Here is a 72089-nt window from a genome sequence, read left to right as displayed (position 1 = left end):
TGATGTGTATATAATCTATAATTCTATTTATGTATACTTATATTATTGATTCCTGTTTACTTGTTTTGTTGTCTGTATCCCTCCCTTCTAGACTGTGAGTCCATTGTGGGCAGGGATTGTCTCTCTTTGTTGTTGAAATGTACTTTCCAAGCCTTTAGTACAGTGTTCTGCACACAGTAAACGCTCAATAAATATGATTGAATGAATAAATGAATGAACCACAACCAGTATACCAAAACTTGTTAAAAAAATATTTTTACCAAAAAAACTGCAGATGGAGGTGCGGTGTTCTGGAAGACATGTGTTCATAGTGTCGCTATGGGTCACGACTCGACAGCATAAGACAACAACAAGAGCTGTGGAGCTGAAGGAAGGGGGAATAAAGGGTGGAAATCCAAGTACAAGAACAACGTAGAAGGGAGTAGGAGAAGAGTAAATGAGTGCCAGGTCAGGGAAGGTCTCTTGGAGTAGATGTGCCTTCCATAAGTCTCTGAAGGTGGGGAAGTGATAATCTGTCAAATATGAAGAGGGGAGGCATTCCAGGCTAGAGGCAGGACATGAGCATGAGGACAGTGATGAGAAAGATGAGATCTAGGTATAGTGAATAGGTTGGTAATGGAGGAGCAAAATGAGTGGGCTGGAATTTAGTAGGAAATCAGGGAGGTCATATAGGAGGGGAAACGTGATTGAGAGCTTTTAAGCCAATGGTGAGGGGGTGAGGTGCTGGAGAGCCTTGAAACCGAGGGTGAGGAGTTTCTGCCTGATGTGTAGGTTGATTGGTAGCCACTGGAGATTTTTGAGGAGGGCACTATCATGTCCAGAGCGTTTATGGACACAGACAATCCTGGCAGTGGCGTGAAGTATGGATTGAAGTGGGGAGAGACAAGAGGATGGGAGATTGGAGAGGAGGCTGATACAGTAGTCCAGACAGGATAGGATGAGAGCTTTAACGAGCAGAGTAGCTGTTTGGATGGAGAGGAAAGGGCAGATCTTGGCAATGTTGCGGAGCTGAGACTGGCAGGTTTTGGTGACAGCTTGGATGTGAGGGGTGAACGAGAGAGCGGAGTCGAGTATGACACCAAGGTTGTGGGCTTGTGAGATGGGAAGGATGGTAGTGCCGTCAACAACTTAAGGAAAACAACACTCCCCCCATTTGCTATCCACCTGGCTGATCTGTTTACTTCAGCGGTTTCCCAATAATCCACTGTGATTTTCAGTTTTTTGATACTGAGATTCACTTGGTATTGATTTCATTTTATTTTGTCCTCTTTTGCCTTTTTTTATGTTTCCTTTCAGTTCCCCTCACAGCAACTGCTTGTTTAACCTGCTGTTGCCCAGTTTCTTCATTTTGTTACCTCATGAATACTGTTGCTTTGATTGTTCACACTACAGGGAATGAGTTTAAGTCTAAAGTTTTCTCAACTTAGTAACCCCCCCCAAAAAAATCACAAATTTCTACTTCTAGACTTTTAGGAAGTTCAGAATGAATATGAGGTCTGAAGATGGGTATGAATAAGGTCAAAAGTGCTAAAGTTGGCTGATAGGTTTGTTTGGTGAGGATGGTGGGAAATTAATTGGGGAAGGCTTGTTGGAGGCAGCAGGATTTTATGAGAGCTTTGAATGTGGGCAGAGCTAGGGTCTGTTGGACCCCAATCACCCCTATTTAGTCCCTCCCCCTTCTGGCCCCCTCTTCAACTATCCCATTCTTCCCAGCAATATTTCCAGAGGAGAGCTCCTGCCTCCCCTCAAATGTCATCCCCACTTCAACAACGTTGAAGTAGTGTGGCTCAGTGGATAGAGCACGGACCTGGGAGTTAGAAGGACTTAGGTTTTAATCCTAATTCAACAACTTTTTTGCTGTGGGACTTTGAGCAAGCCACTTCACTTCTCTGTGCTTCAGTTACCTCATCTGTAAAATGGGGATTAAGACTGTGAGTCCCACATGGGACAACCTGGTCACCTTGTATCCCCACCCCCAGTGCTTAGAACAGTGCTTCGCACATAGTAAGCGCTTAATAAAAGCCATTATTATTATTATTGTTATTATCCCCTCCACATATGCATCAGACCCCATTCCTTCGTACCTCATAAAAACTCTTGCCCTCTCCCGTCTTCCTTCCCTAACAGCCATCTTCACTGTACAGTGTCCAATGGCTACTTCCCCACCGTTTTCCAACATGCCCATGTCTCCCCTATCCTAAAAAAACCCTCTCTTCATTCCATGGCTCTCTCCAATTGTAGCCCAATCTCCCTCCTATTCTTACCAAAATTCTTGATCGAATTGTCTACACCCACTGTCTCAAATTCTGCTTTTCCTATTTGTGTCTTGACCCCCTCCAATCTGGCTTCTGTCTCCTTCATGCCACAGAAACCTCTTCTCAAAGATCACCAATGATCTTCATCTTGTCAAATCCAACGGCCTCTACTCCATCCTAATCCTCCTTTCCCTCTCAGTGGCTTTCAACACTGTTGACCACCCTCTTCTGCTGGAAACGTTATCGAACCTTGGCTTCACTTACTCTGTCTTGTCCTAGTTCTCCTATTATCTCTCTGGCAGTTCATTTTCAGTCTCATTCACAGGATTCTCCTGGGGGTTCCTCAAGGTTCTATTCTGGGTCCCCTTTTATTCTCCATCTACACCCACTCCCTTGGTGAACTCATTCACTTCCACGGCTTCAACTACAACCTCTATGTAGATGATACCCACATCTACATCTCCAACAATGATCTCTCTCCCTCTCTCCAGTCTCACAACAACTCCTGCCTTCAGGACATCTCCACTTGGATGTCCACCCACCGCGTCAAACAAAACATGTCCAAAACAGAAATCTTTATCTTTTCATCTAAACCCTGTCCTACCCCTAACTTTTCCAACACTGTAGATGACGCCACCATCCTTTATTCATTCATTCATTCAATCACATTTATTGAGCACTTACTGTGTACAGAGCACCGTACTAAGCACTTGGAAAGTACAATTCAGCAGTAAAGGGAGACAATCTCTGCCCACATTAGTCTTACAGTCTATTAGGGGGAGATAGACATCAAAACAACTAAGCAGGCATCAAAATAAATAAATACAATTATAGATATATATACACATCCAAACAAGTAAACAAACATCAGTATAAATAAATGGAATTATAGATATATGCATTTATACATAAATGCTGTGGGGCAGGGAGGGGGCAAGAGCAAAGAGAGTGAGTTGAGGTGATGCAGAAGGGAGTGGGAGCTGGGGAAAAGGGGGGCTTAGTCTGGGAAGGCCTCTTGCAGGAGGTGAACCTTCAGTAGCACTTTGAAGGGGTGAAGAGTTATTGTTTGGCAGATTTGAGGAGAAAGGTGTTCCAAGCCAGAGGTAGGATGTGTGCCAAACGTGGACAGTGGGACAGGCGAGAGCAAGGCACAGTGAGAAGGTTAACACCAGAGGAGCGGAGTGTGTGGGCTGGATGTAAAGGGAGAGAAGATAGGTAAGGTAAGAAGGGGCAATGGGATGGAGAGTTTTGAAGCCAATAGTGAGGAGTTTTTGTTTCATATAGAGGTTGATAGGCAACCACTGGAGATTTTTGAGGAGGGGGGTGACACACCCAGAACGTTCTGTAGAAGGATTATCTGGGCATCATAGTGAATTATGGACTGAAGTGGGGAAGGCTCTATATGTTGCCAGCTTGTACTTCCCAAGCGCTTAGTACAGTGCTCTGCACACAGTAAGTGCTCAATAAATACGATTGATTGATTGATTGAGACAGAAGGTTGGGAGGTCAGAAAGGAGGCTGATGCAGTAATCCAGTCGGGATAGGATTTATGATTATACTAACGTTGTAGCAGTTTGGATGGAGAGAAAGGGCAGATCTTGGCGATGTTGTGAAGGTGAGCCTGGCAGGATTTGGTGATGGATTGGATATGTGGGATGAATGAGACGGTGGAGTCAAGGTTACAGGCTTGTGAGATGGGAAGATGCTGATGTTACCCTTGAGTCATCTCTCTCATTCAACCCACATATTCTATCCATCACTAAATTCTGTCGACTCCACCTTCACAACATATCTAAATCCCTCTATTTCCTCTCCATCTACACTACTACCACATAAATACAATCACTTATCCTATCCCACCTGGGTTACTGTATCAGCCTTCTTGCTGACCTCGCAGCCTCTCGACTCTCCCCACTCCAGTACATACTTCACTTTGCTGCCTGGGTCATTTTTTTACAAAGATGTTCAGGTTATGTCACCTTGCTCCTCAAAAATCTCCAGTTGTTGCCCATCCACCTCTGCATCATACAAAAACTCCTCACCATTGGCTTTACAGCACTCCAACACCTTGCTCTCTCCTACCTCACTCCCCTACTTTCCTCCTACAACCCAGACTGCACACTTCTCACCTCTACTGCTAGCCTTTTCACTGTGACTTGATCTTGCCTATCTCACCACCAACCCATAGCCCATATCCTGCCTCTAGGCTGGAATGCCCTATCTCCTCAAATCTGACAGACAACTATTCTCCCCTTCTTCCAAATCTTATTGAAGGCACATTTCCTCCAAGTGGCCTTCCATACTGAGCCCCACTTTCTTCTTCTCCCACTCCTTTCTGCATTGCCTTGGCTTGCTCTCTTTGCTCTTTCCTTTTCCATCCCCACAGTACTTACAAACAAATCTGTAATTTATTTATTTGTATTTTATCTTTCTGCCCCCATCCCCCTACCCTGTAAGCTCGTTGTGGTCAGGGAATATGTCTGTTTATTTTTATATTGTACTCTCCCAAGCGCCTAGTACAGTGGTCTGCACACAGTAAGCGCTCAATAAATTCGAATGAATGAATGAATGATTTGGTGAGGTAGTGAGGGAGTTCAAGTTAGGGGAAGAGGGAGAGTGCTTGTACCTAGGTGGAGGGGTAGAGAGTAAGATACAGCTAAAATGTTATCTGGTGAGTAATGAAATGAGCAAGATGGAAAATAGTAACTGAAGATAATAGGTAGGTAAAGTGGGGAGAGTTGGTGGAGAGTCCTGGAGATGATTGTGAGGTGGTTTATTTTGCTTCAGAGAAACAAAAGATGCCAGAGTAGGATTAAGAGGAGAGGAGTATTATTCATTCATTCAATCGTATTTATTGAGCGCTTACTGTGTGCAGAGCAATGTACTAAGTGCTTGGAAAGTACAAGTTAGCAACACATAGAGACGGTCCCTACCCAACAGGGGGCTCACAGTCTAGAAGCGGGCTCACAGTCTGGAGACACCTCAGGAAGACAAAAGTCAAAAATAGCTGTTGTTTGGAGATTTCCAAATGGGAAACTGAAAACAAGGAAGGCATAGGAAATATTTTCGGGACAAGATAAAACAAAACTTCAGAGAATGCTGCAACCCAGATGAAAATTAGGAGTCAGTTTCTAAGTATAGATCAGAATGGCACACTGCCATCAAGAAGGGAATGACTCTGAGCAAAAGCTTCCTTTGGAAAAAGAGACAAGGAAGTGAATAAAGCACCACAAGGGACAACCTGCTAATGTGCAATGTGGCTGGAACATTCTGTTATCTCTCTCTCCCTCCAGGCTTGTATCTCCTCCTGCCTTCAGGACATCTCCACCTGGACGTCTGCCTGCCACCTAATACTCAACATGTCCAAGACTGAGCTTTTAATCTTCCTTCCGAAATCCTGTCCTTTCCCTGGCTTTCCCATCACTGTGGACAGTATTACCATCCTTCCTGTCCCACAAACCTGCCAACTTGGTGTCATCTTTGACTCCGCTCTCTCATTCACCCCACACATCCAATCCATCACCAAAACCTGCTGGTCTCATCTTAACAACATTGACAAGATCCTCCCTTTCCTCTCCATCCAAACCGCTACTTTGTTGGTAGAATCTCTCATCCTTTCCCGACTGGATTACTGCATCAGCCTCCTTTCTGATATCCCATCCTCCTGTCTCTCCTCGCTTCAGTCTATACTTCACTCTGCTGCCCAGATTATCTTTCTACAGAAACGCTCTGGGCATCTCACTCCCCTCCTCAAAAATCTCCAGTGGTTGCCTATCAACCTTCACATGAAACAAAAAAATTACTCACTATTGGCTACAAATCTTTCCATCACCTTGCCCCCTCCTACCTCACCTCCCTTCTTCCTTCTAAAGCCCAGCCTGCACACTCTGCTCCTCTGCCACTAACCTCCTCACTGTGCCTCGTTCTTGCCTGCCCTTCTGTCGACCACTGGCCCACATCCTTCCCCTGGCCTGGAATGCCCTCTCTCCTTACATCCACCAAACTAGTTCTCTTCCCCTCTTCAAAGCCCTATTGGGAGCTCACCAACTCCAGGATGTCTTCCTAAACTGAGCCCCCTCTTTTTCTCTGCTCCTTCTCCCCTCCCCTTTGCCCCTACTTCCTCTCTACTCCCCCTACTTCCCCTTCCCCTCTCCTACCTCCAGCCCCTCCCCATAGCACTTGTTTATATTTGTACATATTCATCACTCTATTTTATTGATGATGCTTATATAACCATTATTCTATTGATCTATTTTGAGGGTATTGTTGTCTGTCTCCCCCTTCTAGATTGTGAGCCTGTTGTTGGGTAGGGATTGTTTCTATCTGTTGCCAAATTGTAATTTCCAAGTGCTTAGTTCAGTGCTCTGCACACAGTAAGCACTCAATAAATACGATTGAATAAATGAATGACTGGAACTGTGGAACCCTCATTGACTTTTTTGCCATTGTTGGACTTAACCATCAGGGGGATCTTCTTCAAATATGAAGGACTATACATATAGTAAGCACTATATTGTATTGCATTGTACTCTTCCAAGCACTTTGTGTAGTGCTCTGCACATAGTAAGCACACAATAAATAAGTGTATGTGTATAATCTGTATGTATGTGTATAACATATATAGCTCAATCGATCATATGTATCTCTTTCAATATGACTATAAATAGATAATAATAATAACAATAATAATAATAATGGCATTTATTAAGTGCTTACTACATGCAAAGCACTGTTCTAAGAGCTGGAGAGGTTACAAGGCGATCAGGTTGTCCCACGGGGGGCTCACAGTCTTTATCCTCATTTTACAGATGAGGTCACTGAGGCACAGAGAAGTTAATTGACTTGCCCAAAGTCACACAGCTGACAACTGGCAGAGCCAGCATTTGTACCCACGAACCCTGACTCGAAAGCCCGGGCTGTTTCCACTGAATCATGTTGCTTCTCTACATCTTTATCTACCTGTATATATATATATATATTATTTGTTGAGCACTTATTACATGCAGATAACTGTACTAAGCACTTGGGAGGCTTCGGTAATTAACTTGTTCCTACGGTAGTGTTTACGGACAATGTTGGAAACATAACAAGGGCTTAACAAATACCTTAAAAAATTCTGAAAACAAGAGGCTCACAGTGGAAGAATAAAGGCTAGGAAAGGAGGAGGAGATTAGAATTGAATACGTAAGGCGAAGTGAAATAAAAACCAGAAAGATATCATAAAAAGACAAGACCAGTGATCAATACAAAACTAACAAAAAATGTGACTAAAGGATCAGGGTTTCAGGCTCCTCGTGTCTCAGCTAGGGCTGGTAAGAGCCCGGAAGTCACAACAGCCATATCCACAGGCATCATGACATTTGAAAAGTGGTTACAGGAACTTTAATGCTGCTTCCTCATGCTGGCCACCTGGAGTAGGGCTTGATCGGATTCCAAAATGGTATGGGGCTTGGGCAATCTCCCTTTCCCAGGTTGCAGCCCAGTGGTAAAGGAGAAATGAGAACCTCAAGCTGATGCTTCTTTTCCCTCTCTGAAGGCAAATAGAAAGCAGAGCTAGTCTAGTCTTCTAGACTATGAGCCCGTTGTTGGGTAGGGACTGTCTCTATATGTTGCCGACTCGTATTTCCCAAGCGCTTAGTACAGTGCGCTGTGTACAGTAAGGGCCCAATAAATATGATTGAATAATGAATGAATGAATGAACTAGCCTCTTTTCTGTTTGGAACAAGTCTAGATTGAGGGGAATTGAATCAATCAGTCAATAGCATTTACCGAGCAACTACTATGCACAAATCATTATAATAAGTCCTTGCAATAAAACAATCCCTGTCCTCTAGGGATTTCCTGAATATAGTCAGAGTGCTCACTTTGAACCGATTGTTTGGCCTAATGGAGAAATATTTCATTCTCCAAATACAGGACAGATTTACCACAGTTCAAAGGGGATAATCCTTTGGTCCAGCCTATCCAGTCTATGTGAGCCCAAGCTGATTGTGGTTACACACCTCTTCTTGCTAAATGCCTTGACTAAGGCAAGAAAACAAGGTCTATTAATCAATCAGTCAATCAACTGTATGTATTGAGTGCTCACTGTGATTATTCATTCATTCATTCAATCGTATTTATTGAGAGCTTACTGTTTTTAGAGCACTGTACTAAGCACTTGGAAAGTACAATTCAGAAACAATGTCTGCCAATCAACGGGCTCACAGTCCAATATGGGGGAGACAGATGTCCAAACAAGTATACAGTCATCAATAACATCGATATAAATAAATATAATTATATATATGCATCATTAATCATCATCATCATCAATCGTATTTATTGAGCGCTTCCTATGTGCAGAGCACTGTACTAAGCGCTTGGGAAGTACATATTGGCAACATATAGAGACAGTCCCGACCCAACAGTGGGCCCACAGTCTAAAAGGGGAAGACAGAGAACAAAACCAAACATACTAACAAAATAAAATAAATAGAATAGATATGTACAAATAAAATCAATCAATAAATAGAGTAATAAATACGTACAACCATATATACATATATACAGGTGCTGTGGGGAAGGGAAGGAGGTAGGATGGGGGGATGGAGAGGGGAAAGAGGGGGAGAGGAAGGAAAGGGCTCAGTCTGGAAAGGCCTCCTGGAGGACGTGAGCTCTCAGCAGGGCCTTGAAGGGAGGAAGAGAGCTAGCTTGGCGGGTGGGCAGAGGGAGGGCATTCCAGGCCCGGGGGATGACGTGGGCCGGGGGTCGATGGCGGGACAGGCGAGAGCTAGGTATGGTGAGGAGATCAGCGGTGGAGGAGCGGAGGGTGCGGGTTGGGCTGTAGAAGGAGAGAAGGGAGGTGAGGTAGGAGGGGGCGAGGTGATGGACAGCCTTGAAGCCCAGGGTGAGGAGTTTCTGCCTGATGCGCAGATTGATTGGTAGCCACTGGAGATTTTTGAGGAGGGGAGTGATATGCCCAGAGCGTTTCTGGACAAAGATAATCCGGGCAGCAGCATGAAGTATGGATTGAAGTAGAGAGAGACACGAGGATGGGAGATCAGAGAGAAGGCTGATGCAGTAGTCCAGACGGGATAGGATGAGAGCTTGAATGAGCAGGGTAGCCGTTGGGATAGAGAGGAAAGGGCGGATCTTGGCAATCTTGTGGAGCTGAGACCGGCAGGTTTTGGTCACGGTTTGGATGTGAGGGGTGAATGAGAAAGCGGAGTCGAGGATGACAGCAAGGTTGCGGGCTTGTGAGACAGGAAGGATGGTAGTGCCGTCAACAGAGATGGGAAAGTCAGCGCCGCCATTGACGTCCGGGACTCCGTTCCCGAGAGGCCAGCCCGCCCTCCCGCCATCACACCGCGCGGCCTTGCTGCTCCCGGAAGGTTCCTCTCCTCAGAGCGCGCCGCCATAGACGCCCGGGACTCCGTTCCTGAGAGGCCCGCCTGCCATCACACCGCGCGGCCTTGCCGCTCCCGGAAGGATCCTCTCCTCAGAGCGCCGCCATTGACGCCCGGGACTCCGTTCCCGAGAGGCCCGGCCGCCCACCCACCCGCCATCACAGCGCCCCCACGGACGCCCCCCCTGCTTCCACCCCCCCACTTAGGAGGCCTTCCGTAAAGTGCCCCTCATCCCCCCCCCTTCCCGGTCCGGTCCTGACTGACTCTCCCCCCGCCCCCAGGTAAAAAGCCCTTGTTAGCACCTTGTTAGCACCATGTTAGCACCATGTTACATGTTACATTAACGACAACCTCATTCACACCTACTCAGCCCTCCCATGCTAGTTGACTGTTCGCTCCCCTCCCCAGGTATCTCTGCTCCCTGAACCCTCTTAACTGGCCCACCCTACTCCAGCTCTTAATAGTTTGTATCTGCTCTCTGTGGCATCATTATCTGCCAATTCTATTATTGCCATAGCATATTGATTGCTTAACTACACCCTGTGATGCCATCACCTACTTTTATCATTGCTACTGTTTTATTGCTTCTGCATCTCGCCCTGCTGACCTCACCATGAACTTTCAGTTCCCTTGCTCCCAACTGCCATTCCCATTCCTCACCTTCCCCTTCCCCTCTCCCACCCAGCTGTTTCCCTCCCTCTCACCCACCAAGACCACTTCCCTTCACCCCCTACCAAGGATTCCTCTGTACCAGCGCAGGTTCTCCGCTTCTCCCTCCAGACCCCCTCCCTCCCCTTCTCCCCGCCCCCACCCCATCCCAGTTCTCCTTTCCCATCGCCACCCCCCTTCCCACACTTCCCGCCCAGGCCCCCGCCAACTCATCCCAATCCAAACCCTCCCCACCCCTCGCACCCTTCCCCCTCCCTCCCCACCCTCGACAGCTGCTGCCAAGTGTGGCCTCTGGAACCCCCGCTCCGTTTTAAGTAAGACCCCTTTCATCCTGGACCTTTTCCTTTCCAGTTCTCTACTCCTCCTCGCCCTAACTGAAACATGGATGTCGCCGGACGACACAGTCTCTTCTGCTGCTCTCTGCAGTGCAGGCCTCTTCTTCTCCCACTTCCCCAGACTCACCGGAAAAGGAGGAGGTGTCGGTTTCCTTCTCGCCCCCCAATGTCGCTTTCGCACTATCCCTCCTCCCCCTTCCCTTTCCTTCCCTTCCTTTGAAGCCCACATTATTCGCCTCTACCACCCCCTCCAGATTCTTGTAGCCGTCATCTACCGCCCTCCCGGCCCCACTTCCAACTTCTTTAACGACTTTGACCCCTTCCTCACCTTCCTTCTCTCCTTCTCCACGCCCACTCTGATTCTCGGAGACTTCAATATCCACATGGATATCCCTAACGATTCCTCTGCCGCCCACCTTCTATCTCTCCTTGACGCTGCCAACCTCTTCCTCCACCCCACCTCGCCCACTCACCAACTTGGTCATACCCTCGACCTCATCATCTCCTACCGCTGCACTGTGTCCACCCTCACCAACTCTGTAATCCCTCTCTCTGATCATAATCTCCTCACCTGCCTCCTCACTCACAGTCCTTTCCCCTGTAAATCCGTATTACTCCCTCACAGAGATCTCCGCTCTCTGGACCCCACCCATCTTTCGGAGCGCCTCACACCCCACCTCGCCGCCCTCTCCTCTCTACCCAGTCTTGATGATCAGATTACTGCTCTCAACTCTACCCTTTCTACTCAGCTAGACTCACTCGCTCCCCTTTCCCTTCGCCGCTCTCGCACCACTAACCCACAGCCCTGGATCACTGCCACTGTCCGCCTCCTTCGCTCTTATGCTCGAGCTGCCGAACGCTGCTGGCGAAAGTCTAAACACCCTGCCAACCTCGTTCACTTCACGTTTAACCTTTCCTGCCTTAACTCAGCCCTCTCTTCTGCCAGACAAAACTATTTCTCCTCCCTTATTGACACCCATGCCCATCACCCCCGCCAGCTCTTCCGTACATTCAACTCCCTTCTCAGGCCCCCGGTTCCTCCCCCTCCTCCTTCCCTCACCCCCAACGATCTGGCCTCCCACTTCATTAACAAAATTAAATCCATCAGGTCCGACCTCCCCAAAGTCTCTTCCCCCCTTTCTCCATCCCCCCGGCTCTCAACACTCTCTGCTACTCTCCCATCCTTCCCAGCGGTATCCTCAGAGGAACTCTCCTCCCTCCTCTCAAGTGCTACTCCGGCCACCTGTGCTTCTGACCCCATTCCCTCTCATCTTATGAAATTTCTCGCTCCATCCCTTCTCCCCTCCTTAACTTCCATCTTCAACCGCTCACTCTCCACTGGTTCCTTCCCCTCTGCCTTCAAACATGCCCATGTCTCTCCCATCCTAAAAAAACCCTCTCTTGACCCCACCTCACCTTCTAGTTATCGTCCCATATCCCTCCTACCATTCCTTTCCAAACTCCTTGAACGAGTTGTCTACACGCGCTGCCTAGAATTCCTCAACAACAACTCTCTCCTCGACCCCCTCCAGTCTGGCTTCCGTCCCCCTCATTCCATGGAAACTGCCCTCTCAAAGGTCACCAATGACCTCCTGCTTGCCAAATCCAACGGCTCATATTCTGTCCTAATCCTCCTCGACCTCTCAGCTGCCTTTGACACTATGGACCACCCCCTTCTCCTCAACACGCTATCTGACCTTGGCTTCACAGACTCTGTCCTCTCCTGGTTCTCCTCTTATCTCTCCGGTCGTTCTTTCTCAGTCTCTTTTGCAGGCTCCTCCTCCCCCTCCCATCCTCTTACTGTGGGGGTTCCCCAAGGTTCAGTGCTTGGTCCCCTTCTGTTCTCAATCTACACCCACTCCCTTGGTGACCTCATTCGCTCCCACGACTTCAACTATCATCTCTACGCTGATGACACCCAGATCTACATCTCTGCCCCTGCTCTCTCCCCCTCCCTCCAGGCTCGCATCTCCTCCTGCCTTCAGGACATCTCCATCTGGATATCCGCCCGCCACCTAAAGCTCAACATGTCGAAGACTGAGCTCCTTGTCTTCCCTCCCAAACCTTGTCCTCTCCCTGACTTTCCCATCTCTGTTGACGGCACTACCATCCTTCCCGTCTCACAAGCCCGCAACCTTGCTGTCATCCTCGACTCCGCTCTCTCATTCACCCCTCACATCCAAGCCGTCACCAAAACCTGCCGGTCTCAGCTCCACAACATTGCCAAGATCCGCCCTTTCCTCTCCATCCAAACTGCTACCCTGTTCATTCAAGCTCTCATCCTATCCCGTCTGGACTACTGCACCAGCCTTCTCTCTGATCTCCCATCCTCGTGTCTCTCTCCACTTCAATCCATACTTCATGCTGCTGCCCGGATTATCTTTGTCCAGAAACGCTCTGGGCATATTACTCCCCTCCTCAAAAATCTCCAGTGGCTACCAATCAATCTGCGCATCAGGCAGAAACTCCTCACCCTGGGCTTCAAGGCTCTCCATCACCTCGCCCCCCTCCTACCTCACCTCCCTTCTCTCCTTCTACTGCCCAGCCCGCAACCTCCGCTCCTCCACCTCTAATCTCCTCACTGTACCTCGTTCTCGCCTGTACCGCCGTCGACCCCCGGCCCACGTCATCCCCCGGGCCTGGAATGCCCTCCCTCTGCCCATCCGCCAAGCTAGCTCTCTTCCTCCCTTCAAGGCCCTGCTGAGAGCTCACCTCCTCCAGGAGGCCTTCCCAGACTGAGCCCCTTCCTTCCTCTCCCCCTCGTCCCCTCTCCATCCCCCCATCTTACCTCCTTCCCTTCCCCACAGCACCTGTAAATATGTATATATGGTTGTACATATTTATTACTCTATTTATTTATTTATTTATTTATTTTACTTCTACATTTCTGTCCTATTTATTTTATTTTGTTGGTATGTTTGGTTCTGTTCTCTGTCTCCCCCTTTTAGACTGTGAGCCCACTGTTGGGTAGGGACTGTCTCTATGTGTTGCCAATTTGCACTTCCCAAGCGCTTAGTACAGTGCTCTGCACATAGTAAGCGCTCAATAAATACGATTGATTGATTGATTGAAAGTCAGGGAGAGGGCAAGGTTTGGGAGGGAAGACAAGTAGTTCAGTCTTCGACATGTTGAGCTTTAGGTGGCAGGCAGACATCCAAATGGAGATGTCCTGAAGGCAGGAGGAGATGTGAGCCTGGAGGGAGGGGGAGAGAGCAGGGGCAGAGATGTAGATCTGGGTGTCATCAGCGTAGAATTAATAGAATAAAATAAACAGAATAATAAATATATACACAAGTGCTGTGTGGAGGGGAAGGGCAGAGGAAGTGAGCACTGAACTGAGGCCTTGTGAAAATACAATATAGCAGAGTTGGTAGACGCATTCCCTGCTCAAAGAGAACATTCAGTATAGAATGGGAGACAGAAATGAACTGAAATGAATAATTTTAATTATGGATATGCACATAAGTACTATGGGGCTGGAGGGAGGTAAAAAAAAAGAATGCAAATCCTAGTGAAAGGCCAGCTTGAAAGGGAGTGGGAGAAGAGGAAATGAGGGATTAGTCAAAGATGGCTTCTTGGAGGAAATGTGTTTTTAGTAAGGTTTGTAAAGTGGGAAGAGTCAATGTCTATCAACAAATATGTGGAAGCTGAGAACAATCTTTAGAGTTTGGACAAAATTTCGCTGTTTGGAACGTGGCATGAGCCTTGGCATGGACTGGGTGCTCTAACGAATGCTGTGTCTCTTCTCTCAGTTTCGGCAGTTTCCCCTGAAGGAAGACTCTTCTGGTTTTGGTGGTGAATCCAAAGGATGGATCTCATGGAGATCGTTTTTGGGATCTTGATCCTACTGGTGATCAACTTCGGGATTTTAGGGAATGTGTTCCTCCTTCTGGGTTACGTCTACCTGGTCTCTGCCAACGAAAAGACAAAGTCCTCAAATCTAATCCTTGCCCACGTGGCCGTGGCCAACACCATGACCTTTCTGGCCAAGGACATCCCAGACATCCTGTCAGCCTGGGGACTGAGATATTTCTTGAGTGACGTTGGTTGTAAAACCCTCCTTTACCTGTACAGACTGTCCCGAGGCCTGACCACCTTCACCACCTGCCTCCTGAGCATCTTCCAGGCCCTCACCATCAGTCCCACCAGCTCCCAGGGGACAGGACGTAAAGCTAAATTACCCAAGTGTATCACCCCAACTTGTCTTCTCTCCTGGATCCTCAATATGCTAGTGGATGTTGCTACACCCATACTCGTGACAGGTCTGCAGAACAGCACAAGTAGGCAAACTGTCAACATTCTGAAATATTGTTCCTCCACTAACATTAGTGCAATAACCACCCTGGTCAATGCAATCTTGCTCTCCTTTCGGGATCTGTTTTTTTGTGGGGCTCATGAGTGGGTCCAGTGGGTACATGGTGCATGTCCTGCACAGGCACCACAGGCAGGTCCAGCACCTTCGTGGATCTGGCCACTCCTCCAGGGAGATGCCCGAGGTCAGAGCAGCCAGATATGTTCTTGCCCTAGTGACCCTCTACATCCTTCTGTATGTGCGTGAGACCATCATCCTAGGTGTTTTAATCAACATTAGGAAAACTTTGCCTCTACTTCTGACCACACATATGATTTTGACATTCTCCTTCTCAGCTGTAAGTCCATTCTTGATGATTCGTAGTCACAGGAGGATAAGAAATTTCAGGAAGAAGACTTCACCTGTTTGGGACACTGACCTCTCCCCAGTCCCAGGAAAATGAAATGTTCATTCCCTGTGTCCTGCGGTCAATAAATCAGAGGGTCTCTGGAACTGCAGTCCCACAGATGTGCCCCATTGAGTTAGAGGCCATGCCTGGCTGGCCAAACTCTAAGAATTCATCATCTAGCTAGGCCCCATATTCCCTGATGTCAGGGAGACGTGGCACCCTGATCTGTGTACTAAAACAACTGGATAGATCCCGGGAATGGAACTCAGGAGGTCATGGGTGCTAATCCCAGCTCTGCCACATGTCTACTGGGTGACCCTAGGCAAGTTACCAAACTTCTCTGGGCCTCGGTTCCCTCATATGTCAAATAATAATAATGATAATAATAATAGCATTTATTAAGCCCTTTCTATGTGCAAAGCACTGTTCTAAGCGCGGAGGAAGTTACAAGGTGATCAGGTTGTTCAACGGGGAGCTCACAGTCTTCATCCCCATTTTACAGATGAGGGAACTGAGGCCCAGAGAAGTTAAATGACTTGCCCAAAGTCACACAGCTGACATTTGGGGGGGCTGGGATTTGAACCCATGACCTCTGACTCTAAAGCCCGGACTCTTGCCACTGAGCCACGCTGCTTCTCTGGAAGCTTCTCAAATGGGGATTGAAACTGTGAGCCCCACGTAGGACAGGGACTGTGTCCAACCTAATTCGCTTGTTTCCATCCCAGCGCTTAGTACAGTTCCTGGCACATAGTGAATACTTAACAAATACCACAACTATTATTATTATTACTATTATATATGAACTCTTCAAAGTATGCAACCTTAGCTTTATCCTTGACTCTTTATACCTAACAATTATTCAATTCAGTCTGTCATTACATCCTCTCTTTTGCCCTCATAATATGTCCTGCAGCCATTCTTCATTGACAGTCCAAATGAACACAGTCTTATTCTAGCTATTCCCCATATCCTGGGTAGACTACTACTACTAAAGAAGCAGTGTGGCTTAGTGGAAAGAAACCGGGCTTGGGAGTCAGAGGACATGGGTTCTAATCCTGGCACTGCCACTTGTCTCCTTTGTGACCTTGGGCAAGGCACTTAACTCCTCTGTGCCTCAGTTACCTCAACTGCAAAATGGGGATGAAGACTGTAAGCCCCGCGTGGGACAGGCTGAATTCCTTGAATCTACCCCAGTGCTTAGACAAGTGTCTGGCACACATTAAGTGATTAACAAATACCATAATTATTACCATTTGACTCTCCTCATTTATCTCTCTGATTCTAGCCTCTTCCCTTTCTAGCCTATACCTCATTCTTCTGTGCTGGAAGATCTTGTCAAAAGACCTTTCTGCAAATAACTCTCCAGTCAGAAACCATCAGTGATTACCTTTCATTCATTCATTCAATCATATTTATTGAGCACTCACTGTGTGCAAAGCACTGTACTAAGCATTTGGAAAGTACAATTTAGGAACAGAGACAATTCCTACCCAACAACAGGATCACAGTATAGAAGGGGTAGACAGATAACAAAAGAAAACAAGTAGACAGGCATCATTAGCATCAAAATGAGTAGAATTATGGATATATGCACATCATTAATAAAATATATAGAATAATAAATATGTACAAATATACACAAGTTCTGTGGGGATGGGAAGTGGTAGAGCAGAGTGAGGGAGTGGGGGTGATGGGGAGGGGAGAAGGAGCAGAAGAAAAGGGGGCTCAGTCTGGGAAGTCCTCCTGGAGGAGGTGAGACTTCAATAGCACTTTGAAGGGGGGAAGAGTGATTAGCAGATTTGAGAACGGATGTGTTCTAGGCCAGCGGTAGGATGTGGGTCAGGGGTCGACGGTGGGACCCGCAAGAGCAACGCACAGTGAGAAGGTTAGCACCTGAGGAGTGGAGTGTATGGGCTGGATGTAAAAGGAGAAAAGAGAGGTGAGGTAAAAAGGGGCAAAGTGATGGAGAACTTTGAAGCCAATAGTGAGGAGCTTTTATTTCATATGGAGGTTGATAGGCAACCACTGGAGGGTTTTGAGGAGGGGGGGTGACATGCCCAGAGTGTTTCTGTAGGAAGATTATCCGGGCAGCAGAGTGAAGTATGGACTGAAGCATGGAGAGACAGCAGGACGGGAGATCAGAAAAGAGGCTGATGCAGTAATCCAGTCGAGATATGATGAGAGATTTTTACCAACAGTGTAGAAGTTTGGATGGAGGAAAGAGCAGATCTTGGCGATGCTCTGAAGGTAAGACTGGCAGGTTTTGGTGACAGATTGGATATATGGGGTAAATTCATTCAGTCAGTCAGTCATATTTAATGAGCACTTACTGTGTGCAGAGCACTGTTCTAAGCGCTGGAAGGGTAGTGGTTCCACAGTGACAGGAAAGTCAGGGGGAGGACAGGGCTTGGGGGGGAAGATATGGAGCTCAGTCTTAGAAATGTTTTAGGTGGCAGGCGGGGTGTTCCTCTCCACATCAAACTAAAACCACTGACCACTAGTTTAATTATCAATCTATACAAATGACTTCCAAAGCTACCTCTACACCAGCAACCTCTCACCTTAAGCTACAATCCTCTATTTCCTCTTGTCTGCATGACATCTCCACATAGATGTCCTGCTAACATTTCAAACTGAGAAATAGCACAGCCCTGGGAGTCAGAAGGACCTGGGTTCTAATCCCAGCTCCACCACTTGTCTGCTATGTGATCTTCAGGAGGCTACTTCACTTCTATGTGCCTCAGTGATCTCATCTTTAAAATGGGGATTGAGACTGTGAGCCCCATGTGGGACAGGAATGATGTCAAACTCGATTTGCTTGAATACAGGCCAGTGCTTAATATAATGTCTGGCATAGAGTAAATGCTTAACAAATATGACAATTATAATTATTACTCAGCATGACCCAAACCTAACTTCTTTATCTTCCTTCACAAAAGCAGTCCTCCTTTTAACTTAACTTTCTCTGATATTAACACCACCATTCTCCCTGTCCCAAAAGCAGACACACTTAGGGCATCTTAGAATCCTCATTATTATTCACATCCAGTCAACTGCTAATCCCTGTTGGGTCTTATTCCAAGGAGCTCACATATTCACCACTTCTACTCTTGAATGAGCCATTTAATTGTCTCAAAAATTAACTTCCCTTCTCCTTCGATACCTGGGGCACATGTGCAAGAGTGACATTGTTCAGGAACTCGGTTAGCAGGCAAACTGCTCAATTTCTATCCTTTGCTGTTTGAATGAACTGTGCATTGAACATGGTCAGAACTAAATCTTTCCGAGCAAAAATGTTGTTTCTAGGAAATGTTTCCCTGAAGGAGCAGGGCCTAGTGGATAAAGCATGGACCTGGGAGTCAGAAGGACCTGAGTTATAACACTGGCTTTAGTACTTGTCTTCTGTGTGATCTTGGGCAATTCACTTAAACTTCTCTGTGCTTGTTACCTCATTCATAAAATGGGGGTTAAGACAGTGAGTCCCATGTAGGATAGGGACTGTGTCCAACCCAATTAGCTAGTACCTACCGTATGTTTAGCATAGTGTGTGGCACACTGTAAGTGCTTAACAAATATCATTATTATTATTATTATTATTACTACTATCATCATTATTACAATGAAAATACTTGTAAACCTAGGCTGCGTAGTTTGTAATTATACGTTGGGATTTAGGGGAAATTAGTGTTCAGACTTCTAGAGTCCTGAAAGGTTCTATTTAAGGATGGTGGATGCATAGTTGAAGGGAGGGGTCACAGTGGAACAAGGCTTGTTTGAAACTTATGGTGGCAACAAAGAAGTGACCAGGTTGATGGGCAGAGGCCAGCACAAGGAAACCACCTACCGGATCAGGGGAGAGGATTGAGCATGAGGGTAACACGATATGATAGGTCACAGATGGTGCAGAAGTCCAAGAGACACCCGGATGGAACACTGGCAACCAATGGACGTGAAGAAGGGTGTATGTAAGTGGGTGGATTGTACCCATCGGGATGTATTCTATGGCAATTACAGAGAGTTTATTCATAAGACTGTTATTGATGTGGTGCCCTTCCTTGATATGTTATGGTAATAAAGCTGCTTCTTGCAGCCTCTGAGTATCTCCTCGGTGCGGCTTTGCGACATTGATCAACTGAAGCTAACATATTGTTGCAGCGAGCAGGATCCTGCTCAGATTCGATTATGGGGAAACCTATCCCCGCTGGCCAAGAGCGCCTATAATTTTCTTCCCTCTATCCCTTCCTTCCCCTGCCATAGTAAATAAACCTGAGCCCCATGGTTGGTACAAAAATAGACTTTATTGCTACTTTCCCCCCTTACTTTGTGTTCACTTTAACAGGAGCTATTCAACCTGGCAACCAACAAGAGAGAGAACTCAATATAAGTTAACTGATTCCCTTATTTATTTCCAAATGGGGTGATTATGTACCTTCCCCTTCCCCTTGCCTTGCTGTCCTTTGAACTCCATGAGGAGCCCCTGCTGCCTCGTCTCAACTAGTTTTAACTAGAGGTTTATAGTATATTTTGTGCTCCACGCATCCTAAGTCAAGTTCTTTTCTTCAGGTGACAGTATCCTTTCCTCCACAGGCGGTCTTTTGCTCTTTTGGCATACCTGGCCTTTCACCTTAAATCTTTGTTTATATTTCGTATTTTTTAAGCATTTACTACACATCGAGAACTGATATAAGCACTTTGGTAGATGCTTACTAGGTTGAATACAGCCCTTGTCTCTCATAGGGCTCACAGTGTAAATTAGAGGGAAGAGGACTTAATCTCCACTTTACATATGAGGGAACTGAAGCAAGGGAAGTTAGGTGACTTGCCCAAGGTCATGCAGCAGGCACATGGCAGAGTCTGGATTAGAACACATATCCTCAGACTCCCAGGTCTGTGGTCTTTCCACTAGGCCACGCCGTTTCTCCATATCTGCATCCGTGGCTTTCAATCTGCCACTCCGTCCACTAGGATAACCGGCTTCCATCCAGCTTGTTCTAATGAATGCTTCACTAAGGGTTCTAGAGTTCTTTACAAATTGGCCACCCACCCCTTTAAGACCTGAGAGTTTGTTTGCCAGGCACCCACATCTAGCTACACGGCTCCCTTGCTTTCCTCTGCATGGTTTAGGCAGGCTTGCAAACTTTCAGTTTCTTCTCTACCCACCTCTCTTTCCTTTCCTGACTTAATCCTATCCACATTCTTCCACACTTCTAATTCTGAGTTTAAGGCTTCCTGATTCCTAATACTCCCTTTAGCCATTTACTGTCCTAGCAAATGACAGTCCATCCATTTTTCTTCATGAGCTCTCTACACTCTTCTGAGAGGGCCACCATTTCCATCAAATAATCCAAGTCACTGAGAAAGAGCATGAAATATGCTGACAAACTGGGGTAGGACAGAGCTGGAGGATAAAATCCAAAGTGCAAAAGGAATCCCCAAAGAGAGAAAGAGGGAGAGAGAGAGAGAGAGAAATAGCATGTGTATTCAGCTGCAAAGTCTGAAACACAGAATCACACTTCTGACACCATTTTTGTTGTGTCTCAGTAAGGTTTATTAGGGACGGGGCAGGGGCGTTCGTGACAGCTTTACTAACTGAAACTTTACCACGATATTCAGTATCATAGTAAGAAAACATTTACTACCATACAGAAAATATTAATAGTAAAGAGTCCTGCTTCTGTTAAGCCCTCAACCCAAGGGCAATGAGATCTCTGACACCATTTAAGCCCTCAACCCAGGGGCCTTGAGAATTTCTCCCACTGCGAGGTGATTAATCTCTGTCAGTTTTCAGTCCTAAAACAGGCTGAGACCAGCATTAGTGTCCCCGGTGAAAAGGTCTCCTCCTTCCTGGGCAACCTCTGTCTTCTCTTTGGAGGACAGTGAGCAGCAGCAAGAGGCGTTTTTCCACTAAACATTATGCTATGCTTGTTGACTGTAACTTCGAGATTCTTCTGCATGATGGCCCTAACCTACCAGTTACAGTTCCATTGTCTTCTGCCCTTAGAATACATCCTGCCCGGGCCCCTACGGGTCACAGGAAGTGATGCAAGGAAGGGCATTAAGACTACAATGTTTTTGATCTGAGGTGCAAACTGTACAGTGACCAACTGATACAAGACACCTTGGCACCCAAGCTGTCTTTATTAGTCAGAAATCCAGAGGAGGCTAGAAGCTTCCAGGCCCCGAGGATTGTACTTCTTCTCTCAAAGGCCCAAGGGAAATGGCCAAACTGCATCCACAATTTTAAGGTAAGTTTCAGCGGGGGGCTGTGTGGGCGGGGAAGGGGCAAGGGTTAGAAACTCAGAAACTACATTTCCTAGGGGACAGAATGCTGCTTCCTTTTTCCTAAAACAGGAAAGGGAAAGAAATCCCTCCTTCAGAAACTAAAATTCATAGAAAACAGAGGTCTGGAATGTTTAGTACCCCAACAGAGCAGCATTTGGAAGTTTAAAGAGATTAGTTAAAATTTCACTTTATCAGAATAACACAGATAAAGCGAAATTTTAATTCATCTCTTTAAACTTCCAGATGCTGCTCTGATGGGGCACTAAATAGTCCAGACCTCTGCTTACTATGAATTTTAGTTTCTGAAGGAGGGATTTCTTTCCCGTTCCTGTTTTAGGAAAAAAGAAGCAGCATTCTGTCCCCTGGGAAATGTAGTTTCTGAGTTTCTAACCCCTGCTCCTGCCCCGCCCACAGAGCCCCCCACTAAACCTTACCTCAAAATTATAGATTCAGTTTGGCCATTTCCCTTGGGCCTTTGAGAGAAGAGGTACAATCCTCGGGGTGTTATTCTGAGAGTCGTAGGAATACTGATACAATCTCAAGGTATTGAAACAAGAGAATCTGATACAAACACTCAAAGGAAGATGTTTCTGATTTACCTTTTCAAAACATCCCTATTCTCTTTGTCTTCTCTGGCAATCTGTAGGTTCTCCCACAAAATGGTCAACATCAACAGAATGACTGAATTCTTCCTCACAGTGTTTCCTGACATCAGGGAGCAGTTTCAGGCTACGCTGTTCCTCCAGCTCTGCATGGCAGCCCTGACAGGGAATCGTCTCACCATTGCCATCCTTAACCAGTGCCCTCCACACCCCTATGTACTTGTTCCTGAAGTACTTGTCCTCCCTCAATCTCTGCTACATCTCAGTCAACAGTCCCTATATTTTTCATCAACTCCTTGAGCTACCACTGCTCTATCTTTACTGGGGCTGTGTAGCTAGGTATTTTTGGTGACTGTGTTTTCTTCTTCTGAGATGTGTGTCCTCATGGTGATGTTCTGTGTTGCCATCTGCTGCCCTGCACTCTGAGGTCATAATAAATAGAGGGGCCTGAGAGCAGTTGGCAGCTACTTCCTCATTCACCAGGATCCTATTTGGAACATTGAACTAAGCTGGGACACTACCATTAAGCTTCTGTGAATCTAACAGGACCCAAGAGCTCATTTGTGACATCTGCACTTTGCTGTAGGTCTCTTGTTCTGAAATACACATTGTCACTGATGTTAGCGTGGCTATAGGTTTGGGTTGGGGTTTGATTTGCTCTGCCTTTATTATGGTCACAATTTCCAAACACTCCTTCACCTGTAATTATTGAAAGGACATAATAAATGCTGTTCCTCAGTTGGCTTGTCGATCCCCTGACACAGACTCAAGAATTACAAATTTGTAAACAAAAAAAAATGCACTTTGGAATTTTAAGCCCTGGTAATTATCAGTTGGGTAGATGGGCATATTCAATAATTAAGCCTTGGTATTCTCCAGTAGATCCCTGCACAACCTTAGGGAAAAGTACTAAATTTCCTGACCAACACTGCAGGTTCCAGGATAAAGAAACTACTGCTTTGGGGGATGGACAATCACCTTCTGTAAAGAGCATAGGAGACCTAGATTTAACTCCAGTTCTGCCTCTTCCCTATTGTGTGGCCTTGGGAAAGTCATTTAACCTCTATTGGATTGTTCTCTCATATGCAAAATGGAGATTATACATCTGTTTTTCCTCCCCCTTAGAATATTAGCTCCCTGAAAAACAGGGAATGTTATTTTATCTAACCATATTTTATCAACTTCAGCTGTTAGCCAGGCCTTGTCACATAGTAAGCCCTTACCACATACTTTCAGTTTCCTCAAATATAAATGGGGATTAAATACTTGAGAATAAATAATAATAATAATAATGATGGCATTTGTTAAGTGCTTACTATGTGCCAAGCACTGTTCTAAGCCCTGGGGGGGATACAAGGTAATCAGATTGTCCCACATGGGGCTCACAGTCTTAATCCCAATTTTACAGATGAGGTAACCAAGGCATAGAGAAGTTAAGTGATTTGCCAAAGTCACACAACTGACAAGTGGTGGAGCCTTGATTAGAACCCATGACCTGTGACTCCCAAGCCCGTGCTCTTTCCACTGAGTCAGCTGCTGAGAATCTCCTATTTGACTGTGAGCCTCTTGTGGGATAGAGATTATGCCCCATCTGATTAATTTGTACCTACCTGAATGCTTAAAACAGTGCTTGACACATAGTAAGTGCTTTAAAAATACCTTTAACCAAAATAAAAGGAAAATAAATTTAAAAATTAAAACCATAAAAATAAACAATAGCAATAATAAAAATAATAAAACAAAAATAATAAAAAAATTTAAATCTATACTATTGAGACACTTTCATGGGAAAGCAAGTCACACACAGTCATTTGGAAACTTTCCAAAGTGAATGTTTACAGCAGGTAAGCTTAACTCTACTTGGGCCCAATCTCTCTCTCTCTCTCTCTCTCTCTCTCTCTCTCTCTCTCTCTCTCTCTCTCTCACCATCTCTTGAGGTGGGAAAGAACTTAATAAATTACCGGTACCAACAGTAAATGCCCATGTCAAAGTGAGGGAAAGAATTTCAAGAAATGATAGCTTGAAAGAAAAATGTATAAATGGAAGAAAGCATTTAGTTGAATATTGGTGATTTTTGGCAAATTCATGCAGAGGAATTTTAGAAAGCCCAATTTAATTCAAAGGAAATATTTTCAAAGGGCAACAATAAAACAATACTGAATTTGTGCAAATTTAGGCGGGGAAATGAAAAAACACCAATTAAAAGGAAAGAAAAAGCCAATCAGTGTGAAAAGCAAGAATTTAAGCACAGGATTATAAAGAAAAACCAGTTAAAAATTAGTGAAGTAAAGCAAATTTTTAATTTAGGACCAGATTCAGATGAGGACCCCTAAATCCTCTCTGACCCACTGTCTGGTTCTCCCTGACAGTATTTTGAGAGACCTGGGGGTGTGCTAGGCACTCTTGGATCACAATGAGTATGTCCTATATTCTGGGAAAACTTTTGAGGTGTGCCAGGCACCCGTGTCCAACCAGAGCCTGTCCTGTGAATTCTAGGAGATTCCCTTTGTCATTAACAATGTGGGGTTACCTGGATCAACAGATGATTCACTAAAGACCTTAAAGGTAATAACTTTTTATCCTGCCCAACTGTTCTTCAGTTGATTATCCTTCTTCCCTATCTACCCCTGCCCACTGTTTTACAGGGAGGAGAGTGATGAGCTGAATGTAGAAGCAGAAGGAAGCTTTTCTGTACTGGGACACAGTGCTGCCCTGCTCTGCTGTGAGCTAGCAGGGTGAAAAGTTAGGAAATACATTCTGTGATTCCCAGGATTCTGGGGCTCTATGTCAGACACCAAAATTTATGAGCTTGTACCTTCTCCTACAGACCTCCTGGCCAGCATCTCTTCTCATTTTTTCTCTCAGTGTATTTTTCATTTAGAAAGTCAAAATCATCCCTTGCAGATGTTGGTTCAAATAAATATTTTCTCTTTAACTTGCTCACCCGTCTGCTTTGGACTTGAGTGATCCAAAGAGTCTGGCATTATAGGGATCTAGGATCTGGCACCTCAATGCTAGCAGAAAAGAGGACCTGTACAGGTTCGATTGCTGATCACTGCCGTGCTTGTGGGATTGGCCATTTTTACCCGATTTATATGTTGCACTTCTATAACTAGCCATCCCAGCAATCAAGCATAATAATCACCATTGTTATTATTATCATAGTTGCACTTCGGTGCAAATCTAAACCCAATTTCTCAAATGTGGGAGTCCTCTAGAATATAGGCTCAGAATGTGACAATGTTTTCTCCTGGGGTATTCATGCCACCTTCCTCTAGCCAAATTACCATCCTCCCAAGATCTCAGCCACATGAAGCTGAAGTTCAGTGAGTTTGGTTAGAACATTCTGGCATTTTTGCATCTGGGCCTATATTTATTAAAATGTATCTATCATGACGTTTGTTAAGCATTTACTATGGGAAAAATACTTTCTAATGGCATAATACTTTCTAATGGCATTTATTAAACACTTACTATGTTCTAGGCACTGTACCCAACACTGGAGTAGATAGAAACTAATCAGGTTGGTCACAGTCCCTGTTGCACATGGGGCCAGCAGACGTAATCCCCATTTTGCAGATGAGGTAACTGAGTCACAGAGAATTGAAGTGACTTCCCCAAGATCAAAGATCACACTGCAGACAAGTGGTGGAGTCGGGATTAGAACTCATGTTCTTATGACTCCGGGGTCCATTCTCTATCCACAAGTCCATGCTGTTTCACTATTCTAAGCACTTGGGTAGATACACGTTAATTTGGCATCTGGACCTGAATTTGTTTTAATAGATTTATTATGATATTTGGTTAGTTTCTACTATGTGCACAACATTGCTCCAAGTGCTTGGGTAGATCCAATCAGATTGGACCCAGTTCCTGTCCCACACAGTCCCTTGTCCCACCGTCTGAGTAGGAGAGAGAACAGGTATTGCAGACCAAATTTGTAGTTGAGGAAACTGAGGAACAGAAAGGTTAAAACACTTGCCCAAGGTCACATAGCAGACCACTGTCAGAGTCAGGGTTAGATCCTAGGACCTTTGATTTCCAGGCCCATGTCCTCTCCATTAGGCAACACTGCTTCCCTGATATACACAGTATCTCCAGTGATCTTCACAATGCTCACATGATTCGTGTCCTTTCTGTCATTTGAATAGTAGTAGTAGTGGTGGTGGTAGCAATAGTAGTAGTAGTACTAATAGTAATATCATGTATTAAGTGCTCACTGAGCACAGAGCATTGAAGAGCTGGAAAAAGGTACAGATGGGAAATAGACATTGTCCATATTCCCTAAGAGGCTCACAGTCAAAAATTAAAAGGGAGAGTGGGGACTGGTGATTGATAAGGAGATATGTAACAAACAAACCCCAAAAAACCCATTGTGACAATATGAGGACAGAAACAAAGTGCAGTAGGATACTGTGGCAAGAGGAGCAGAATTTCAGGCTCCTCTAGGCTCAGAGTCGACAATCACAACTGCAGCCACTGTGACCATTACAGCAGCAGGTTTTGCAGAGGTTATGCCATGTTGTGACTGCTTTTGTTTGTACCGCAGGAATGGTGGAAGATGGGTCAAAATGGAGAGTCCTCAGTGGCCTGGAGGAGAGCTGGTGAGGGATCTTGGGGTGGAATGATTATCTTCCATGCCACTGCCTTAGATGTTCTCTTAACTTAGCTCATTAGGTGTTCTGTTTTCAGGACTCCACCAGCAGCTCCATTTCAGAGTCAGTAATGCTGGTCCATGCTTCCATGAGATGCTCTTCCTAGTCTGGTCATTCCAGATGAGCCCATTGTTCATTCTTGCTGTTGCCAGCAACTGCCCTCTGTCAGAGGTGTGTGGGGTACCTGAAAGAAAACTCTCACAAAAGTTGTGCCCCACCACCCCCAGCATCCTAGCATAATAGCAGCGATGACTTTAGCTACCCAATTAGCACAGTTACCCAAATAATTAGCCATCAATCCCTTTGTCTTTGTGTTCATGGTTTTTATCCTCTTTTTGAAGATGCTAGATTATCTTGTTCATTCATTCATTCATTCAATCAATCGTATTTATTGAGCACTTACTGTTTGCATAGTATTGTACTAAGCGCTTGGAAAGTACAATTCTGCAACAGATAGAGACAATCCCCATCTTGTTCTTGCTGCAGTTCTATTGCCCTTTTTTGCTGTTGCCAGTGACTCCTGATCTCATCAACCTGCCTTTGGGCTTCCTTCACTCTTGTGCCACTGCCTGTAACTCCTCCATCTCTGTCCTCTTTCTACTTCCAGTACCCCCAACCCCAGTTGGAGTTTAACTACAATGCAGTGCAGTTTAACTACCCCAATATGTACCATTAATTGGTCTCAGCCTCGCTAAACATCAGTCAATCACCCAAGCACTTCCAGACAGAGGACTGGATTCCCCTTTGATTTCTGCTAAATGAAATCAAATCCATGCCTGGATACTGTCCATCATGTTTCCTCTCTCACGGTTTCATCCTGTTTTTGGCCACATGTAGAGTACAAATTCCAAAAACAGGTTTATCTACCTCCTTTTCTGTAAAGACAAAACTACTTGCTACCGACACTCCTACTGTCATTGGACCTAACAAAGCCTTCCACAGCTTGTCATGGTGAGCAGAACTACTTTGTCACAGCCTGCCTTATCACCAGCCAATCTATAAGGACTTGAAGGACTAATTCGCTGATTACTTCCCTGACACTTCTGTCATAGGTTGGTCTGCATCACGTTAAGATAATTATGTGTTACTCTACTTTATGTTCACAGGTCTTGGAGGGGATGGATTATGTGGGCATGTACGTTCAAAACTGTTTTGAGTGAGGGGGTTCAATAAATATTCCTCAATCTCAAAGATATTTCTAATTTTCATCAACTAACCAAGTCATTTCTAAGGCTGAAGAAGCTATTCCCACTCCATTCCCACACACAGCACTTATGTACAACTATTTCACTTCCCACTTACCTATTATTAATTTCAGTGTTTGTTGCATCCACTAGATTGTAAGCTCCTTGGCAGCAGACATTGTATCTACAAACTCCACTGTACTCTCCTAAGAGCTTAATACAGGCTCTGCACATGGTAGGAATTCAATAAATATGATGGATTGATTGAATGATTGATTTATGAATTGAAGTCATCTTCAAGAATGCAATGAAGTGGAGCATTGAGGCAATTAATTGATTCATTTTAGCTGAAAGAGAATGTGCCCCAGCCTCCTCGATATTGCAAGTGAAATTAGAAATATCTCTGGCTCCAAGGCAGCGGGGAAAGTTCACGAGGAGACCATTAGTGTCTCCTGGCTGACAATTGAGAATGGCCCTATCAACTGGCCACTTCCACAACTCTCTACTCCTCTATCTGCATCTACGGTTTTGACATTCGGGAATCCATTGATCCAACACTGACTACTCCGTCATATGTATTTTATTTTATCAGTATTCATTCATTCATTCTTTCATTCAATCGTATTCATTGAGCACTTACTGTGTACAGAGCACTCGACTAAGCGCTTGGGAAGTACAAGTTGGCAACATATAGAGACGGTCCCTACCCAACAGCGGGCTCACAGAATAGAAGGAGGAGACAGAGAACAAAACAAAACATATTAACAAAATAAAATGAATAGAATAAATATGTACAACTAAAATAAATAAATAAATAAATAAATAAAGTAATAAATACGTACAAACATATATACATATATACAGGTGCTGTGGAGGGGGGAAGCAGGTAAGGTGGGGGGATGGGGAGGGGGAGGAGGGGGAGAGGAAGGAGAGGGCTCAGTCTGGGACGGCCTCCTGGAGGAGGTGAGCTCTCAGTAGGGCTTTGAGAGCTAACTTGGCATTCCAGGCCAGGGGGATGACGTGGGCCAGGGGTCGATGGCAGGACAGGTGAGAACGAGGCACAGTGAGGAGATTAGCGACAGAGGAGTGGAGGGTGTGGGCTGGGCTGTAGAAGGAGAGAAGAGAGGTGAGGTAGTAGGGGCGAGGTGATGGAGAGCCTTGAAGCCGAGGGTGAGGAGTTTTTGCCTGATCCCCCCAGTACTCCAACCTGTCACAAGTCCCAGTCTCTGCTCTATGGGTTCCAAATAAGCCCTTCCTCCTTAGCTGGGGAAGTGGTTTATTTTGTTAATATGTTTTGTTTTGTTGTCTGTCTCCCACTTCTAGACTGTGAGCCCACTGTTGGGTAGGGACCGTCTGTATATGTTGCCAACTTGTACTTCCCAAGCGCTTAGTCCAGTGCTCTGTACACAGTAAGTGCTCAATAAATACGATTGAACGAATGAATGAATCAGTACTACCTTCGAGGTCCTCATGTGGATGGATTAGGACATACGTAAAGTGGGATTATTTCTCCCTGCCTTATTTAGGGCTATTTTCATAACTTTCAATTTCCAAAGAGCTTCCAGCTATTTTTTGCATGGATTCTCTCAACATCCCTGAGACATTAAAGGAGGCTCATGGGACTGCATTGGCACTCCCTATGTACCAGAGCATATTAGTAGCAGGACTGACACCAGAAGTCTGGTCTTCTGAAGCCCTGCCCAACACTTTTTCAATGTGACCATACCGTGGATCTGCCCATACCTTCTTCCCCTGAAACTCCTTGTGGCTTCCCTCAGGCTGTGTTGTGTGTGGAGCGCGGAGGCTGCACGATTACAGGAGTCACTGTGAAGGACGTGAACCAGCAGGAGTTCATCCGAGCCCTGGCTGCCTTCCTCAAAAAGTCAGGGAAGCTAAAGGTCCCCGAATGGGTGGACACAGTCAAGCTAGCCAAACACGAAGAATTGGCGCCTTATGACGAGAACTGGTTCTACACTCGAGCTGAAAGCACCTAACAGGCACCAGGACTATTAGTTTCCTGTTTATGCTTGGCACCCTTGGAGATGGAACAGCTGGGCCCATTGCAGAGTGGGAATGGTTCTGCTCGGAACTGGAATCAGGCAATGGAATTGGCTGATGGAACTGGAGTGTTTACCGGGTAACTAGGACTAGGTGTCTGGGATGGAACGATACAGTCGAGTTGATAGAATTGTTCCTTGCCCACAAGGAGCTCATAGTTTAGACAGTCTATATGACCTAGTGAAAGCAGCCTAGGTTAGGGAGTCAACGCCCAAGGTCACTCTTGTCTGCTGTGTGACCTTAGGCAAGTCACTTCTCTGCCTCAGTTGCCTCATCTTGTAAAGTGGGGTTGAGACTGTGAACCCCACATAGGACGATTATGACACCTGTCTACATACATGTTTCGTTTTTGTTGTATGTCTCCCCCTTCTAGACTGTGAGCCCACTGTTGGGTAGGGACCGTTTCTATATGTTGCCAACTTGTACTTCCCAAGCGCTTAGTCCAGTGCTCTGCACACAGTAAGCACTCAATAAATACGATTTAATGAATGACAACCTGTGTCCAACCTGATTTGCTTGTATCCACCATAGTGCTTGGCTCATAGTAAGCACTTACTATTTATTACTCTATTTTATTTGTGCATATTTATTCTATTTATTTTCTTTTGTTAATATGTTTTATTTTGTTCTCTGTCCCCCCTTCTAGACTGTGAGCCCATTGTTGGGTAGGCACCGTCTCTGTTGCCAACTTGTACTTCCCAAGCGCTTAGTACAGTGCTCTGCACACTAAGTGCTCAATAAATACGATTGAATGAATGAATGAATGACATCAGGTTTAAGTCAAGTGTACCTGTGAAGTGATCATTTGTGTTGCAGGGTGTCAGAGCCAATGGCAGCTCTATATTCCCAGATAGGTAACACTAACCAAACAACATTCTTCCCTTGGAACAACATTGTTCTTGTATTGAACTTGAGAATGTAGAAAGAAACATGGTTGGAAGAGCAAACCTGGAATGAGGGACGCAAGAGAAACTCATTCATCTTCTCTGGTTTAGTATTTATATGTGAAGAGATGCAACAGGCCTTTCATAGTAGCAACTGATCTCCATTCCAGTTAAATAAGCCTTGTGCTTATATCCTTTATATCCTCCTTTTCACTACTTGTCCACTTTTCTGTCTTTCCCTAAAACTATCTCCCTGGGACTAAGCAAACGCTTAGTACAGTGCTCTGCACATAGTAAGAGATCAATAAATGCGATTGATGATGATGACTCTCCTCCTATCTATATATGTCCTTTCTGGATGATGGTCTGTGTGTCGGTCCTCCTTTCTCTAACCCTCTGGCCCCTCAGAGTAGTTCACCTCAATTTCCCTTCTCGTTCTCTGTTTTCTCCACTCTATGGTTCTTTATTTCCCTGCTCCTTAAGTCCCTTGTTCCTCTGTGTTCTCTCCATCTGTAAAGGAGCTGCATGGCATAGTGGGTAGAGCAATGGGCCTGGGAGTCAGGAGGTCATGGGTTCTAATCCCCGGATCTGCCACTTGTCTACTGTGTGATCTTGGGCAATTCATTATATTTCTCTATGCCTCAGTAACCTCAATTGTAAAATGGGGATTGAGACTGTGAGCCCCACATGGGTCAGGGACTGTGTCCAATCCGATTTGCTTGTATCCACCCCAGCACTTAGTACAGTGCCTGACACATAGTAAGCACTTAACAAATACCGTAATTTTGACTGAGCCTGTGAGCTCCATGTGGGACAGGGATTGTGTCCACCCTGATTCAGTTGTATCCATTCCAGTGCTTAGTACACTGCCTAGCACACAGTAAGAACTTAACAAATAACACAATTATTATTTTTATTTTATCATGTTCTTTTCATTGCAGCCTCTCCCCACTTTAGTTCCCTCTCCTCCTCTGCCTTTCCTCCATACTTCCTCAAAGATGTGCCATGCCAATTCATTACTAGTGTCCATAGTGGCAGACTCTTCCCTAGTGCTGTATTTTTACAAGAGGCCTGACATAGCTTCTCTGTGGAGGAAATACAAGTTTTAAAGAGGGCAGGCACCCGGATATGTTCTGTGTCCTCCCTCTTCCCAGCACTCCATCCTACTTCATATCCAACAGCCCACTACTCTCCCTACCTTCAAAACACTCCTAGAATCACTGCTCCTCCAAGAAGCCTTGCCTGACTAAGTCCTCATTTCCCCTATCCACCCTCCCTTCTTCATCACCTATGTACTTGCCTAGGTACTTTTGAAACACTTTTTAAGCACCTCAACACCAGAGAACTCATGTGCTATGTGCTACATAGCCTTATTCTCTTCTGTTCCCCCTAGCTGAAATTTATCTTAATGTCTGTCTCTTCCTGTAGACAATGAGCTTTCATTTGTGGGGATCATGTCTACCAGCTCTATTCTTTACTATTCTATACTTTTCCAAGTACCTAGTACAGTGCTCTGCACATAGTAAGCACTAAATTAATACCACCGATTGACTGATTTACAAAGAGACTATTCCCTTTCTTAAGGCTCAGTTTCATCATTGCTAGTGAAGATGGGGAGGGGAGATGGGAAGAAGCAGGCTGGATCATGGTCCTATCCAGATTCATCAAGGGAATTTGTGGGCAACACAAGAAAACTCCAAGGCACCCCCTGAGTGGTACTCTAGCCACCTCCATAGTGCCCATCCACTGACATCCGATTTTTTTGGAGGTAAAAGCTTGGGTCCTGACACTGTGCCTCCCCCACAACCTCGTCCTACCTCCCCTCACCTATCCACTTGACTCCCAGAAAGGAAGAAACCTATGGGCTTTTTATGGGGATTAATGAGGAAGCAAGAGAAAAGTTTCCAAGAAGGTGCTCCTAGACCCAATCTTGGGTGGAAATTATTTTCTACTTTCCCTCCCTCTAGTATAATAATAATGATAACAGTTGTGATATTTGTTAACTGCTGCTGAACACTGTACGAGGTTCTGGGATAAATAAAAGATAACCAGGTCCCACCTGGAGCTCACAGTCTAAGTAGATGAGGGAACAGTTTTGAACTCCCATTTTACAGTTGAGGAAACTGAGGACAGAGAAGTTATGTGACTTGCCTATGTGACATAGCATATAATCCTGGTGGAACCAGGATTGGAACCCAGCTACTCTGACTCCCAGGCCCATGCTCTTTCCACTAGACCAAGCTGCTTCTCCCTACAACCCACTTCTTACAAGAACACAGCCCTCACTATTCTTCATTCTGAGGCAGGTATAAATTAATTGGGGTGAACATGGTCCCTGTCCAGCACTGGGCTGACAGTCTAAGTAGGACTGAATCCCCATTTTACAGTTAATGAAACTGAGGCAAAGAAAGGTTAACTGACATACAACAGGTGAGTGGCATATCTGGGTTTAGATCTGACTCTGAAGCCTGTGCTCTTTCGACTAGACAACAATGCTTCACATCAAAAGGTAGTGAAACGCCTTCGTGTTTGTAAGGGGAGAAAAATGCCTCCGTCCCTTCCCATCCTTACCTCCAGTGATTACTTCCAGACTCACCCCTACCACACTTCTCCCCAGTGCCTCTCAGGGTTTCCAAAATCCCTTTTTAACCAAACATTTTACATTTACTAAAGAAAGACCGTGGAACTGGTAACATCAAGACCAGGGAAACCGAATGACTACTGCCATGAAAGCAAGACATGGTAGGAACTGAGTGTCCACTGAACACTCTCCTCCCCACTGCGCATACTGCTCCACCGTATGATCAGAACTAGAGAGGCTTGTGTCACTTACAAGAGGTGCTCAACGGGAAGATTTTCCCTCCAATCAGATCCTGTCGTGGGGAGGGGAGGGGAATTGGAGAGAAGGACAGGAAGGTGCAATGGACAGTTCCTTTCACCCTCAATTTAGGAGGGGGAGGACAAAACCAGGAGAGTCACCCCACGGTGCCTCTCAATGGAGGAAGTGTAAATATTTAGTTGAGTCAATCAGAGACAAATACTGGGGAGATAGGCAGGCCACGTATTTGGAGAAGACCACTGGCCATCCTGGAGGTGAAAGGTTGCAAGCCATGTGCCTGGTGAAGCAAGTCGTATAGAAAACTAGTACTGGGACCCTGAACAGACACAGAACATAGGAAAAGATTGGAGACTATCCCGGGCAAGGGTTAGGATTCCGTGGAGATTTGGGATCCAGTGACTAGGACTCCAGAAGAGTGAGGTTCCTGCCCCTGAAGGCAAGAAAGAACACTGAAAGGACACATCTGAAGGACTTGGACAAGGTGAGAATGGAACCTGCGATGCCCCAGGAGAGGAAGGGAAAAGATCAGAGGAATGAGACCCCTGGGATGTCCACAGACATGTACAGAGGGTCCTGTGGGGAGATGCGCTTAGAATGGTGCTTGACACATAATAAGTAATTAGTAATTGGTAAGTAATTAACAAATACCATAAAAAGTACTAGATCCAGAGAAAGGCTGTTTGAACTGTATTTGCTCTCATTGGCAACGGAATCAAGAACTGTTAAACAATCTTAAGAGCTCAGATCTTGGTGCCTGTCGGTTGTAAGGGTTGGAGGAAATGCTCCAGCTGCCAGGGAGACACGTGGACCTGGGGAGGTTTGGGAGAGGGGGATAGAACCTCCATGAGCTTTCTGGACCCAGCCCAGGACAGAAATAGTAGATGGATCCCTGATCACTTATAAGTCTTTAGGAAGATGCCAGAGCTTCAGTTGGGGGCTGATAGAAGTGATAGGAGTGCAGGGACTTGGGGGTACACCAAGCAGAATTTCATCAAACCAGCTTTTTCAAGAATGGAAGAATTGTAAATTCTTTAGGAACCAGAGGAAGCTAACGTGGATCTGGGCACTCCCAAAATGACTCAAGGACTAGTCCAGCTGGAGTTTAAGGCTGAGAATCCCCGGTAATGTCATAGAAATATGACTGTAAACCAAATTTTAATTGGAGGAATCAAAACCACAAGAATTTACAGGAAGGCTTTCATTCTTGAAGGAATCATAGATTAGAAAGCTGCAACCAAATATGTACTTCCAGAGGGTAAGCTCGTTGTAGACAGAGAATGTATCGTTTATGACTATATTGTACTCTCCCAAACACTTTGTACAGTGATTTGCACACAGTCAGTGCTCAATAAGTATGATTGAATGAAGGAATGAGAAAGATCAGATGACATCTGGAGGATGTGGTAGGATCAATAGAAGGCCTGAGGAAATTTGGTAGACTTAAACTTGTTAGCAGATGGAGAACAAAGAATCAGAAGAGAGAAGAGCAGCGTGTCCTAGTGGTCTGGTACAGCATGAGCTTGGGAGTCAGAGGGCCTTTAATTCCTCACAAAGCCCCTACAGTATAAGTCAACCAATCAATCATATTTATTGCGTGTTTACTATATGAAGAACACTGTACTAATCGCTTGGAAGAGTACAACATGTTGCCTGCCCATAATGAGCTTACAGTCTAGAACAGGGAGACAGATGTTAATATGAATAAATAAGTCATTTATAATATATACTTTAAATACATGTACATAGGAGCTGTGTAGTTGGGGGTGGGGTGAATATCAAGTGTCCAAAGGTCACAGTGTCAAAGTGCATAGATGATGCAGAAGAGAGAGTGAGCTGGGGAAAGCGAGAGAAAGCTGGCTTAATTAGTAAAGGCCTCTAGGAGAAAATATGACCTTAATAATGCTTGAAGACATGGGAGTGAAGGAGTTCTCCACGGGAATGAGTATAGATGGAGAATAGAAGGAGACCCAGACTGAACCTTAAGGGACCCCCACAGTTAAGGTGTGGGAGGCAGAAGAGGAGCCCGTGAAGGTGACTAAGAATGAATGGACAGTGAGATAAGAGGAGAACCTGGACAGGACAGAGTCAGTGAAAACAAGATTGGATAACGTTTCCAGAAAAAGGGAGTGGTCCACAGTATGAAAGGCAGCTGAGAGGTCAAGGAGGATTAGGATAGGGTAGAGGCCATTGGATGTGGCATAAAGGAGATCATTGGTGTCCTTTGAGAGGGAAGTCTATGTGGCATGAAGAAGACAGAAGCCAGATTGGAGGGGGTCAAAGTCAAAGAAAGAATTGGAGGAGAGGAATTTGAAACAGTGGGTGAAGACAACTCACTCAAGTAGTTTGGAGATGAATGGTAGAAGAGAAATGGGGCAATAACTAGAGGTAGCCATGAGGTCAAGGGAGGGGCTTTTTAAGATAAGGGAGGCATGGGCATGTTTGAAAACAGTGGGGAAGGAGCCATTGGAGAGTGAACAGTTGAAGATGGCTGTTAGGGAGGGAAGAAGGAAGGGGGCGAGAGTTTTGTTAAGGTGTGAAGTCATGGAGCCCAATGTGCATGTGGAGGGGATGGCTTTTGAGAGGAGGAAGGATACCTCTCTTAGAGGAGGGGAGAAGCCCCCGAGAAACTGCAGGGGAAGATGGGATACTTGAAGAAGGAGCCGGGAGATTGGGGCAAGGAGAGGCAGGGGTGATTTTAGGGCGCTCATGCCTGATGGTATCAATTTTCTCAATAAAGTAGGTAACCAGGTCACTGGGGCAAGGGATGGGAGAGGCAGAGGGGCATGGGCCTGAGGAGGGAGTTAAATGACTGGAACAACTGGTAAGGGTGATAGGCATGGGTGTCAATAAGGGTAGAGAAATAGTTTTGCCAGGCAGAGGCGAGGGCAGAGTTGCATGCAAGGATAAACTTAAAGTGGATAAAATCGGCATGATATTTAGATTTATGCAAGCAGCACTCTGTGGCTCAAGGGCAAAAGTGAAGGAAAAAAACTTTGCAGGGGATCCAGGCTTGTGGGTTAGTGGTAAGAGATCGATAAAAAGATAGGAGAGCAAGTGAGTTGAGTACAATAGGGAGGGTGGTGTTGAGACCATCTATTTGGTCACGAAGGGTGAGTAGTTTGGGTGTGGAGGCTAGGTTAGGCATAATGAGTTGAGAAAATTGGAGGGGGTCCACAGATCAGAAGTCTCTGTGGAGGTATAGTACAGATTTACAGGGAGCAGATGTGCGGGAGAGGAGGCAAGTGAGGAAGTTATGGTCAGATAGAGGGATTTCAGATTTGGTGAGGTTTGAGATTGTGTAGTGGTTAGAGGTGATGAGGTTGAGTGTGTGTTCAAGTTTATAAGTGGGTGACGTAGGCTGGAGCAGGAGATCAACGGAGTTGAGGAGTGATAGAAGGCAGGAAGCAGAAGGGTCGTCAGGAACATCAAAATGGATATTGAATTTCCCAAGGATCAAAACGGGCATGGAGAAAGAGAGAAGGAATGTAAGAAAGGGATGAAAATGGTTAAATAAGTTGGAGGTGGGACTTGGTGGGTGGTAGATGACAGCTACTGGAATCTGAAGTGGGTGGTAGAGGCAAATGATATGGGCTTCAAAGGATGGGGAAGGTGGAATGATGTGAAATGGCATTGGGGCACACGAAGGAAGCCAAGACCTACTCCTTTCCCTGTGAGTCTGGGGGAGTGGGAGAATATGAGTCCCCCTCTGGAGGGAGCAGTAGGGGAGACCATGCCGTCTGGGAAGAGCCAGATTTCATTGATGTTAAGGTGGAATAGTGACCAGGACAAGAACAGGTCAATAATGATGGCACCCTTCCCCATGATGGAGTAGAGGTTCAGCAGACCACACTTGGCAGCAGCTGTGGAGGGGATAGTTGGGGAGAGGACAGCTCGAAGGCTGGGGAATGTTTGGATGGGAGTGAGTTTACAGGGGACAGAGTAGGAGGAGGAGAAGGAGGAGGTGTGGCGCTGGAACAGGAGGACTGGTAAGGGGCTTGGGGGGAGTGGGGAGGTGGCACAAGGGGAGGAGAGGGGGGAGGTGGCACAAGGGGAGGGGAGAAGTGGTGGGAGGAGAGGAATGGGATTGGCTGATAGGAGTGGAGGCATTGAATTGTCATGGTAAGGTCGGTGAGGTAAATGACATCAATTACAACTTAATGAACGACAGCAATAACAGCTTAATCCACCGCTACCCAGAGAAGATGGTTGAATTGTTGCTGGTTGGAGGAGGTGGGTGGGCAGCAGTAGCACAATGGTTGGAGATGAGATGTTGCTAGGCTTTACCAGTGATTAGAGCAGGCACCATGCTGCCATGTAGAAATCTGCAAGTAATTGGTTTCTCAGCAGGGATGCTGAGCCTTGCTGAGATCCAAGAGAGTTGTCTGGGCCTCAAGCAGCCCACTATTCATGGTGGCCCACCAAAGAGGGAGTGGGAGGAGAGCAGAGGACATGGATTTCCACCACGCTATTCTCTATTTGGAGTTCATTGTCAGGAATTTCTTTGTGGTACCCCATCGCCTCAGGAAAATCCTAGAGACGAGATTGGACCCTTGGAGGAAATGCCCAAAAATCCACTTAAAATTTCATTCAATCAGTGATACAGCACCTACTGTAGGTGGAGCAGTGAGATAATCAGGTAAGCAGTCAATGGTATTTTTGAGTACTTACTATATGCAAAGCAATGTACTAAGTGCTTGGATGAACACAATACAACGGAATAAGCTAAGCATTTGGAAGAGTTCAATACAGTAAAAGAAAGAGTCCTGGATCTCAAGGATCTTAAAGACTAATGGGGGAGATGCGCAGAAATAAATTATTTCTACTTAGGAGAAGAAAGAAGGCACAAGGGGAAGCCAAGCAAATAACTGAGTGAATGAATGCAAAGAATAAGTAACTTGATACACATACAGTAGTGGTAAGGGTGGTTTGGTGTTCAGAACTGCTAAGGTGAAGAACTTTGACTCCGTGCTTATCGTCATTCCTCTCTAACTACAATCCAATCTACACACTTTGCTCCTCTAATACCAACCTACTCATCATGTTTCGCTCTCTTCTCTTTCACCATTGACCCCTTGCTCACACCCTCCCTGGAACTCCCTTCGCCTTCATGCATGACAGATCACTGATCTCCCCATTTTCAAAGCCCTTCTAAAATTCCATTGCATTTAGTAAGTTTTCCCTGACTAATCTCTCACCTCCCCATCCATTTTTTCTTTGTGTCACCTACACAATTGAATCCAACTCGACTATTCTTAGACATTTTATTCATGTACATATACCACTGCGCCTTTTCTGGAAGGATCAAGACAAAGGTTCATTTACACTTACTCAACCCTGCCAACCATGTCCCTGTTGTGGTGGAGCATACTGAGTGATTAGATGGGCGGGGTGCAGCATATTTTGGAATGCATATGATGGTTTTTTAGATGATTTGGGTCATTTATAAGCTGAAGTGACTGCAGCATAGTTCCATAATGTAGAGAAAAGACTCACTATAAGATTTAATGGCAATCGAAACACAGTCCTGTCAACAAGGGTCAGTAGCAGTTGAAAAACTAGTCCAGGAAACACTAGAATCAGTCGCAATGTTGGGACTCAATCTGTCAAACTCAAAGCTGCTCAATAAATATGCTTGATTGATTGATTGATCGTTCCTGAAAATTATCCTTGATGGTTCTTTGTGTTCATTCCATTTGTCCAGATGCCTGGGAATGGTATGCCACATGCACTGCCAGTCTATATTCAAAATTCAGCTTAACATTTACATAACCTTCCCAAGTGAAAGCAGGCCAAAGTCAGAATCAAGCACCCACGGGATCTCCCACTGGCAAAATATTTCCTTGACCATAATCTCAGCCATGTTGGGGGTCATCGTCTCACAGCATTCGGAAGGCCTTCACCCTTCAGGCAAAATGCAACTACTATGACCAGCTTGAAATGCTTCCCAACCTGTGTCTGGGGCAGGGGTCCCATATGGTCAATTTAAATCCAATCCCAGGGGCCTAACCATTCTCTCCTGCCATCCAGCCCTTTTGCTGAAGCATAGCAAGGATCATGATAGACACTTCCAAACACGACCTCACCTATTGTTTAGCCTCCTTCATTTCTGGCCACCATGCCATGCCACCTCCCCCAGTCATTCGGTTGTATCTTTGGTGGTGGGGTGGTCTTCAGTTTCACTTCTATGTAGCCAATGAACAAGGGAAAACTTCCCCTCCAATGGCACATAAGGGGCCCCAGTGGATTCTACCGAGATCCCACCCTTGTACATAACTCCCTTGGGGGAATCCTCCTCTAGTGCCCAGTCCTGCTGGACAAGGACAAAGGGGAGATCTATTTCTGCCTTACTTTCTCTGAAGCCCACTCCCAGTTCTTTGGATATCAGTCCTGCTTCCAAGCTACCCTTGGTTCAGACTTTGATGTCCTCCCAACTGGCTGGTAACACACCATGCTTCCATACGATTATGGAATCAACAACTAATAATGATAATTATAATATTAATAATTGTGGTATTTGTTGAGCACTTACATGTGCCACAGGTACTGTACTAAACTCTGGGGAGAATACAAGCAGATTGGGTTGGACACAGTCCTTGTCTCATATGGAGCGCACAATCTCAATCCCCATTTTACAGATGAAGTAACTGAGGGCCAGGGGAGTAAAGTGATAAACCCAAGATCACACAGCAGACAAGGGGCAGAGCTGGGGATATGACCCACGACCTTCTGATTCCCAGGCCTGTGCTCTATCCACTATGCAGCAGACAGTCATCAATCTCTCCCCCTGCTGAATCAGTGGAACCCCACCCCACAAGGTAAGGTTCATCCAATCAACTAGTGTTTGCTGTAAGGTTGGGGTATTCAGCTCGAAGCTGCTCAATAAATATGCTTGATTGATTGATTGATCGTTCCTGAAAATTATCCCTGATAGTCCTTTGTGTTCATTCCATTTGTCCAGATGCCTGGGAATGGTATGCAACATGCACTGCCAATCTATATTCAAAATTCTGCTTAACATTTACATAACCTTCCCAAGTGAAAGCAGGCCCAAGTTAGAATCAAGCACCCACAGGATCTCCCAGGGGCAAAATATTTCCTTGACCATAATCTCAGCCATGTTGGGGGTCATCGTCTCACAGCATTAGGAAGGCCTTCACCCTTCAGGCAAAATGCAACTACCATGACCAGCTTGAAATGCTTCCCAACCTGTGTCTGGGGCAGGGGTCCCTTATGGTCAATTTAAATCCAATCCCAGGGGCTAAAGCATTATGTGTTGGATTGGCTAGTCAGGTCTTCTCACAAATCAGCACATTCCCCAGGGCAACCAGACAGTTTACCAAGGTTGAGGAGAAGCAACGTGGCTCAATGGAAAGAGTACGGGCTTGGGAGTCAGAGGTCATGAGATCAAATCCTGGCTCTGCCAGTTGTCAGCTGTGTGACTTTGGGCAAGTCATTTAACTTCTCTTTGCCTTAGTTACCTCATCTGTAAAATGGGGATTAAGACTGTGAGCCCCCCGTGGGACAATCTGATCACCTTGCAACCTCCCCAGTGCTTAGAACAGTGCTTTGCACATAGTAAGCTCTTAACAAATGCCATTATTATTATTACCACACCTGAAGCCTCTGTCCAAAGACCATGTCACACTGTCCCAAATCTTGCGTTCTGTCCAGTTAGAAAATCGTAGGCAACCCAGGATCAATCAATAATTCCTCATCCTGGCTATTAGCTACTGCACTCCAAACTTCCCAGGGTCTGTTGCTGTGGTTCAGCATCATGGGGATGCTGTGCCAAATGTCCTCATTCATAAAATAGGCTGGGTTGAGTGCACGGTTGCCCTCCCTCCTCTTGCTCTTCCATGAGGACCCTCACCCCTCTCATTTGTCTGGCACCACACCTAAAACATTTGTCATTCCTGGTGAAATCATGTGTCCTGTATGCCTCTAGGAAACAGACAAAATTTCCAGGTCTCATACTAATAGTGTTCCCCTTTCTCTCTGTTATGGTTCCCAGGCAGAACGCTCATTTTGATTTGGACAAGTTGTGTTGGCTTCTTCAGGCCCATCCGACATCCTCCTATCATCTCCCAGCAGCATGTAGTTGTATCTGAACAAATTTGGTTAGTGCATTCTATAACACATGTACTTAGGCTTGCATTTCCATTATATCCCCCCAATACTCCAACCTGTCACAAGTCCCAGTCCCTGATATTTGGGTTTCAAACCAGCCCTTCCTCCACGGATGGGAACCTGATTTATAGGTTCCAAACCAACCCTTTCTCCTTAGCTGGGAAAGCCCACTATGCTAACCAACCTCCACATAATAACTAGGAATTTCCTAGACTGGGCTCTCTATGACAGATTCAGAAATACAAAGCTTTATTCAACTCCAATTCTGATTGAAGGGGGAAACACACACACACACACACACACACACACACAACGAACTTAACTGCCAGTCTGACTGTTTTGCCCCAAAGTTCATGAAGATGGTCCCACGTCAGGGGAGTTTGGGGAGTTTCAGCTGGTTTGGGGAGGCCGCAATGGCTGAGAGTGGCAGTGTGGACTCCCGGTGCGAGTCTTAGCTGGTTCACAGTTCACAAGGGCCAAGCTACCTCCCCATGGTCTCTGTCACATTCTGGTTCTAAACTTATGGAGACCTCGTTCTCATCATGTCACCTCATCTCTGGCCATCTCCTATTGACTCGATACAATTGCCTTTTATCTGCCTCCCCGTTGGGCCTCACAGCAGTTCGCTATTTTGGGTGCTGCAGCAGCTCCTAGGTGGCGGTTGTTGTTCGGTCTAGGCCCGTTACTCTAAAGCATGAGGCATTCCCCCAAGTCTTACCTGTCACATGAACCAATCCTCCATTCTTCTGGGCAGGATATTATGATCAACTGACTCTGGTCTAATGTCCTCCAACATTCAAGTCCACACATGTATCCTGTCCACCAGGGCCTAAAGGTTTTGCCCAGCTTGTAGTCTCATCTTCCCTACTAGGGCACTCAGTCCATATTTCACTTTGATGCCCAGATCATTTTTCAACAAAAATGTCCGGAACATGTTGTGGGCACGGAGAAGCAGCGTGGCTCAATGGAAAGAGCATGGGCTTTGGAGTCAGATATCATGGGTTCTAGTCCCGACTCCACTACTTCTCGGCTTAGTGATTTTGGGCAAGTCACTTAACTTCTCTGTGCCTCAGTTACCTCATCTGCAAAATGAGGATTAAGATTGTGAGCCCCTCATGGGACAAACTGATCACCTTGTATCCTCCCAGCGCTTAGAACAGTGCTTTGCACATAGTAAGCCCTTAACAAATGCCATCATTAATAATGATAATAGTAATGATAATAATGGTATTTGTTAAGTGCTTACTATGTGCCAAGCACTGTTCTAAGTGCTGGGGAGGTACAAGGTGATCAGGTTGTCCCATGGGGGGCTCATAGTCTTAATCCCCATTTTACAGATGAGGGAACTGAGGCACACAGAAGTTAAGTGACTTTGCCTAAAATCACACAGCTGACAATTGGCAGAGCTGGGATTTGAACCCATGACCTCTGACCCCCAGGCCTGTGCTCTATACACTATGCCAGGCTGCTTCCCATTCTAGTCAGGTCCTTTTGGCTCTGCAGAAGATGCTCCCCTCAGGAATGAACATTTGTGTGTCCTTGACCTATCAGTTGGGTCTATGGCTTCTCTTTGGTAACTGAGCAGGAGGTTGGCATCACTCAGTCTCCAGTGATATCTGTTCATTATTCTTTGTCCCACCTCCAATAAATGGTCCATTGATTTCCACTTTATGTCCTGATCTGCCATCTCAGAACCAGATGGTCTGGGGAGGATAATGGCAGCAGAAGGACACCCCCAAAATTCCAAGGCACTGGGGAAATACTGAGCACTAAGGATCAATCCCAAGATGTGATGGGGCAGGGCTTGAAAAGGCCCTACAGTGGTAGTGGCTCCAGAAGTCACTGAGGGCTGCACTCCAGGAAAGGGGCTAGGAGCCACACCTCAACATCAGGTTGTGTGTGGGAAGGGGGCAGCAGTCTTGGACCACTAGAGCAAACCTGACAATGGAGCCAGGCCCCAGGACTGGTAAGGGGTGTGGGCAGCCAATGGGTAGAGGCACTGAATTTAGGCAAAGAGGCACCTCCTAAAAACTGCAGGGGTACGCTGAAGTGGAATCAGGTCAGGCCTTCAGTGCCACAGGTGAGAGGGGACAGGGGAGGGGAGAGGAGGTCTCATCTCCACAGCAATGGCATCTTGGAGCCCCCTCTCCACATGTTACAGGGCCAACTCTGGACCATGGGAATAACACGGCTTGAATCTCCCTTTCCACACCATGGAGCTCAACCCAGAGCAGTCCAAAAACACACCGCAGCGGCCCATGAATGCCCTATAGTAACAAAGCTGCATGTGTGGGCTCCATATGTGGGCTCTATGGTGGAAATATACCAGGGCTGCTACAGAGCCCGAGCCTGAGGCAGGCAAGAGTAACAGAGACATTGGGTAGAAAAAAACCCCTAAAATAACCTAGAATGGATACCAGTGAGATTTGATTCTGAATTGCTGAATGCAGGATCATCATCATCATGAATGGAATTTATTGAACGCTTACCACCTGCAGATTACTATACGAAGTGCTTGGGAGAATGTCACCCCCCTCCTCAAAAATCACCAGTGGTTGCCTATCAACCTTCGTATCAAGCAAAAACTACTCAATGTTTATTTCAAAGCACTTCCTCACCTTGCCCCCTCCTACCTCACCTCCCTTCTCTCCTTCTACAGCCCAGTCCGCACACTCCTCTCCTCTGCTGCTTACCTCCTCACTGTGCCTCGTTCTCCCCTGTCCCGTCATCAACCCAAGGTCCCACCTCTGGCCTGGAATGCCCTCCCTCCTCACATCCACCAACCTAGCACACTTCCCACCTTCAAAGCCCTACTGAGAGCTCACCTCCTCCGGGAGGCCTTCCCAGAATGAGCCCCCTTTTTTCTCTGCTCCTTCTCCTTCCCCATACACCTGAATCCCTCCCTCTGCTCGACTGCTCTCCTCAGCCCACAGCACTTATGTATATATCTGTATATCTATAATTATATTTATTTATATTGATGCAACCATGGAGATTTTTGAGGAGGAGGTGATATGCCCTGAACTATTCTATAGAAAGATTATCCGGGCAGTGGAGTGAAGTATGGGTTGAAGTGAGGAGAGGCAGGAGATTGGGAGGTCAGAAATGAGGCTGATGCAATAATCTAGTCGGGATAGGATGAGTGATTATACTAACATGGTAGTGGTTGCACGGAGAGGAAAGGGCAGATGTTGTGAAGGTGAGACTGGAAGGATTTGGTGATGGATTGGATACGTGGGTTGAATGACAGAGCAGTCTCAAGGATGATACCAAGGTTGCAGACCTGTGAGACAGGAAGGAATGTTGTACCTTTCATATTGATGGGAAAGTTCAGGAGAGGACAGGGTTTGGGAAGGAAGATAAGGAGCTCTGTCTGGTAGTTGTTGAGTTTTAAATGGCGGGCGAACATCCAGGTGGAGATGTTCTGAAGGCAGGAGGAGATGCGAGCCTGGAAAGAGGGAGAGAGAACAGGGGTGGAGATACAGATTTGGGTGTGGTCTGCAAAGAGATGATAGTTGAAGCTGTGGGAGCTAATGAGTTCTCCAAGGGAGTGAGTGTAGATGGAGAATAGAAGGGGACTAAGAACTGAACCTTGAGGGACCCCTATAGTTAGGAGATGAGAGCGGGAGGAGGAGCCCATGAAGGAGACTGATAATGAATAGCCAGAAAGATGAGAAAACCAGGAGAGGATAGAGCCGGTGAAGTCAAGGTTGGATAATGTACTGAGGAGAAGGGGATTGTCCACAGTTTCAAAGAAAGCTCAGTGGTCAAGGAGGATTAGGATGGAGTAGGAGCCGTTGGATTTGGCAAGAAGGAAGTCATTGGTGACATTTGAGAGGGCAGTTTCAGTGTAGTGGAGGGGGCAGAAACCAGACTGGAGGAGGTCCAGAAGAGAGTTGGAGGAGAGGAATTCGAGGCAGCGAGTGTAGACGACTCACTCCAGTAGTTTGGAGAGGAAGGGTAGGAGGAAGATGGGAAGGGGCTGTGGAGTCAAGGGAAGGTTTTTCTTAGGATGGGGGAGACATGGACATGTTTGAAGGCAGTGGGGGAGAGGCCACCGGAGAGTGAGTAGCTGAAGATGGTAGTTAATTAAACGTAATGTGTGTAGTTAAGACATGAACAACTGAGGGTACAGATCCCAGTATATAGACAATGCAGAAGGGAGCCAGAATAGAGGAAATGAAGGTTTAGTTGAAAAGAAGGCTTAGATATGATTTTAGTAAGGCTTTGAAGTGGGAAGAGTTATAAGACCGTGAGCCCGGTATGGGCAGGGATTGCCTTTCTTTGTTGCTGAAATGTACTTCCCAAGTCCTTAGTATAGTGCACTGAACATAGTAATTGCTCAATAATTATAAGTGAATGAATGAATGACTTTTGCTAGAGTCTGTTCTTCTTTCCAGGTTCTTGTAAAGAGCTCCCATAGATCCAGGGAAGGGGCAAATTTCTGCACCGGATAAACCCAATTCCGTTATCCATCAACCAACAGCCCAGATCTCTGACTTCACAACCCTCTCCATGTCAGAGTGATTAATGTGATTCATTTTCTAACAACAAGGCCAGGACCTTGTCCAGGTGAATTTGTTGAGGTCCCCGTCCCCAGATGTTGGGTCCAAGGTTGCGGGGACTTCTGGTAAGCTATGAGCCTGTGTCTGACTGGGTACAGAGATACTTTCTGGCTGTCTAGCAGAGGGTGAGGGCCTGCCCTTATTCTCCCCTCCTAGGTCAAGACAATCACCATGGCACCCAAAGGAACTGGGGCTGGATCATAACATCTACAGCTCTTAATATAACCTCCCCTGCTTCTCTGAGGGTGCCGAGAAGAGGGTTTTAGAGTGCCCTCCACCTCCTTTGCTGAGCTAAAGCTCTCTGGTGATACCTAATTTCTCCTTCCATTCCCTAAAGTTGTCCTTCAAGCCTCTGAACTTCTTCCCTCCATTCCTGAAACTGAGGAGTCCTTAATTTCATGGTTGTCACCGACTAATTAGTGACCATCTGTTACTTGTTTTGTACCTCCTACAGGGCAGTAAGGTTGTCCTCTGTCTCATCCAACTCCTGGCACAAACTGCAGTTCTTTTCCCCAAAGATAATTACCACAATCGCTTGGGACCTGTAACAGCGCAGTAATTCTTTTATATTTGGAAAGTTTCCCTTGTGGCAAATGTGCTCCACCCACTGAGTTAAAGTCCCTCCACACCCACCCACCAGTAATGAATGACGTATTCCCCCATCTCCATTGGGTCAGTTTTGCCAGTTTCCCACCTGCCATGGGCCATTTGGCTTTGGCCAATAACATTCCTACCAAGGAAACAATTAATTGATCAATCAATTAATCCATCCTATTTATTGAGGAGTGACTGTTTATAGATCATTGTATCAAACACTTGGGAGATTATCATTTAATAGAGTTGGCAGACACATTCCTTGTCCACAAAGGTCTTACAATACATAGGGGGAGAAAGACATTAAAATAAATGAAGACTATGTACAAAAGTGCTATTCTACAGAGGTGGGGTGAAAAAATCAAAATTCAGTCCAAATCCAAAGATTGGGGAGGAGGACTGCTTTTGTGAAGGAAGATAAAGACGTTAATCTTGGGCCGTTCTGAGTAGTAATTATAATTGTCATATTTGTTGAGCGTTTACTCTGTTCCAGGCTGGCAGAGCCGAAATTAGAACCCAAGTCCTCTGACTCCCAGGCCTGGGCTCTTTCCACTAAGCCATGTTGCTTCTTTAATAGTAGTAGTCTATCCAGAATATGAATAATAGCTGGATTAGGACTGTTGTCATTTGTATTGTCAATGAAGAATGGATGCAGGACATATTATGAGTACAAAAGATAGGATGTAATGACAGATTGAATTAAATAATTCTTAGCATATAAGGGGTCAAAGATAATGCTAAGATTGCATACTTTGAAACTTTTATACATAGTAGTAATAATAATAATAGTTGTGGCATTTGTTAAGCATTTACAATGTGCCAAGCACTGTACTAAGTGCTGGGGTTGACACAAGCAAATTGGGTAGGACACAGTCCCTGTCCCACATGGGGCTCACAGTCTCAATCCCCACTTGACATATTAGAGAACCGAGGCATGGAGAAGTGAAATGACTTGCCTAGGGTCACCCAGCAGACAAGTGACAGAGCTGGGATTAGAACCCATGACCTCCTGACTCCCAGGCCCGAGCTCTATTCAGTTCGTTTGGTGCAGAGCTCAGGCTGCCACATCTTCCTGACATCAGCGAAGATGGGGCCTAGCTAGATGATCAATTTACAGAGGTTGGCCAGCCAAACATGGCTTCTAACTCAATGGAGAACAACTATGAGTCTGTTGTTCCCAGGACTCTCTGATTTATTGATCGCAGGAGACAGGGAATGAACATTTCATTTTTCTGGAACTAGGGAGAGGCCAGTGTCCCAAACAGGTAAATTCCTCTTCCTGAAGGTTCTTATCTTCCTGTTACTAAGAATCATCAAGAATAGACTTACAGCTGAGAAGGAGAATGTTAAAATCATCTGTGCGTTCAGAGGCAGAGGCAAAGTTTTTCTAAAGTTGATTAAAACACTCACAGTGATGGTCTCCCTCACATACAGAAGGATGTAGAGAGTCACGAGGGCAAGGACACATCTGGCTGCTCTGATCTCGGGCATCTGCCTGGAGGAGTGGCCACATCCACGAAAGTGCTGGACCTGCCCGTGATGTCTGTGCAGGACAAGCACCATGTAACCACTGGACCCTGGACCACCGGACTTTTAGACTGTGAGCCCACTGTTGGGTAGGGACTGTCTCTATATGTTGCCAACTTGTACTTCCCAAGCGCTTAGTACAGTGCTCTGCACACAGTAAGCGCTCAATAAATGCGATTGATGGACCCACTCATGAGCCCCACAAAAAAACAGATCCCGAAAGGAGAGCACGATTGCATCGACCAGGGTGGTTATTGCACTAATGCTAGTGGAGGAACAGTATTTCAGAATGTTGATAGTTTGCCTACTTGTGCTGTTCTGCGAACCTGTCATGTTTATGGGTGTAGTAACATCCACCAGCATATTGAAGATCCAGGAGAGAAGACATGTTGGGGTGATACACTTGGGTAATTTAGCTTTAAGTCCTGCCCACTGGGAGGTGCAGGGACTGATGGTGACAGCCTGGAAGATGCTCAGGAGGCAGGTGGTGAAGATGGTCAGACCTCGGGACAGTCTGTACAGGTAAAGGAGGGTTTTACAACCAACTTCACCCAGGACATTTCTCAGTTCCCAGGCTGACAGAATGTCTGGGATTCCCTTGATCAGAAGGGTCATGGTGTTGGCCACGGCCAGGTGGACAAGGATTAGGTCTGAGGACTTTGTCTTTTTGTTGGCAGAGACCTGGTAGACGTAAACCAGAAGAGGAACACATTCCCCAAAGCCTCGAAGCTGATCTCCAGTAGGATCAAGATCCCAAAAACCATCTCCGTGGGATCCATCCTTTGGATTCACCACCAGAACCAGAAGGGTCTTCCTGCAGAGCAAGCTGCCAATCCTGAGAGAAGGGAGGCAGCATTCGTTAGAGCACCTAGTCATGCCAAGGCCCATGCCACGTTCCAAACACCCAAATCTTGTCTAAACAATAAAGATTATTCTCAGCTTTCACATATTTGTTGATAAACATTGACTCTTACCACCTTCAAAACCTTACTAAAAACACATTTCCTCCAATAGGCCCTCTCTGACTAAGCCCTCATTTCCTCTTCCCCGACTCCCTTTCATGCTGGCCTTTCACTAGGATTTGCATTCTTTTGTTTACCCCTCTCCAGACCCACTGCACTTATGTACCCATTTATTCATTTATGTTAATTTGTCTCCCCCTCTAGACTGAAAGTGCACTTTGAGTAGAGAATGTGTCTACCAACTCCGTTTTACTGTTTCTCCGTTGCCCTCAGTTCAGTACTCTGATCACAGTAAGCCCTCAATTCATAAACTTGATTGACTGATTAATAGACCTTGTTTTTTTGCCTTGGTCAAAGTATTTAGCAAGAAGAGATGTGTCACCATATTCAGCTTGGGCTCAAGTAGACTGGACAGACCAGACCAAAGGATTATCCACTTTGAACTGTGGTAAATCTGTCCTCCATTCTTATATTTCTATGGGGTAAAACAAAAACAACACAAGTAAGGTCGGCTTCCCAGGTCTGGGTCACTCTTGCTTTCAGAATTTTTGGAGAATTAAATATTTCTTCATTAGCCCAAGGAATGGGTTCAAAGCGAGCACTCTGACTATATTCAGTAACTCCCTAGAGGACAAGCGCTTAGTACAGTGCTCTGCACACATTAAGTGCTCAATAAATATGATTGAATGAATGAATGACAGGGAGTGTATTTCATTATTTCTTCTATACTCTCCCAAGAACGTATTACAATGTTTTGTGCACAGTAGATGCTCAGTAAATGTTATTGACTGATTGATTCAATTTCCCCCATTCCAGACTTATTTCCAACAGAAAGGAGACTAGTTCTGCTTTCTATTTGCCTTCAGAGAGGGAAAAGAAACATCAGTTTGAGGTTCTCATTGCTCTTTCCCATTGGGCTGCTACATGGGAAAGAGAGACCTCCCAAACCCTATACCACCTTGGAATCCCATCAGGCCCTCCTCCAGGTGGCCATCAAGGGGAAGCAGCACCAGTGTTCCTGTAACCACTTTTCAAATGTTGTGGTGCCTGTGGATATGGCTTTTACGACTTCTGAACTCTGAGCGGCCCTAGCTGAGGTATGAGGAGACCGAAAAGCTGATCCTTTAGTCACAATTCTTTGTTGGTTTTATATTGATCACTGATCTTGTCTTTTAATGATTTCTTTGTTTTTTATTTCATTTCTCCATATTTATTCAATTCCAAACTCCTCCTTCCCTAACCCTTATTCTTCCACTGTGAGCCTCTTGTTTTCGGGAATTTTTTATGGTGTTGGTTAAAAGCTTACTATGTGTCATACATTGTCCTTAAACACTGGGGTAGAACCGAGTTAATTAGGTTGAACACAGTCCCTGTCCCACATGGAGCTCACCATCTAAATAGGAGGGAAAATTGGTATTTAATCCCCATTTTACAGTTGAGGAATGGAAGCACAGAAAGGATAAGTGACTTGCCCAAGGTCATACAGCGAAAAACTGGCAGAGCCAGGATAAGAACCAGGACCTGTGACTCCCAGGCTGGTGCTCTTTTCACTAGGTCATGCTGTTTCTCCTGGGGCTTTCCCCTCCAGTACGATAGCACAGTATCCAGTGCACAGCAGGTCTTCAAAAAAAAAGTACTGAATGGATGAATGAATGAAATCTCCAGCCTCACTTGAGGCCTGGGGTTGTCTTTCCCAGACCCAACTCACTGTGTCCTTGAAAATGGGTCATATTCACCTGCTCTGTTAATTTCTTCACCAGCAACTCTCTTCCCACCTTTCATTCATTCATTCATTCAATAGTATTAATTGAGCGCTTACTGTGGGAAGAGCATTGTACTAAGCGCTTGGGAAGTACAAATTGGCAACATATAGAGAGGGTGCCTACCCAACAATGGGCTCACAGTCTAAAAGGGGACTCCGTCCTCTCCTGGTTCTCCTCTCATCTCTCTGGCTGTTCATTCTCAGTCTCTTGCAGGCTCCCCCTACCCCTCCCATCCCCTTACTGTGGGGGTTCCCCAAGGTTCAGTACATGGTCCCCTTCTGTTCTCGATCTACACTCACTCGCTTGGTGGCCTCATTCGCTCCCACGGCTTCAACTATCATCTCTACGCTGATGACGCACAGATCTACATCTCTGCCCCTGCTCTCTACCCCTCTCTCCAGGCTCGCATCTCCTCCTGCCTTCAGGACATCTCCATCTGAATGTCTGCCCGCCACCAAAAACTCAGCATGTCCAAGACTGAACTCCTTGTCTTCCCTCCTAAACCCTGACCTCTCCCTGACTATCCCATCTCTGTTGACGGCACTACCATCCTTCCCGTCTCACAAGCCCGCAACCTTGGTGTCATTCTCGACTCCGCTCTCTCATTCACCCCTCACATCCAAGTCGTCACCAAAACTTGCCGGTCTCAGCTCCGCAACATTGCTAAGATCCACCCTTTCCTCTCCATCCAAACCGCTACCCTGCTCGTTCAAGCTTTTATCCTATCCCGTCTGGACTACTGCATCAGCCTTCTCTCTGATCTCCCATCCTCGTGTCTCTCCCCACTTCAATCCATACTTCATGCTGATGCCCGGATTGTCTTTGTCCAGAAACGTTCTGGGCATGTTACTCCCCTCCTCAAAAATCTCCGGTGGCTACCAATCAATCTGCGCATCAGGCAGAAACTCCTCACCCTGGGCTTCAAGGCTGTCCATCACCTCGCCCCCTCCTACCTCACCTCCCTTCTCTCCTTCTACAGACCACCCTGCACCCTCCGCTCCTCTGCCGCTACCTGGTTCTCGCCTGTCCCGCCATCGACCCCCGGCCCACGTTATCCCCTGGGCCTGGAATGCCCTCCCTCTGCCCATCCTCCAAGCTAGCTCTCTTCCTCCCTTCAAGGCCCTACTGAGAGCTCACCTCCTCCAGGAGGCCTTCCCAGGCTGAGCCCCTTCCTTCCTCTCCCCCTCGCCCCCCTCTCCATCCCCCCATCTTACCTCCTTCCCTTCCCCACAGCGCCTGTATATATGTATATATGTTTGTACATATTTATTACTCTATTTATTTATTTTACCTGTACATATTTGTTCTATTTATTTTATTTTGTTAGTATGTTTGGCTTTGTTCTCTGTCTCCCCCTTTTAGACTGTGAGCCCACTGTTGGGTAGGGACTGTCTCTATATGTTGCCAACTTGTACTTCCCAAGCGCTTAGTGCAGTGCTCTGCACACAGTAAGCGCTCAATAAATACGATTGATTGACTGATTGCTGCTAATCTCCTCACCGTGCCTCGTTCTTGCCTGTCCCGCCATCGGCCCCCGGCCCACGTCATTCCTCGGGCCTGGAATGCCCTCCCTCTTGCCCATCCGCCAAGCTAGCTCTCTTCCTCCCTTCAAGACCCTATTGAGAGCTCCCCTCCTCCAGGAGGCCTTCCCAGACTGAGCCCCTTCCTTCCTCTCCCCCTCGTTCCCCTCTCCATCCCCCCATCTTACCTCCTTCCCTTCCCCACAGCACCTATATATATGTATATATGTTTGTACATAGTTATTACTCTATTTATTTATTTATTTTACTTGTACATATCTATTCTATTTATTTTATTTTGTTAGTATGTTTGGTTTTGTTCTCTCTCTCCCCCTTTTAGACTGTGAGCCCACTGTTGGGTAGGTACTGTCTCTATATGTTGCCAACTTGTACTTCCTGAGCGCTTAGTACAGTGCTCTGCACACAGTAAGCGCTCAATAAACACGATTGATTGATTGATTGATAGAAGGGGGAGGCAGAGAACAAAACAAAACATAGTGACAACATAAATTAAATAGAGTAAATATGTACAAATAAAATAAATAAATAAATAAATGGAGTAATAACTACATACAAACATATATACATATATACAGGTGCTGTGGGGAGGGGAAGGAAGTAAGGCGGGGGGGCGGGGAGGGGGAGGAGAGGGAGAGGGAGGAGAGGGCTCAGTCTGGAAGGCCTCCTGGAGGAGGTGAGCTATCAGTAGGGCCTTGAAGGGAGGAAGAGAGCTAGCTTGGTGGATGTGCAGAGGGAGGGCATTCCAGGCCAGGGGGATAAGGTGGGCCGGGGGTCGACAGCGGGACAGGCGAGAATGAGGCACGGTGAGGAGATTAGCGGCAGAGGAGTGGAGATTGCGGGCTGGGCTGTAGAAGGAGAGAAGGGAGGTGAGGTAGGAGGGGGCGAGGTGATGGAGAGCCTTGAAGCTGAGGGTTAGGAATTTTTGCCTGATGCGTTGATTGATTGGTAGCCACTGGAGATTTTTGAGGAGGGGAGTAACATTCCTAGAGCGTTTCTGGACAAAGACAATACGGAAAGTGGCATGAAGTATGGATTGAAGTGGGGAGAGACAAGAGGATGGGAGATCGGAGAGGAGGCTGATACAGTAATCCAGACGGGATAGGGTGAGAGCTTGAACGAGCAGGGTAGCGGTTTGGATGTGGAGGAAAGGGAGGATCTTGGCAATGTTGCGAAGGTGAGACTTGCAGGTTTTGGTGACGTCTTGGATGTGAGGGGTGAACGAGAAAACGGAGTCAAGGATGACACCAAGGTTGCAGGACTATGAGACTGGAAGGATGGTAGTGCTGTCAACAATGATGGGAAAGTCAGGAAGAGGTCAGGGTTTGGGAGGTAAAACAAAGAGTTCATTCTTGGACATGTTGAGTTTTAGGTGGCGGGCAGACATCCAGATGGAGATGTCCTGATGACAGGAGGAGATGCGAGCCTAGAGGGAGCGAGAGAGAGCAGGGGCAGAGATGTAGATTTGGGTGTCATCAGCATAGAGATGATAGTTGAAGCAGTGGGAGCAAATGAGTTCACCAAGGGAGTGAGTGTAGATCCAGAACAGAAGGGGACCAAGAACTGAACCTTGTGGAACCCCTACAGTAAGGGGATGGGAGGGGGAGTAGGAACCCGCAAAAAAGACTGAGAATGAACGACCAGAGAGATAAGAGGAGAACCAGGAGAGGGTGGAGTCTGTGAAGCCAAGGTCAGATAGCGTGTTGAGGAGAAGGGGGTGGTCCACAGTGTCGAAGGCAGCTGAGAGGTCGAGGAGGATTAGGATAGAGCATGAGCCATTGGATTTGGCAAGCAGGAGGTCATTGGTGACCTTTGGGAGGGCAGTTTCCATGGAATGTAGAGGATGGAAGCCAGATTGGAGGGGGTCGTGGAGAGAATTGGCATTGAGGAATTCGAGGCAGTGCGTGTAGATGACTCTTTCAAGGAGTTTGGAAAGGAATGGTAGGAGGGAGATACGGCAGTAACTAGAAGGTGAGGTGGGGTCAAGAGAGGATTTTTTTTGGATGGGAGAGATATGGGCATGTTTGAAGGCAGAGGGGAAGGAACGAGTGGAGAGTGAGCGGTTCAAGATGGAAGTTAAGAAGGAAGAAGGGACTGAGTGAGAGATTTCATGAGATGAGAGGGAATGGGGTCAGAAGCACAGGTGGCTGGAGTAGCACTTGAGTGGAGGAAGGAGATCTCCTCTGAGGATACTGCTGTGAAGGATGGGAGAGTAGCAGAGAGCGTTGAGAACCGGAGGGTTGGAGAAGTAGGGGGGGGAGTGACTTTGGGGAGCTCAGAGCTGATAGATTTAATTTCATTAATGAAGTAGGAGGCCAGATTGTTGGGGGTGAAGGAAGGAAAAGGAGGAGGAACCGGGGGCCTGAGAAGGGAGTTGAATGTATGGAAGAGCTGACGGGTATGATGGGCATGGGTGTCAATAAGGGAGGAGAAATAGTTTTGTCTGGCAGAAGAGATGGCTGAGTTAAGGCAGGAAAGGATAAACTTGAAGTGACCGAGGTTGGCCTGCTGTTTAGACTTTCGCCGGCAATGTTCAGCAGCTCGAGCATAAGAGCGAAGGAGGTGCACAGTGGCAGGGATCCAGGGCTGTGTGTTAGTGGTACGAGAGCGGTGAAGGGAAAAGGGAGCGAGCGAGTCAAACTGAGCAGAAAGGGTAGAGTTGAGAGCAGTAATCTGATCATCAAGATTGAGTAGAGAGGAAAGGGAGGCGAAGTGGGGTGTGAGGCTCTCAGAAAGATGGATGGGGTCAAGAGAGCGGACATCTCTGTGAGGGAGCAATATGAATTTACAGGGGAAAGGAGTGTGAGTGAGGAGGCAGGTGAGAAGATTATGATCAGAGAGAGGGATTTCAGAGTTGGTGAGGGTGGAGACAATGCAGCGGTAGGAGATGATGAGGTCGAGGGTGTGACCAAGTTTGTGATTGGGCTAGGTGGGGTGGAGCAAGAGGTTGACCGCGTCCAGGAGAGATAGAAGGTGGGCGGCAGAAGAGTCACCAGGGATCTCCATGTGGATGTTGAAGTCTCTGAGTATCAGAGTGGGCATGGAAAAGGAGAGAAGGAAGGTGAAGAAGGGGTCCCAGTATGGGTTTTTACTCCTTCACTCCACCAAAACTGGACTCCTTAAGGTGATTAATTACAGGGATTTAACTTGATCCTAAGAGATTTACTCTATGCTGCTTACTATACATATGTATAGTCTCTCTCTCTCTATGGTCATTGTTTGGTAGGGATTGTCTCTGTCTCCTACCGAATTGTACTTAGTACAGTGTTCTGCATACAGTAAGCACTCAATAAATATGAATGAATGAAAGAATGAGAGAGATAGTCTCTCTATATCGTCACTATATATGTGTATATTTGTATATATACATATACACACACACATATATAGCTATCTATCTCTCTGTATACTATAAACTTGTTATGGGTAGGATAAGTGTCTGTTAATTCTATTGTACTCTTCCAAGTGCTTAGTACAGTTCTCTGCACATAGTAAGTGCTCAACAAATAATGCATGTATGTATATATATATATATATATATATATATATATATACACATTATATATAATGTATATATGGAGAGAGACAGACAGAAATAGCCATACATACAGATAAATCTAGCTGTATCTATAGATAGATAACTTCTATTGAGCTTTATATCAATATAGCTCAATCAATCTTATTCATTGAGTGCTTACCATGTGCAGAGACAAAGTGCTTGGGAGAGTACAATACAATATAGTGCTTACTATATATAGTCCTTCATCTTTGAAGAAGATAATTATAATAATGATAATGGTATTTGTTAAGTGCTTAGTACGTGCCAAGCACTGTGTTAAGCACTGGGGTAGATATAAGTGATTCAAGTTGTCCCACGTAGGGCTCACAGTCTTAATCCCCACTTTACAGATGAGGGAACTGAGGCACAGAGAAGTTAAGTGACTTGCCCAAAGTCACACAGCTGACAAGTGGCAGAGCCAGCATTAGAATGCACTGACGGTTGTCTCCCTATGGCAAAAAAGGTCAACATGGTTCCACAGTCCCAGCCACATTGCAAATTAGAAGGTCGTTCCTTGGGGTGTACTTTTCACCACCTTGTCTCTACATAGGAAGCTTTTGCTCAGTCATTTCATTCTTGATGGCATTGTGCCATGCTGATCTACCCTTAGAAACTGACTCCCATTTTCCTTCTGGGAAGCAGTAGTGTCTGAAGTTTTGTTTTATCTTGTCCTGAAAATGTCTCCTATGCCTTCCTCGTTTTCAGTTTCCCATTTGGAGATTTTCAAACAACAGCTATTTGTGATGTTCGTCTTCCTGAGCTGTCTCCCAATCCATAATTCTCCTCTCCTCATAATCCTACCCTGGCATCTTTTGTTTCTCTGAAGCAAAAAAACCAACGTCACAATCAACTTCAAGACTCTCCATCAACTTTCCCCACTTTACCTATCTATTATCTTCACCCACTGTTTTCCATATTACTCTCAGCCCCTCCTCCTAGGTACAATCACTCTCCCTCTTCCCCTAACTTGAACTCCCTCGCTACCTTCCCAAATCATTCATTCATTCATTCATTCATTCATTCAAACTTATTGATCCCTAACTGTCTGCAGAACGCTGTACTAGGCGCTTGAGAGAGTACAATTATAACAATAAACAGAAACATTCCCTGCCCACAATGAGCTTACAGGATGGAGGGGGGCAAATATGCATCAGTAAAAATAAATTACAGATTTGTTCATAAGCGCTGTGGAGCTGCAAGGAGGAAGAGAAAAGGGAGCACGTCAGGGTGATGCATAAAGGAGTGGGAGAAGAGGAAAGTGGGGCCTAGTCTGGGAAGGCTTCTTGGAGGAGATGTGTCTTCAATAAGACTTTGAATAGGGGGAGACTAATTGTCTGTCAGATTTGAAGAGAGAGGGCATTCCAAGATAGAGACAGGATGTAGCCAAGGGGTTGGTGGGGAGATGGCAAGATCGAGACACAGTGAGAAAGCTAGAAGAAGAGGAGCGAAGTGTGCAGGCTGAGTTATAGGAGAGTACGGGGGTGAGTTAGGAGGGAGAAAGGTGTTGGAGTGCATTAAAGACAGTGGTGAGGAGTTTTTGTTTGATGCAGAGGTGGATGGGCAACCACTGTAGATTTCTGAGGAGCAAGGTGACATATCCTGAACATTGCCAAGATCCGCCCTTTCCTCTCCATCCATACCACTACCCTGCTCATTCAAGTTCTCATTCTATCCCGTCTGGACTACTGCATCAGCCTTCTCTCTGATCTCCCATCCTCGTGTCTCTCCGCACTTCAATCCATACTTCATGCTGCTGCACGGATTATCTTTGTCCAGAAACGCTCTGGGCATATTACTCCCCTCCTCAAAAATCTCCAGTGGCTACCAATCAATCTGCGCATCAGGCAGAAAATCCTCACCCTGGGCTTCAAGGCTCTCCATCACCTCGCCCCCTCCTACCTCACCTCCCTTCTCTCCTTCTACAGCCCACCCTACACCCTCCGCTCCTCCACCGCTAATCTCCTCACCGTACCTCGTTCTCGCCTGTCCCACCATCGACCCCCGGCCCACGTCATCCCCCGGGCCTGGAATGCCCTCCCTCTGCCCACCCGCCAAGCTAGCTCTCTTCCTCCCTTCAAGGCCCTACTGAGAGCTCACCTCCTCCAAGAGGCCTTCCCAGACTGAGCCCCTTCCTTCCTCTCCCCCTCGTCCCCCTTTCCATCCCCCCATCGTACCTCCTTCCCTTCCCCACAGCACCTGTATATATGTATATATGTTTGTACATATTTGTTACTCTATTTATTTATTTATTATTTTACTTGTACATATCTATTCTATTCATTTTATTTTGTTAGTATGTTTGGTTTTTTTCTCTGTGTCCCCCTTTTAGACTGTGAGTCCACTGTTGGGTAGGGACTGTCTCTATATGTTGCCAACTTGTACTTCCCAAGCGCTTAGTACAGTGCTCTGCACACAGTAAGCGCTCAATAAATACGATTGATGATGGTGATGATGATATTCTTTAAAAATTGACCCATGCAGCAAAGTGGAGTAGGGAGAGTCAGGAGGCTGGAAGGTCAGCAAAGAGGCTGATAGAGTAAACCAGGCTGGGTAGGATGAATAATTGCATTACCGTGATAGTAGTGTGGATAGAGAGGAAAGGGAGGGTTTTAGGTATGTTGTGAAGGTGGAACCAACAGGATTTAGTGATGGATTAACTATATGGATTGAATGTGAGAAGAGACTCAAGGATAGCACCAACATCCTTCCCATCTCACAAGCCCGTAACCTTGGTGTCATCCTTGACTCCGCTCTCTAATTCACCCCACATATCCAATCCATCACCAAATCCTGCTGGTATCACCTTCACAACATCGCCAAGAACCGCTCTTTCTCTCCATCCAAACTGCTACCACATTACTACAATCATTCATCCTATGCCGACTGGATTACTGCATCAGCCTCCTTTCTGACTTCCTAATCCCCCGCCTCTCCCCACTTCAGTCCACACTTCACTCTGCTGCCCAGATAATCTTTCTACAGAAACGTTCTGATCATGTCACCCCAACTCCTCAAAGATCTCCAGTTGTTGCCTATCAACCTCCATATAAAACAAAAAATCCTCACTATTAGCTGCAAAGCTCTCCATCACCTTGCCCCTTCTTACCTCACCTCCCTTCTCTCCTTTTAAATCCATCCCACACTCTCTGCTCATCTGGTGCTAACCTTCTCACTGTGCCTTGCTCTTGCCTGTCTCACCGTGGACACCTGGCCCACCTCCTACCTCTGTCCTGGAACATCTCCCTGCTCAAATCTTTCAAACAATCACCCTTCCCTCCTTCAAAGTGTTAATGAAGGCTCATCACCTCCAAGAGGCCTTCCCAGACTTAGCCCCCCTTTTCCTCAGCTCCCCCTCCCTTCCATGTCACCTCGACTCACTACCTTTGCTCTTTCCCTCCCTGCCTCTCAGCATTTATGTATAAATGTATATATCTATAATTCTATTTATTTATATTGATACCTGTTTAATTGTTTTGATGCCTGCCTCACCCCTTCTAGACTGTAAGACTAATGTGGGCAGGGATTGTCTCCCTTTATTGCTGAATTGTACTTTCCAAGCGCTTAGTACAGTGCTCTGTACACAGTAAATTCTCAGTAAATACGATTGAATGAATGAATGAATGAATAAAGGATGGTGATGCCACCTACAGTAATAGGAAATTTAGGGGGAGGCCAGGGTTTGGATTAAAATATAAAAAGTTCTGTTATGGACATGTTCAGTTTGAGGTGACGGAAGAACATACAAGTGGAGATGTCTTGAAGGAAGGAGAAGATACGAGACTGAAGAGAGGGAGAGAGATCAGGGCTAGAGATATAGATGTGGGTATCATCTACATAGAGGTGGTAGTTGAAGCTGTGGGAGTGAATGAGTTCTCCAAGGGAGTCGGTGTAGATAGAGAATATAAGGGGACCCAGAAATGAACCTGAGAAACACCAAAAATGAGCTTGTGAAGGAGATTGAAAATGAATCGCCAGATAGATAATAGGAGAACCAGGAAAAGACACAGTAAGTGAAGCCAAGGATTGATAATGTTTCCTGCAGAAGAGGGTGGTCCACAGTATTGAAAGCTGCCTAGAATGCCCTCCCTCCTTAAACCCACCATACAATTACTCTCCCTGCCTTTAAAGTTTTACTGAAAATAATCTCCTCCAAGAGGCCTTCCCAGACTAAGCCCCACTTTTCCTCATCTCCCACTCCATTCTGCATCACCCTGACTCACTTGCTTTGCTCTCCCCACTCCTGCCCCATAGCACTTATGTATATATCTATAATTTCATTTATTTATATTGATATCTGCTTGCTCGTATTGACGTCTGTCTCCTCCACCTCCGAGACAGTGAGCTCGCTGTAGGCAGAGATCGTCTCTCTCTATTATGGTATTGTACTTTTTTCATTCACTCAATCATATTTATTGAGCGCTTGCTGTATGCAGAGCAATGCACTAATCACGTGAACGGTACAATTCAGCAACAGAGACAATCCCTACCCAAAAAGGGGCTCACAGTCTACAAGGGGGGTGACAGAAAACAGAACAAAACAAGTTGACAGGCATCAATAGCATCGATATAAATAAGTAGAATTATAGATGTATACACATCATTAATAAAATAAATAGAATAATAAATATGTACAGATACACACAAGTGTTTTGGGGCATGGAGGGGGGTAGAACAGAGAGAGGGAGTAGGGGCGATGTAAGGGGGAGGAGCATCAGAAGAGAAGGGTGGCTTACTCTGGTATGACATCCTGGAGGAGGTGAGCTTTCAGTAGGACTTTGAAGGGGGGAAGAGAACTAGTTTGATGGATGTGAGAAGGGAGGGCATTCCAGGCCAGAGGTAGGACTTCGTCCAGGGTTCGACAGCACGACAGGCGAGAAGGAGGCATAGTGAGTAGGTTAGCAGCAGCGGAGCAGAGTGTGTGGCCTGGGCTGCAGACGGAGAGAGAGGAGGTAAGGTAGGAGGGGGCAAGGTTATGGAGATCTTCGAAGCCAATAATGAAGAGTTTTTGCTTCGTATGAAGGTTGATAGGCAACCACTGGTGATTTTTGGTACAGTGCTCTGCACACAGTAAGTGCTCAATAAATATGATTGAATGAATGGATGAATGCTCAGCACATAGTAGGTCCTCAATAAATATGACTGATTAATTGACTGATGAAGAGCTCTTAGTTGATTTCCTGAAAATAGAGTTTGAATTGAAAGAATGAGAAATGATGATTAATTTCCCATGTAAACCTCATTGACGAGCTCCCAAGATACAGAGACTTCAATAATGTAATGAAGACATATTAAAAGTCAGTAATGAAAAACATACATGGGTCTTAATCCCGGCTCTGCCACTTGTCTAATGTGTGACCCTGGCCACTTCTATGTGCCTCAGTTCCCTCATCTGTAAAATGGGTATTGAGACCGTGAGCCCCATGTGCGAGTGGGATTGGGCCCAACCTGATTACCTTGTGTCTACCCCAACACTTAGAATAGTGCTTGGCACATAGTAAACGGTTAACAAATACCATAATAATCATCATCATAAGTAGCTTACTTTTTGAATAGCAATGTGAACATATATCAGTAATAGGAAAGTTGAATTCTCAGTCTCTTTTGCGGTCTCCTCCTCCCCCTCCCATCCCCTTACTGTAGGGGTTCCTCAAGGTTCAGTTCTTGGTCCCCTTCTGTTCTCGATCTACACTCACTCCCTTGGTGAACTCATTCGCTCCCACGGCTTCAACTATCATCTCTACGCTGATGACCCCCAAATCTACATCTCTGCCCCGGCTCTTTCTCCCTCCCTCCAAGCTCGCATCTCCTCCTGCCTTCAGGACATCTCCATCTGGATGTCTGCCCGCCATCTGAAACTCAACATGTCCAAGACTGAACTCCTTGTCTTCCCTCCCAAACCCTGCCCTCTCCCTGACTTTCCAATCACTGTTGACAGCACTACCATCCTTCCCATCTCACAAGCCCACAACCTTGGTGTCATCCTTGACTCCGCTCTCTTGTTCACCCCTCACATCCAATCCGTCACCAAAACCTGCCAGTCTAACCTCCGCAACATCGCCAAGATCTGCCCTTTCCTCTCCATCCCTGGCCTGGAATGTCCTCCCTCCGCACATCCGCCAAGCTACTCTCTTCCTGCTTTCAAAGGCCTCCTGAGAGCTCACCTCCTCCAGGAGGCCTTCCCAGGCTGAGCCCCCTCCTTCCTGTCCTCCTCCTCCCCCTCCCCATCCCCCCACCTTACTTCCTTCCCCTCCCCACAACACCTGTATATATGTATATATGCTTGTACGTATTTATTACTCTATTTTATTTGTACATATTTATTCTATTTTGTTAATATGTTTTGTTTTGTTGTCTGTCTCCCCCTTCTAGACTGTGAGCCCACTGTTGGGTAGGGACTGTCTCTATATGTTGCCAACTTGTACTTCCCAAGTGCTTAGTACAGTGCTCTGCACACTGTAAGCGCTCAATAAATACGATTGATTGAATGAATGAATGAATAAATTAGATATTTTGGGTACATATCAAAGCATAGCACTTCATTTTTAAAATGCTATTTTTCATGTCCTATTCAGCAAAAATGCAGCTGGTGGTGACATACCAGAGACCTGCTGTTATCTAAATGAAATGGAGTTTAATCACTTAAAATAATTCATAGGTACAGGAGGAGAAAGCTCACGGGCAGGGAATGTACCAACCAACTCTGTGATAGTGTTATAATGTACTCTCCCAAGCACTTAGTACAGTGCTCTGTGCACAGTCAATGCTCAATAAATGCACTTGATTGATTAATTGATTGAGGAGAAGACAGCATTTAAAGTTAAAGTAAACTTTGCAGCCACAGCTTGAAACAATAACTCATTAAATCTCATTGCCCCAGCATGAGGGAACATCAACAATACCTTCAGCCCAGCATACAGTACATTCTTCAATGTAAATATTTTATGTTCTGACTACCGATCCTGATCCCCAATGAGAGAAAGAAATGAGTCGGTAGTACTCACCCATCTCCATCACTCTCCCTGGTTGGGAGACACAGGCTTGGAGCTTGGAGCAGCATTTCAAACCAATTCCCTCATTAGCCCCCTTCCTCGGGTGTTGATTAGTGTGCGCAAGTAAATGGATTGCTCAGCAGTAATTCACATTGACACTACAACTGGGGCATGTGTAGAAAGACTCTGACATCTCTCCCTGATGCTCAATTTGTTCCACTGAATGAGCTGTACTCTATTAACCCATCAGAGATGTAGCCAGACATGGCAGCAACAGTGTCATATCCTCGAAATCGCAGGGTTGTCCCAACTCCTGTCTTCCACACAGCTCTGCATGTCTGACACTGTCCTTATTAGGTCATGACAGGCCACAACTGCAAATATAGAATATAGAAATAAGGGCAGGGGGAGAAGTAGGAGCAGGAATCCATTATTCTCCCCAAGATTGACTGAATAAGTGATCCAAATAAAAAAAAGTAGGTGATCCAAATAAAAAAAAGTAGGTAAGGATTTTAGATGGGAGAAATGTCTGCTTTCTCAGACAATCAATTAATCATTAGCATTAATTAAACAATTATGGTCCATAGAGAACTGCACCAAGTGCTTGGAAGATTTCATTAGAGTGAGTAAACTCAATCCCAGCCCTCAAAATTTACAATATAGCAGAAAAGACAGGTATTGCAATAGTTTATAGATAGAATAAGAAAGTAGAAGTACATAGCCAGTTATATGAGTTAGTGCTCAAATGGAAGGGTATGTAAGCTAATATCATAACAATTCATAAGGAACTGAATGGTACTAGATTTAATGCTGAGAAGTAGTGAAGAAGGTGTATGAGGAAGACCAACTTAATTGAGTTTACCATAGCATCAAATTTAATGGTCCTCTTGACTGAAAAAGAGAATCAATCTGTTAATTAATCATATTTATTGATTATTTACTGCGTGCAGAACATTGTACTAAAAGCTTGGGAGAGTACTATGTAACGGAGGTGGTAGACACGTTCCCTGCCCAAACGAGCTTACAGTCTAGAAGAGGAGACAAACATTAATGGAAATAAAGAAATTACGGATATATAAGTAATTGCTGTAGGGCTGGGAGCTGAGAAAAGAAACAAAACCAAACTCAAATGGACACCTTATGAAAATGTTGGAAAAGTTAGATAATGAGCATCTTAATTGTTAATAGAAAGTTGAAAGGTGTCTCCAAATTAGAAGAGTAGTATTAGCAACGTTGGTGTTCATAGATAATTTGCTTGATGTATTTCACTCTAAGAGGTGCTTGGGTAATACAAGATAAAGAAGTGAAATATTCCCTGTCCCAAAGAAGCTTTCACTGTAGTGGGATGATGAACATAAAAATATTTACAACAAGAGTAGCCAAAATAAATAATTGAATTAGGTTGTATAGAAAAGTGCTGAGGATAGATATAAGAAGTTTGTAAGGGCCAAGGCTGGCTGATGAGATCATACAATTTAGGGAGGTGAGAAGTTGATCAGGGAAGACATTAGCAGGACCGGGAATTTTGCTAGGGCTTTGAAAGAGGGTAGACCTGGGGAATCAGTTCCTAGCTAGGGGAAAGGCATGAGTAAGAGAACTGGGGTGGAAGAGTTGAGAGCAAGGTTCAGTTGGGTTGGCTTAGGAAGAGTCAAGAGAATGAGTTGTGGAAATGCAAGTGAAAAGAGCAGTGTGGTAAGTTGGCAGAGAGTCTTGAAGTTTCTGCTTAATGCAAGGAGACACAAGGTCCCTGTCCCACATGAGGCTCACAATCTTAATCCCCATTTTGCAGATTAGATAGCTGAGGCCCGGACAGGTGAAGTATCTTGCCCAAAGTCACATAGCAGACTGGTGGTGGAATTGGGATTAAAACCTAGGTCCTTCTGACTCCCAGGTCCGTGCTTTGTCCACTATGCCAAGCTGCTTCTCTTTGGAGACAGAAACCTTAGATTGTTGACAGCTCCCAGATTGGTGACTGTGAAAATATTCTGAACTTGGGGATCCACAGCCTGGTGAAGTTGAAAGATCCCTTGGACTGGTCCTGACCTACAGCTTGGTGAAGGTGACAGTATATCTGTACTTGCAGTGGCCAACAGCCACTTGAAGGTTGCAGAACATCTAGACTGGAGGAGACCCACAGCTTGCATATGGTTACAGAACCCCAGGATTGATGGCAACTCCTAGCCTGGCGACTGTGAAATTATTCCTATGCTGGTGGTGGTTCACAGCCTGGTGAAGGTGAAAGATCGCTGACCTGATTCAGACCTGCACTATGGTAAAATGACAGAACACAGGTACTGGTGGTGGCCAACAGACCGGTGAGGTTGAAGGAATGTCCTCCCTCCTCAAATCCGATGGAGAATTATTCTTTCCATCTTCAAAAGCCTTATTGAAGACACATCTTCTCCAACAGACTTTCCCAAACTAAGCCTTCCTTTCCTCTCTCACTCCCTTCTGCATCACCCTGACTTCCTCCCTTTGGTCTCCCCTCCCAGCCCACAGTACTTATGTACATATCTGTAATTTATTTATTTGTATTGTTGTCTGTCTCTCCACCTCTAGACTGTCAGCTAGTAGTGGGCTGGGAATGTGTCTGTTTATTGTTGCATTGTTCACTCCCAAGAGCTTAGTACAGTGCCCTGCACACTGTAAGTGCTCAATAAATATGATTGAATGAATGAATGACAGAACCCTTAGACTGGTGATGTTCCACAGCCTGGAGATGGGGTCAAAACCCCTGGACTGGTGGCGGCCCCCATTCTGACGACTGTGAAAATATTCACAGCCTGGTGAAGGTGAAAGATCCCCTAGACTGGTTCAGGCCCACAGCATGGTGAAGGTGACAGAACATCTCTACTGGTGGTGACCCACAGCCTGGTAAAGGTAACAGAACCCCTGGACTGTTGCTTTCCCACAGCCTGATGAATGAGGTAAAACAGCTGGAATGATGGTGGCAGACAGCACTGGGAGAGAGACAGAATCCCTGGACTGATGCGGGGCGGGGGGGGGGGCATAACGTTTTGCATTACAATGGGGTTATGCAGTAAGGATTGGAGGAAGGAATATAAACAATCTTTGTTATGCTGATGATACAACTCTACTAGCAAGAAGTGAAGAAGACTTGAAGACCTTATCATTAAAAATTAAGGAACAGAGCAAAAAGATGGGCCTATATTTGAATGTCAAGAAAACAAAGAACATGAAAACTGGAAGTTTTAACACGTTTGTAGTGAATGAAGTGAAGACTGAAATAGTTGATAATATTTCTCTCCTGGGATCGATAATCAATAATAAAGGAACTAGTAACCAAGAAATACATCAAATATTCATGTTAGGAAGACTTTCTTTGAAAAGCCTGAAAAACTCATGAAATGTGCTTATTGTGCAATTGCCACAATAATACAAATTGACAACTCTATGGTGTTTCCAGTGACAATATAGGATCTGAAAGCTGGACAGTGAAAAAACAGTATAGAAGAACATCAATTCTTTTGAAATGCGGTTTTGGATAAGATTTTGGCGAATACCATGGATTGCCCTTTTGGCAAAATTCAATGGATTTTGTAGCAAATTAAACCAAAGTGGTCTTTGGAAGACCAAATGACTCGACTTACATTAGCATGTTTTGGACACATAATCAGGAGGACTAATTCTCTGGAGAAAACACTAATGCTAGGAAAAGTCCATGGAAAATGTGGAAGAGCAGACTGGAACCCATGGACTAATGGTGGCCCACAGCCTGGTAATTCATTCATTCATTCAATCGCATTTATTGAACGTTTACTGTGTGCAGAGCACTGTATTAAGCGCTTGGGAAGTACAAGTTGGCAACATATAGAGACGGTCCCTACCCAACTGCGGGCTCACAGACTAGAAGGGGGAGACAGGGAACAACAAAAAATATTAACAAAATAAAATAAATAGAATAGTAAATATGTACAAGTAAAATAAATAGAGTAATAAATATGTACAAACATATATACAGGTGCTGTGGGGAGGGGAAAGAGGTAGGGCGGGGGGATGTGGAGGGGGAGAGGAAAGAGGGGGCTCAGTCTGGGAAGGCCTCCTAGAGGAGGCGAGCTCTCGTAGGGCATTGAAGGGAGGAAGAGAGCTAGCTTGGCAGATGTGCAGAGAGAGGGCATTCCAGGCCAGGGGGATGACGTGGGCCGGTGGTCGATGGCGGGACAGGTGAGAACGAGGCACAGTGAGGAGGTGAGCAGCAGAGGATTGGAGGGAGAGGGCTGGGCTGTAGAAGGAAAGAAGGGAGGTGAGGTAGGAGGGGGCGAGCTGATGGAGAGCCGTGAAGCCAGGACTGAGGAGTTTTTGCCTGATGCGTAGGTTGATTGGTAGCCACTGGAGATTTTTGAGGAGGGGAGTACATGCCCAGAGCGTTTCTGCACAAAGATGATCTTGTCAGCAGCGTGAAGTATAGATTGAAGTGGGGAGAGACAGGAGGATGGGAGATCAGAGAGGAGGCTGATGCAGTAATCCAGTCAGAATAGGATGAGAAACTGAACCAGCAGGGTAGCAGTTTGGATGGAGAGGAAAGGGTGCATCTTGGGGATGTTCTGAAAGTGACACCGGCAGTTTTTGGTGAGGGATTGGATGTGAGGGGTGAACGAGAGAACGGAGTCGAGGATGACACCAAGGTTGTGGGCTTCTGAGACGGGAAGGATGGTAGTGCCGTCAACAGTGATAGGAAAGTCAGGGAGAGGGCAGGGTTTGGGAGGGAAAATAAGGAGTTCAGTCTTGGACATACTGAGTTTTAGATGGCGGGAAGACAACCAGATGGAGATATCTTGAAGGCAGGAGGAGACACGAGCCTGAAGGAAGGGAGAGAGAGCAGGGGCAGAGATGTAGATTTGGGTGTCATCAGCCTAGAGATGATAGTTGAAGCCGTGGGAGCGAATGAGTTCACCAAAGGAATGGATGTAGATGGTACAGTAGAGAACAGTAGGGAACCAAGAACTGACCCTTGAGGAACCCCAACCGTAGGGGGATGGGAGGGAGAGGAGGAGCCCGCAAAAGAGACTGAGAATGAATGGCCGCAAAGCTGAGGAGAACCAGGAGAGGACAGAGTCTGTAAAGCCAAGGTTGGATAGCGTGTTGAGGAGAAGGGGGTGGCCCACAGTGTCGAAGGCAGCTGAGAGGTCGAGGAGGATTAGGATAGAGTATGAGCCGTTGGATTTGGCAAGCAGGAGGTCATTGGTGACCTTTGAGATGGCAGTTTCCGTGGAATGTAGGAGACAGAAGCCAAATTGGAGGGGGTCGAGGAGAGAGATGGCGTTGAGGAATTTGAGGCAGCACGTGAGGATGACTCGTTCAAGGAGTTTGGAAAGGAATGGTAGGAGGGAGATAGGGCGATAACTAGAAGGGGAGGTGGGGTCAAGAGAGGGTTTTTTTAGGATGGGAGAGACATGGGCATGTCTGAAGGCAGAGGGGAGGGAACCAGTGGAGAGGGAGCAGTTCAAGATGGAAGGGGGGAGGAGAGATGGAGCTAGGGAGTTCATAAGATGAGAGGGAATGGGTTCAGAAGCACAGGTGGCTGGAGTAGCACTTGTGAGGAGGGAGGAGATCTCCTCTGAGGATACTGCTCGGAAGGATGGGAGAACTCCTTGTCTCCCCTCCCAAACCCTGCCCTCTCCCTGAATTTCCCATCTCCGTTGATGGCACTACCATCCTTCCCGTCTCACAAACCCGCAACCTTGGTGTCATACTCGACTCGGCTCTCTCGTTCACCCCTCATATCCAAGCCGTCACCAAAACCTGCTGGTCTCAGCTCCACAACATTGCCAAGATCCGCCCTTTCCTCTCCATCCACACCGCTACCCTTCTCATTCAAGCTCTCATCCTATCCCGTCTGGACTACTGCAACAGCCTTCTCTCTGATCTCCCATCCTCGTGTCTCTCCGCACTTCAATCCATACTTCATGCTGCTGCCCGGATTGTCTTTGTCCAGAAACGTTCTGGGCATGTTACTCCCCTCCTCAAAAATCTCCAGTGGCTACCAATCAATCTGCGCATCAGGCAGAAAATCCTCACCCTGGGCTTCAAGGATCTCCATCACCGCGCCCCCTCCTACCTCACCTCCCTTCTCTCTGTCTACAGCCCAGCCCGCACCCTCCACTCCTCTGCCGCTAATCTCCTCACCGTACCTCGTTCTCGCCTGTCCCGCCATGGACCCCCGGCCCACGTCATCCCCCGGGCCTGGAATGCCCTCCCTCTGCCCATCCGCCAAGCTAGCTCTCTTCCTCCCTTCAAGGCCCTACTGAGAGCTCGCCTACTCCAGGAGGCCTTCCCAGACTGAGCCCCTTCCTTCCTCTCCCCCTCGTCCCCCTCTCCATCCCCCCATCTTACCTCCTTCCCTTCCCCACTGCACCTGTATATATGTATATATGTTTGTACATATTTGTTACTCTATTTTATTTGTACATAACTATTCTATTTATTTTGTTTTGTTAGTATGTTTGGTTTTGTTCTCTGTCTCCCCCTTTTAGACTGTGAGCCCACTGTTGGGTAGGGACTGTCTCTATATGTTGCCAACTTGTAGTTCCCAAGCGCTTAGTACAGTGCTCTGCACACAGTAAGTGCCCAATAAATACGATTGATGATGATGATGATGAGTAGCGGAGAGGGTTGAGAGCCGGGGGGTTGGAGAAGGGGGAGGAATGACTTTCGGGAGCTCAGACCTGATGGATTTAATTTTATTAATGAAGTAGGAAGCCAGAACCTTGGGGGTGAGTGAAGGAGGCGGTGGAGGAACAGGTGGCCTGAGAAGGGAGTTAAATTTACGGAAGAGCTCACGAATCCAGCACCACTGGAACCAGACTTGAAGAACATGAATCCAGTTGTTTAGCCTTACTGATTAGAAGGCCTAAAAAAATCATAAAGTTATTTCTTGGGCTGGTAATGATAACACAATACCTGGATTGTGGCTCCCAAAGCTTGGTATAGGTAACAGAACCATTGGACTGTTGATAGCTCACAGCATGGTGAAGGTGAAAGAACCCCTGGACTTGTGGTTGGCTGCAGACTGGTGAGGGTGACAGAATCCCTGGACTGGTTTTGGCCCCCAGCTTGGTGAATGTGGAAGAAAATCCATATTGGTGGTGATCCACAGTCTGGTGATCATAACAGACCCCCTGGACTGGGCCCACAGGCTGGTAAAGGTGACAGAAGCCTTGGGCCAGTGGTGGCTCAAAGCCTGGTGAGGGTGTCAGAACCCCTAGATTTTCGGGGCCCCCAGCCTCTTTAGTGTGACATTACCCTTTGACTGGTTGTAGCCCACAGCCTACTGAAGGTGACAGAAATACTGTATTGGTGGTGGCTCAGAACGTGGTTAGAGTGACAGAACCCTTTGACTATTGGTAGCCTACAACCTGGTTAAGCTCACAGAACCCCTTCTATTTTACATCTAAACTTACTCCTCCTCCTGCATTCAAGAAATTTCTACTGGGATGTCCCACTGTCACCTCAAACTTAACATATCCAAAAACAGAACTTCCCACCCAAACTCTGCCGTTCCCCTGATTTTCCCTTCACTGCAGACAACATCACCATCCTTCCTGTCTTGCAACCCCTAACCTTGACATTATCCTTGACTTAACTTTCTCCTTCAATCCACATATTCAAGCTATCACTAAATCCTATTGTTTCAACCTTCACAATGTTGCTAATTTCTGCCCTTTTCTCTCCATGCCCTTTTCTCTCCATTCAAACATCTACTATATTACTCAAAGCACTTATCCTATCCCATCTTGATTACTTTACTATGCTCTTTGCTGACGTCCCTGCCACCTCTCCCCACTCCAGTTCATTCATTCATTCATTCATTCAATCGTATTTATTGAGCGCTTACTGAGTGCAGAGCACTGTACTAAGCGCTTGGGAAGTACAAGTTGGCAATATATAGAGACGGTCCCTACCCAACAGTGGGCTCACAGTCTAGAAGGGGGAGACAGAGAACAAAACAAAACATATTAACAAAATAAAATAAACAGAATATGTACAAATTAAATAAATAAGTAAATAGAGTAATAAATATGTACAAATATATATACATATATACAGGTGCTGTGGTAAGGGAAGGAGGTAATTAAATAATAATTGATAAGAAATAAATATAAATTATAAATTACACAATAAATTTAATGCAAATAAGTGCTGTGGGGCAGAGGGTGGGGTGAGAATCAAGGGTGTCAAGCACTGTACTAAGTACAGTGTACTAAGCACTGTACTAAGTACTGGGGTAGTCCCTGTCTCATGGGGCTCACCTTCTAAATGGGAGAGAGAACAGGTACTGAACCCCCATTTTACGGATCACCGAACTGAAGCTGAGATTTTTCGGCCAATAGGTGTTTGCTCTTTTTTTTATGGAATTTGTTAAGCGCTTACTATGTGCCAGGCAGTGTACTAATTGCTGGGGTAGATACAAGGTGGCCAAGTTGGACATAGTCACTGTCCCACATGGGGCTCACAGTCTTACTTCGTTCTGCTTCCTGGGTCATTTTTCTACAGAAACATTCAATCCATGTTTCTCCTCTTCTCAAGAATCTCTAGCAGTTGCCCATCCACCTCCTCATCACCTGTCCACTTCCTCATCAAACAGAAATTTTT

The 72089-nt window shown here is 45.9% G+C and overlaps 2 protein-coding genes across 2 annotated transcripts; one reads left to right on the top strand and one right to left on the bottom strand.

Moving 5' to 3' along the window:
- The first annotated feature begins 14456 nt into the window (after positions 1-14456).
- LOC119921365 (vomeronasal type-1 receptor 4-like) lies at positions 14457-16706 on the top strand. The gene is made up of 3 exons (XM_038741628.1): positions 14457-15025; positions 15084-15297; positions 16650-16706. The coding sequence occupies exons 1-3, from the start codon at positions 14457-14459 to the stop codon at positions 16704-16706; spliced, it is 840 nt and encodes a 279-aa protein (XP_038597556.1).
- Positions 16707-41727: 25021 nt separating this feature from the next.
- On the bottom strand, positions 41728-65591 carry LOC119921364 (vomeronasal type-1 receptor 4-like). Its single transcript, XM_038741627.1, has 4 exons — positions 65524-65591; positions 48856-49500; positions 48549-48681; positions 41728-41793 (listed from the first exon to the last, which is right to left on the bottom strand). Exons 1-4 carry the CDS (start codon positions 65589-65591, stop codon positions 41728-41730), a joined length of 912 nt encoding a protein of 303 aa, XP_038597555.1.
- Positions 65592-72089: the final 6498 nt, after the last annotated feature.

The sequence above is a fragment of the Tachyglossus aculeatus genome (assembly GCF_015852505.1).
Source record: "Tachyglossus aculeatus isolate mTacAcu1 chromosome 12 unlocalized genomic scaffold, mTacAcu1.pri SUPER_6_unloc_2, whole genome shotgun sequence".
Taxonomy (NCBI): Eukaryota; Metazoa; Chordata; class Mammalia; order Monotremata; family Tachyglossidae; genus Tachyglossus; species Tachyglossus aculeatus.
Note: the sequence above shows the minus strand (reverse complement) of the source record. Positions and strands in the feature narration are given on the sequence as shown.

What these genes read in the sequence shown, in the direction of transcription:
- LOC119921365 (XM_038741628.1), top strand. Translation starts at nt 14,457, where the DNA reads ATGGATCTCATGGAGATCGTTTTTGGGATCTTGATCCTACTGGTGATC. An exon ending in TTGCTCTCCTTTCGGGATCT is followed by an intron (nt 15,026 to 15,083) that starts GTTTTTTTGTGG and finishes TGTCCTGCACAG; the next exon opens with GCACCACAGGCAGGTCCAGC. An exon ending in TGACATTCTCCTTCTCAGCT is followed by an intron (nt 15,298 to 16,649) that starts GTAAGTCCATTC and finishes TTCCCTTTCTAG; the next exon opens with CCTATACCTCATTCTTCTGT.
- LOC119921364 (XM_038741627.1), bottom strand. Translation starts at nt 65,591, where the DNA reads ATGTTCTGCAACCTTCAAGTGGCTGTTGGCCACTGCAAGTACAGATAT. An exon ending in ACTGTCACCTTCACCAAGCT is followed by an intron (nt 49,501 to 65,523) that starts GTAGGTCAGGAC and finishes CCCTTCTCTCAG; the next exon opens with GATTGGCAGCTTGCTCTGCA. An exon ending in ATGTGAGGGAGACCATCACT is followed by an intron (nt 41,794 to 48,548) that starts GTGAGTGTTTTA and finishes TCTGTTTCCTAG; the next exon opens with AGGCATACAGGACACATGAT.